This window comes from Panthera pardus, unplaced genomic scaffold (assembly GCF_024362965.1).
Source record: "Panthera pardus isolate Hobbes unplaced genomic scaffold, ASM2436296v1 HiC_scaffold_25, whole genome shotgun sequence".
Classification (NCBI taxonomy): domain Eukaryota; kingdom Metazoa; phylum Chordata; class Mammalia; order Carnivora; family Felidae; genus Panthera; species Panthera pardus.
Window position 1 is genome coordinate 49,898,750 of NW_026526821.1, and position 70,994 is coordinate 49,969,743.

At 46.9% G+C, this 70,994-nt stretch overlaps 2 protein-coding genes across 3 annotated transcripts in view; one reads left to right on the forward strand and one right to left on the reverse strand.

Annotated features, from left to right (window-relative positions):
• Positions 1–1,493: 1,493 nt before the first annotated feature.
• Positions 1,494–60,044, forward strand: PYGB (glycogen phosphorylase B). Its single transcript, XM_019437179.2, has 20 exons — positions 1,494–1,870; positions 16,026–16,127; positions 30,816–30,894; positions 33,404–33,507; positions 37,540–37,671; positions 39,529–39,640; positions 40,051–40,133; positions 41,321–41,464; positions 42,054–42,146; positions 43,247–43,393; positions 44,252–44,415; positions 45,323–45,437; positions 46,876–46,977; positions 47,722–47,869; positions 50,531–50,589; positions 52,238–52,379; positions 54,153–54,360; positions 55,739–55,873; positions 57,143–57,209; positions 58,561–60,044. Exons 1-20 carry the CDS (start codon positions 1,628–1,630, stop codon positions 58,711–58,713), a joined length of 2,532 nt encoding a protein of 843 aa, XP_019292724.2. The 5' UTR covers positions 1,494–1,627; the 3' UTR covers positions 58,714–60,044.
• A 2,405-nt stretch (positions 60,045–62,449) lies between these two features.
• ABHD12 (abhydrolase domain containing 12, lysophospholipase) overlaps positions 62,450–70,994 on the reverse strand; it is an 84,778-nt gene continuing 76,233 nt past the window's right edge. For both annotated transcript variants that reach the window (XM_019437180.2, XM_019437181.2), the window contains exons 7-13: positions 70,776–70,905; positions 69,653–69,690; positions 69,102–69,181; positions 68,000–68,082; positions 65,596–65,674; positions 64,286–64,413; positions 62,450–63,134 (exon numbers count right to left, since the gene is read on the reverse strand). In XM_019437180.2, the coding sequence (XP_019292725.1) occupies positions 63,095–63,134; positions 64,286–64,413; positions 65,596–65,674; positions 68,000–68,082; positions 69,102–69,181; positions 69,653–69,690; positions 70,776–70,905 (578 nt within the window). In that variant the 3' untranslated portion in view covers positions 62,450–63,094. The remainder of the gene's footprint in view (positions 63,135–64,285; positions 64,414–65,595; positions 65,675–67,999; positions 68,083–69,101; positions 69,182–69,652; positions 69,691–70,775; positions 70,906–70,994) is intronic.

Genomic DNA, 70,994 nt, shown 5'->3' on the forward strand with positions numbered 1-70,994 from the left:
GTCTCTCTCTGCCCCTCTCCCACTCTCTCTCTCTCTCTCTCCTTTCTCTCTCTCTCAAAAATAAATAAACATTAAATAACTTAAAAATTACTTATCTGAAAATGGCTGAGATGGCCATGGGGTTTATTTATCCATTCCAGTGATATTGGTGGCCACCTGGAACAGGTGAGTGTGTGCATAGGTGGGGCAGACAGGGCATTCCACATTTATTGTCCCCCGAGGAGTATGCATCTAGAGGAGAATCCAGGTAAGAAGATAACTTTGGAAGCATCACACTAGAAAATTCCTGCACCTAGACTTTCATGACCTCTCCTGCAGGCAAACTTGACCTCCATGTACATGGAGAATCTTTATTGCTCATCAGTCTAAGACCACCAAGTGCAAACCTGCAAGTGGCTCAAAATCAGGTTTACTGACCCACTGCAATGAAGTAACTGCAGGCGGTAAGACCGTGGGGCAATTTCAAGAACACAGGAAAAGGCAGAGTTTATGGGGTTTAGGGGAAAGGGGTCAAGGTGAAACTCTAATGAAGCAGTGTTCCCACAGGCTCAGAGCAATGCAGGGCTGCGTGCAAGGTGGGCCCAGGCACAATTTCTTTGGGAACTCCCGTGTTAAGCAGGTGTGGGTAGCTGTGTCCAGGAACCCCTTAAGTGAGGCATACAACTAGGTGGAGTGGAGGAGGCGGCGTCTCTGTCACAATGACCCGGATCCTCGGCTAGAGTGGGGTGTTTCCTTCTTCCTGACGGTATTTAAAGGGCAAAGTGAGGGCCTGTGATTTAGGGAATAAAATTTCTCTGAGTAAGCAGCGGTGGTCCCTCAGAGGGGTCATTGTAACCCTTCAGGGCTGCAGTGCCCCTGGGGAATGCTGTCATCTCAGTCGGAGGGTCGCAGGAAGGCTGGCACTTTCTCAGTATAAACAAAGTTTTACATTCTTAGCTGGTGTTTTCAGAGCCACTTCGCCCCCGGTTCAGGAGACTGAGCCCACCAGGCGTTGTTGACTGCATTTCTAGCATGTACCCAGTTTTCCTTCCCGTTTGCCAGGCCTTGGCCGCACCCCAACACCCAGGGAACTCCGGGCTGGGGTAGCCGGTAACTCTGACTGGGCGAGGGACGCCGGGCCCAGAAATCTGCAAAGCTGCGATGGCAGAGACCCCCTCATGACCCTGGGGGGCAGAGAGAGGCAAGCAGGACAGAGGTTCCGACTCCCGAGTCCTCCTGCTCCTTCACTCGCGTCCCCCCAGGCTGGGCTTGGCTATCTTGGGGACAGACCCCCGCTATTGGTTGGACTGGGCAGGTCACTTCATCTTCCACACCTACAAAAAGGCACGCCCCTGCCAACGTCCAAGGACTTAAAGCCTTTGCCTGCTGCCCTGCCCTACCTCTCCGGAGGCCCCGTCCCCGGAGACCGCCCCCCGTCTCTCGGAGGCCCCGCCCCCGAAGACCGGCCCTTCCCCCCCGCGGCCCCGCCCCTCCTCTCAGGAGTTCCCGCCCCGACGCAACGCGCAGGCGCGGCCCGTGCCAGCCGTGCGGCGCCACAGTGACGGGCGCCAGAGCCGCCGCAGCATCCTCGGTGTTGGCGTTGTCTTCCCTGCTCTGCCTCTCGTCTTCCTCCTCCTCTGACCGCGCGATGGCGAAGCCGCTGACTGACAGCGAGAAGCGGAAGCAAATCAGTGTGCGCGGCATTGCGGGGCTGGGAGACGTGGCCGAGGTGCGGAAGAGCTTCAATCGGCACCTGCACTTCACACTGGTCAAGGACCGCAATGTGGCCACGCCCCGCGACTACTTCTTCGCGCTGGCTCACACGGTGCGCGACCACCTGGTGGGCCGCTGGATCCGCACGCAGCAGCACTACTACGAGCGCGACCCCAAGGTGAGGCGGCCCGAGGGAGGCCGGGGTCGCCTGCCCAGGGTCACTGCGCTCGTCCTGCCGTGCCTGCTGCCCCACCCCGGAAAAGGGCAGCCCTTGTGCCGGGCCTCTCGAGACACGGGCCCCTGGGAAGAGACAGCAGAGCAATGCACCTCTCCCAGAAAGACGCACGCAGGGCCTGTGTTTGCGGAGTGTCTTTAAATTGAGCACGGCCACCCTCTGTGTGCACCCGCAGCCCATCGGTGGTCCACGCCGGTGAGAATAGCTTTGGCTGGGGTCACGTCTCCCCCACCGCCTTCCCCTGGGGCGGTCAGCCAGCTTTACACAGACCTGGCCCAGTACTTACCACCCTACCACCCCGGGCGCAAAGCGGATCCGGGCTGTCCTCTACGGCAGACAGTGTAGGGTATTGTCTACACTCGGGGCCCCGGGGCGCCTAGCCTCCTCTTCCTCTGTTTAGGCCCCAGTCCACAGTCCTTTTGCGCAAGGAGCTCGGTCTTGCAGGGGTCTCCTGTTCCCCGCCGTCTCCTGAGCCCTGGAGTCCTGGCGGAATTTTCCAGCCTGTTTCTAGCCGTGTGCTTCTGTGATGACTGCAGAGTCGGTGCTTCCTCCTCCCCTGACTCCGCCCCCCACCTTTTGGGGATTTTTTTTGCAGCAGAGTGTGAGAGAAAAGGAGACTGGAACCGGGCCTGGGCAGTTTTGTGTTGGAAGGGGGTGAGCTCAGTCATCTGCAGGGGATTGTGGGCTTTTTTTTTGGCTAGGCATTGATCGGAAGAAAATCATTGAGGATGCCTGCTAAAGCAGGGGTCAGGAGCTCAGAAGAAGCCCTCAAAGAAGTCTCTGTCTTTGGGGTTTCCACACCTCTCTTGAAGAACATTGTTGGGTTAAAGTTCATGGAGATTAAGTAATCACGGAGGTTGTTACTTTTCATATTTTGCAGAAATCTATGCTTATGGCAGAAAAATACTAAATACACAAAAGAAAAGTCACTGATGTGACTCCATTACTCTCAACCATATTAAAATGAAGGTGTGTGTCCTTTCAGATCATTTTCTATTCTTAAATATAGGTACACATTTTAAAAAGTATATTGCGTATACAACTTTGTGATTTTTCTGTTTCATTCATTGACATTTGTAACTTTTTCAACAGCTTTCCAAGTTAGTAAGTATCATTGGTAGTTGGATAGGCCTGTCATAATCTTGGCCATCCACCTGCTGCCAGTTTGTTTGGGTGTTTTTACTTGCTCTTGACCACAGAGAATTTTGTCCTTTCTATACTAAGGTAGAATGACTCCTGAAGAAAGGATACACTTGCAGGCCTGAAGCCAGTTTGCAAAGATTTGTTTTGCAGTATCCATATAGGCACTGTATAGTTGCTTTGTTGATATTATTTTAGAGTATTTTCATGAGGCATTAAAAAATGTTTAATAGTTGTTAAGAGTGAGATCATTGCTTTTCCATACTTACTGTGGAGCACTCTTTTTTCTAAAACAGAGATGGTAACAAGGACAGAGTTGTTAGAATACCAGCGAGGCTTCTTCACATTTAGTATGCAAGACAACATAGAAGTGGCACCAAGTGGCTAAAACAGGTTTTTAGAACAAGGGCTTAGGATGTCTTTGCCAGGGAAATTGGCCAAGAGGCTGTGGCTCCCCCAGAATTCCCTGCTGATGGCAGAGCTCTGATTTGCAACATCAGTGTTGTTGTCAGTGTAAGTAGACGACAAGGGTACAGCTTTGCATGCACATTCAAGGACATTTCCCTGGACCAGAACACACCTCAACACCTTGGGATTCCTCTTAGAGTGTTTATGTATAATTAGATCCTGAAAAGGACAGTGATGGGCTCAGGGATTATGGAAATGACCTTTCCTGAACAGAATTAATACCTCTAACAAAACTGCTTTCCTGATCGTCATTGAGAGGTCTGAGTTTTGATTGCCTGCTGTGGTGGCTACAGGCGGAAAATTTTCTGTCTAGAGAAAATTTCTTTACAAACCACACAGCCTGTAAGTGGAAAGTTGTTTGCCTGTTCTGGGTAGGAAGGCCATTTTAAAATGGAAAATTGGAATTTAAGTGTTTCAGTCTGGCTAATTCGTGTTGAAAAATAAGCTTCTCTCCTTTTTCTGCAGAAGTGTTATTTTGCTTGTAATGGACCAGAAACAAGCCCCACAAGGGTCTGAGCCTGACAGGAGGTAGGCTCCCAATAAAAATCCTGCAGAGCTTCACCCCAGCTTGGGGATGACCTCAGGGATTTGTCCCACTGCATTCTGACTGGGGGAGCCAGATGATCTATATTTAATACATTAGCGTGCTTTTACTTAATTTTTTGTCTTTCAAACAATTATGGAAGTTCGTATGATTATTGGAAGAAAAATTGGAAAACAGAAAAGCCAGAAGGAAAAAATTAACTGTAATCACAACACCTAGTAAAAACATGATAAATGCTATAAACATTTGTATTCTACATCTTTTTTTCTACCTTGGTAGAAACGCTGTTTTTATTACAAAAATAGTATCATGCTGTACCTCTTGTTTCAGAACCCCTTTTGGCCTTCTGTTTTTGGTAATAGCAGAAACAAATGAAACTCAAATGCTCAGGGAAAGATTTTTCAGGCAACCGGCCTGGCAAATCAAGTAAAAAACAAAAAAAAACCTAAAATTGAGAGGTTGGTGTTTGGCAGGAGGTAGCACTTAGTTCTAAAGATGGTTCAAGGATTCTCTGAAGTGATGGCAAGGTCAGGAGTCTGGGATAAAATTCCAGAGCTGGAACTCCACTCTGAATTCAGGAATAGAAAAGAGATGGATGGAAAGAAAAAAAAAAAGAGAGAGAAGAGATGGATAGTGAGGGATGGCTCATATGAGTCCAAGCTCCTTTTAGTCCTAGCTTTACTATGCAGTTTATAAGACCTTGGACTTGGCTGGATTTCTTAACCTTTCTTGGCCTCAGTATTTTCATCTTAAAAATGACAGGGGTGGAGGGAGGTAGTTCATTTCTGAGGTTCCTTGCCATTCTAAAAAGTTGTGGCTTTGTGTTTGCTTATAAAATGTTTCCATTTTATGCTGACATTCCATCTCTATCCAAAAAGAATTGAAGAATGCCTAAGCAAGGCATGACACAGAAGGTTCAGATTAATTGAAGACCTCAAAGAGAAAGTTGGGGCCAGGGAATAAGGGTAGGGAAACAGGTTGCATTCAAGGACGATGTCAGGACACAAAGTGCAGACATAAGTTCTGGCAACCAGAGCAAATGGCAGCTCATGTCTACTTATGGGAGTCATGGGATCTCTGTGATAACTTCTAGAATGGGCAGGTGTGAGATATCTTCTGTGGGACTTTAAAGTGGATAATACACAATGTGGACAGCTGGCCTACTGCATCCCTATAATGGATGGGATAGTCTGTTTACTATGGCTCTTTCCCGTAAACTCATGGCATAGCCACAATAGTAGATTAAGGAAAATAATAGTGCACCACTACCACCATGAGGCCCAAACTGCAGTCTTAAATATTTCAAATAAGATAATCATAATGAATACAATTAATCTTACTGTTTGGCTGGACCCTGGAGTTAAAGGAAGAAGATCTAGAGCAGTGTTTTTGCAGCCTTGTCTGCCCACAGCCCCGACTTACAAGATTTTGTTTTAATTAGTGGTGAGACCAGCCACCGGAGTCTTTTTAACACACCGAGTTTTGATATGTTTCCACTTGTGAAGTTGACCTTGTATCCCATGGGCAAACTTCCCTGACACCAGATAGCTCAATTATTTTCCCTGGCTAGAAGCTTGACAAGGGACAGATGTTTTGTGTTGCTGATTAACCTGACAGCTCCACGAGTGGAAGGTAAGGTTAAACCATCACTTTATGAGATTAAGGAGCCTCTCAGAGTGTGAGCCATGATTTTTCATAGTAGACAGTTTGGCCTCTCAAGGGCTGTGATGGTTTATTTACTGCATCAACTTGGCTGGGCCACAGTGCCCAGATATTTGATCAAATACTATTCTAGATGTTTCTGTGAAGGTGTTTTTTAGACGAGATTAACATTTAAATTAGTGGACTTTGAGTGAAGCAGATCACCCTCCACAATGTGGGTGGGCCTCCAGTCAGTTAAGACCTTAATAGAACAAAGACTGATTACCCCACCCCCCACATCATCCCTCCTCAGCGGGAAGGGATTATGCCAGCAGACTGCTTTGGGACTCCAAACGCAACTCTTCCTTGTATCTCCAGCTTGCCAGCCTGAAAATCATGAGATTTTAGTCTCAGACCTCCACAACTGTGTGAGCCAGTTCCTTAAAATAAATCTGTATATACATATCCTGTTGATTCTGTTTCTCTGGGGATCTCTAATACCCAGGTGCCATGGAGGCTGCAGGGACCCTTTGTATTTTTATGAAATAATCATAACTGACCTTGCATTTGAATCCTAGCCTTTTTTTTTTCTCTCCCAATGTTTATCTATTTTTGAGAGAGAGATAAAGTGTGAGTGGGTGAGGGGCAGAGAGAGAGGCTGACACAGAATCTGAAGCACAACCTCCAGGCTTCAAGCTATCAGTGCAGAGCCTGATGCAGGACTTGAACTCATGAACTGTGAGATCATGACCTGAGCTGAAGTCGTATGCTTAACTGACTCAACCTCCAGGTGCCCCCCAGCCCTTTTTAAATGAGTTTTTACAAAATTGTATTTTATATGACTTCAGACTTTTAAATGTTGCAGGAATAATACAATAAATTCCCATTCTTCATGCAGATTCCCCAAGCATTAAACATTTTAACACATTTGTCCCTTTCTATACATATTAATACATTTTTCTCTGAACCGTTTGAAAGTAAATTGCAGACTTGATGCTCCTTTACCCTTAAAAATTTGAGTGTGTACTTCCAAAAATCAGGGAGACTCTCTTAGACAAACACTGTGAACAATTAAACCCAGGACATGCACATTGACATGGTGCTGTCACCTGCAGATCTCATATAGCTCTGCCAGTTGCCCGACTAATAAGAAATACAGATAAGAAAATTTAGAGAACTTTATGTCTTTTCGGATTATACCTAATTTTTCATTAAACAGACCAGAGCTTTAAGCCATTTAGAAACCTGCACATTCTGAGACATGAAACAAGTAATCAACAGATAATAGCTGGCTTGTCTTCTACCTTATACAGAATGGTGTTCTTAGGACATGGTAAAGGGAAGAGGCATGAACACAAAGTTAGCAAGGTAATCAGACCACAGAAGAGTTTGGTTAACTCCTTTGACAGGATCTCTGGGATTAGGAATTATATGTGATTTCAGTTCTAGCTGAGTGTCTTCTTGGCCATGAAACATCATTTAAAATGAAAGGTGAAAGAAGCTCAGGGTGAAAATGCTTACTAGTGCCACACTAGTTATAAATATACTTTGACACAGTCCAGGTCACTTAACATAAATTGATTAGGCTCTGGCTTCTCTGGCAGTGTGATAAGACTTCTGTGATTGGCTCGGGGATGGGAGTGAGGAGACATTTTGTAGAGCTTAACAGCATGGAAGGCAGGAGGCAGAGGATTATAAAAAAAGTTATATCATGGAGTGCAAAATAAATTTGTTCCCTGCAGAGCTGACTGATCTCTGTGATCCCTATAAGTTCTCAAACTCTATTATTTTATTATATTTTACATTTTCCAAATTGACTTTGAGCAAACAGGCCTGTGTTCTAGTCCTAGGTACCAGTACCTAAAGTAAAAAAGGAAATCCGTGATCCATGGAATTTCTGCCAGTTACTCACCAGAAGCCAAATTTCCCTGTCACTTAATTCTAAAAGAACATGCTTGAGTGTAGCTCCATAGGTTGGGAGTATAAGAGATGTGGTAGAAAGTGTTCAGCATCCTTACGGCAAACATAGTAGTGGTTTCATAAAGCTGTTGTCGGTGCGACCCTCCAAAAAGCCCCTCAGACACAGCAGAATGGGTGTGAAGCAGGATGACCAGTGAAGACAAGGAGGAGCCTCAGCTGTCTAGCAGGTGAGAAGGCTGATGCCCCCTAGCAGTACCCTCACTAGGCTGGCAAGGGCAGGGCTGCCCTGGTGCCTTTGGCGAGGCTGGGGAGCTCACCAGAACTGGCCTTGTGTTGGGCCAGTGGTCTCTGTTCCTGTGTCCTGTCCAGGCCAGCTCTGTCTGGCAGGGAGCTGGTAGTCTGTGGGCGTCACTGTGCCTGCTCAGTCACAGCGAGATGGCTGGCACGTTAAGACAGAACACAGAATCTGATAGACAGGGGGAGTGTTGCTGCCTTTTCCTGGGCACAGGATGACACGTCACTGGCCAGATCCACCTGTAGAAACAGGTTCTTCTCTTGATGAAAACAGTTGCATCAGTCTGTGTTTTTTGCCCTGAGTGCTGGAGTTCTTTCTTTCCTTTTCCTGCAGAGTGTTCACTTTCTGTTAAACAAAGACTCTAAATAGCCTTTTTGGAGAGGGAAGAGAAATTGGAGGTTTCTGAAAGTCCAGTTCTGTTCATGAATCTCCATTGTATAAAGAGCAAAATGAGGCTCTACCTGTTGCTTTTAAGCTCCAGCTCCACAATTTGAGTTCCTTAACTCCTAAGATGTCTTAGGAGAAGACTACTATGTTGTGTATTTGCGTTGGTCATCTTTTCATCTCTTCATTTTGAGGAAGGAGCTTCTTTTGTGCTTTTCTGTGATGCTTTTGGTGTAGACTTTGCATGTAGTAAACCCAATTAAAAAAATTTAAGGCTGCCTCTAAGCCTCTTAACATGTGTAACAGTCATATTGCAAGAAGGGACCATACAAGAAAGGTCAGCAGCCCGGTTCACACCCCAGGCCACAGGCCCCCAGAACTGCTGTAGAGGGTTTAAGGGGTCCTTGTTGCTCTCATGCTGAAGGAGGGGAGTTCAGGTTCTTTGGCCAGAGTTCCTTGATTTGGGAGACCCTGTCCACAGTTGCACAGATGGTGGTGGGAGAGGCCGGGGGTGGGGTGAGAGGGATGGAAAGAGACTGGGCAAAGCCTGGGTTGGCCTTGGGCCTGCAGTAGCAGCAGAGTTTGGGGACACTGAGGAGCTGGCCCTTTGCTGGTGAGCCCCCTGTGCTTTTTCTTGCACCAATCCTGTGCCCTCAGTTGGTTCAGTCCAGAATTGCCACCCTGTTAATTAGGTTCCATCACTCTCCCTGAAAATCTGGCCCAGCAAGGGGACCAACATTGCCTGAGTCCACAGCTAGCCCTGTGTTAAACCCCAAACTAGACATGGTATTTCTCAGAGAGGTGAAGGGATCCAGGCCACCCTGCTGGCCAGGCCAGGAACCAGGATTGGACCCCAGTGTGCATGGTTCAAAAGTGTGTGCATCTCCTTGGGCGGCCCCTCTGGCAAGCCTTCTTCAGTTTAGTTTTACTCTGAACCATCTTAAGGAAACTGAGGAAAACAAATTCAACACATTTGAGGAAACTATAAAAATTCTTGGAACAAATCACACAGATAGCAACAACAGACAAAGGCCAGAGTGCAGGGCTCTGGCTGGGTGGGTGTGCAGCAGTGCCTAACCTAGAGCCGGCCATGGCCAGTCTTTGGGTGGGTGCTGTCCAAGGGAGCCCTGATGCCGCCACTTCTGCTCCCCTCGTATGCAGAGGTGCATTGGGAGGCTGCCTGGAACTATTAGCAGAATTAAATAAGCTGCTGAGCCCTTGACATCTGTGCTCAACTTGGAAGGAAAATTAAAGACTGGAAGATCTTTTTTTTTTTTTAAATATCATTTTGTAACTTATTTATTTATTTATTTATTTATTTATTTATTTATTTATTTATGAGAGACAGAGTGTGTGTGAGTGAGGGAGGGGCAGAGAGGGAGAGAGAGAGAATACCATGAGGGGCAGAGAGAGAGAGAGAGAGAGAGAGGAATGGAGAGTGCTGAACCCAAAGTGAGGTTTGCACTCACCCAATGCAGGACTCAAATTCATGAACTGTGAGATTGTGACCTGAGTCGAAGTCAGATGCTTAACCAGCTGAGCCACCCAGGTGCCCCAAGACTGAAAGATCTTAAGACAAGGTCCAACATTTTATGCCTTACACAAACAAAGATAGTCAAGCTCTTTTCATAGTGCTAGTTAAAAATTAGAAACTTTAGCAGAGATCAAACTACAGCTTTAAAAATACATAGTTCCAGTTAAAGGCAACATGAAAACATTGTGATCATATTCCTGAGTTTCCAACTTGTCATAAAACCTCTCCAGGGAGAACCCCAGAAGTAGGTATGTGGGGGAGAAGTGAGCCTTCTTGTGTACATAGGAAAAGGGCATGATTGTGCTTGGAACCTTCACTCACACTCTTCTCATACAGCTGGATTTTGTTGGGCTCAGTGTGTTCTCAGTGGTTACTAAGCCCTGTGTGGAGGGAGGGGCAGCATAGCGCTATGGAAACCCCATATGACAATAACTCGGTTCAAGTGCAGAGTAAATAGCGTCCGGGAAGAAGCAATGGGCCATGAGCAGTAGTGACAGCAGCTGTACTCAGAGTGGCTGTAGATTCACTCACTGCACTGCCATGTTTGTGATTTAAAGGGCATTGGAATCTGGGCAGTAACTGAGAAGCCATACATTCAAATGATTGAAAAAGAAAAGTCTGTCAAAGTCTGAACTTGCCATGGATTTTATTAGTATGTATGTATGTTCTTTGTATGTATGTATGCATAGATTTATGTATAGAAAGTTTTCTTCAGTTATATACTGAAAAACATGTTTTTATTTTTTTTTAAGTTTATTTATTTATTTTGAGAAAGAGAGAGAGAGAGTCCTCCAAGCAGTGTCCCAAGATGGGGGGCTCCAACTCACAAACTGTGAGATCATGACCAGACCTGAAGTCTGATGCTTAAATGACTGAGCCACTCAGGCACCCTAAAAATGTTTTTAATGTTTTATTCAGTTTCTTTTCTCAGGGACGCTAATTTTGCTGATGTTAGCTATTCTTTGTCTTCCATATGGATATTTTCCTCTCCAATCCTTTTCATGCTTTTCCCCCATTTTGTCCGCTTTTCCAGCCAGGTTTTTATTTCCATCTTTCCCTTTGTTTTGCATTCAGTGGTGCCTCCATTTCTGTAGTAGTTTTATCTCTTTTTTATTTTACTTTCCTGTGCCTGGTGCGGTTCTTTTGTTACTTTATTGGTGTTTCTTGATGTCTCAGATTAGTCTGTATTAACAAATTGTATTTGCTCCATGGTAAATGCTAGTGTTCTTTACCCCTTTTGTTTCCTGTTCTTTTTTCCTGTTTTAGATTTCAGGATGTAGATCCTGAGTTCCATCTCCTTGAGTAGAAGGAATTCTTCCTGAACCAGCTGTTTGCAGCTGGATAATGGGGCAAGGGCCTGGTGTGTGCAGCCTGGAGTGAGCAGCTCTTCCTTGGGTCCCAGATTTATGAGTGTGTGCATGTGTCTGTGTGTGTACACACATGTGAGCGTGTGCATGTGATTGCACATGTGCAAATTAATGAATTGTGTACAGGTGTGATTGCATGTGTGTGAGTGCATGTAAGCGCACACATGTATGGCTGTGCACACAAGTATGTGCATCTGTAGGTGTGCATGTGTGTGTGTGTGCATGCGTGCATATGAGTGTAAAGTACTTTATCCTTTCCTCGACTTCAGAAAAGCAGAGACCAGCAGTGAACAATCACCCTGTCCCCACCCTGCAGCTTGGTGGTGAAGATGTACAAGGGTCAGTTTTCCAATTTAGTTCTACCTGTCCTGACTTTCCATCAGTGAGTTTTCGGGAGAAGTGGGCAGAGGCATTTTTGTTCCACCATCTTTACAACTGCAAGTATTCTACTTAATGTACAACATTTATAAAATTTTGTGCATTATTTTTACTATTTTATATTTTTTGGTAACAGCTTTAAGATAAAATTCAAATAGTATGCAATTCACCCATTAGAAGTGCACAATTCATTGGCTTTGGTATAGTCAACAGAGTTGGGCCATGGTCACCACAGTCAATTTTAGAACATTTTCATTACTCCAGAAAGAAACACCACAGCTTTTAGCTGTCACCCACTGTAAACTTCCTATACCCCTCCCTACTTATTAGGGAACCATAAATCTACTCTCTGTTTCTTTAAGTTTGCCTATATTTTATAAATGGAATGATACAATATATGGTCCTTTGTGACTGGCTCCTTTCATCTAGTGTAACGCTTTGTAGGTTCTTGTTTGTTGTAGCATGTATTGGTACTTGATTCCTTTTTATGGCTGAATAATATTCCATGATATGAATATACCACATTTTATTTATTCATTCACCAATTGATGAGCATTTGAGTAGTTTCTGTCCTCTGACATACAAGTTTTTGCATAGACATAGGTTTTGTTTCTTCTGGATACATGCCTTGGAGGAGAACTGCTGGACCACATGCTAATCCCTTTTAACTTTTTGAGGACCTACCAGACTGATTTCCAAAGCCACTGCACAATTTTACAGCCCACCCTTCATACCCCATGTATGAAGACTCTGATTTTTTTCAAATTTTTTCTAACATTTGTTTTCATCTGATAACTTTTTGATTATAGCCATCCTATAGTGGGTGGGAATTGATATTTCACTGTGGTTTTGATTTGCATTTCCCTGATGAGGGTGATGTTGGGCATCTTTTCATGTGCCTGTTGGCATTGTGTATTTTCTTTACCAAAATGTCTGTTCAGATCCTTTGCTCAACCACCTTGTCTTTTTTTTTTTTTTAATGTTTATTTATTTTTGAGAGAGAGAAAGAGTGCAAGTGGGGGAGGAGCAGAGAGAGAGGGGACACAGAATTGCAAGCAGACTCCAGGCTCTGAGCTGTCAGCACAGAGCCCAATGTGGGGCTCCAACTCACAAACCATGAGATTGTGACCTGAGCTGAAGTTGGAAGCTTAACCGACTGAGCCACCCAGGCGCCCCCCGCCCCCCGCCCAACTTGTCTTTTTATTATTAAGTTGTACGTGTGTTCTACATACAGCTTCTCTCATCAATTATATGATTAGCAAATATTCTCTCCCATTCTACGGGTTATCTTTTAATTTTCTCCATCTTATCAAAAGTTTTTAACTTCAATGAAGTCTAATTTATGTTTTTTTCTTACTTGTGCTTTTGATGTCATACAAAAGAAACCATTGCCTAATCCAAGGTCATGAAGATTTACTTCTGTTTTCTTCTTAAAGTTGTATGGTTTTGACTCTTGCATTTAGATCTTTGATGTTCTTTGAATTAATGTTTGTATGTGGTGTGAGGTAGAGGTCCAGCTTTATTCTTTTGCATGTGGATATCCAGTTGTCCCAGCACCATTTGTTAAAGAGATTGTTCTTCTGACTAAATGATCTGGGCACGCTTGTTGAATACCAGTTGACCATAAATTTGAGGGTTGATTTTTGTACCCTATATTTCATTGCTCTGTGTGTCCATACTTCTGCCAGTACCACACAGTCTTGCTGACTATAGTTTTGTAATAAGGTTTGAGATTAGGAAGTGTGAGTCCTCCAACTTTGTCCTTCTTTTTCAAGATTGTTTTGACTCGTCCAGATCCCTCACATTTCCGTCTGATGGATCCACCTAATCCACCTAATGAATTAGTTTGTCAATCTGCAAGGAAGCAGCTGGAATTCTTTTTTTTTTTTTTTTAAATTTTTTTAACGTTTATTTTTATTTTTGAGACAGAGAGAGACAGAGCATGAACGGGGGAGGGGCAGAGAGAGAGGGAGACACAGAATCGGAAGCAGGCTCCAGGCTCTGAGCCATCAGCCCAGAGCCCGACGCGGGGCTCGAACTCACAGACCGTGAGATCGTGACCTGAGCTGAGGTCGGACGCTTAACCGACTGAGCCACCCAGGTGCCCCAGCAGCTGGAATTCTGACTGGGATTGTGTTGAATATGTTGATCCATTTTGGAAGTTTTGCCATCTTAACACTGTTAAGCCTTGCAATCCACTGACATGGGATGTCTCTCCATTATCTTAGTTCCTTTGCCTGTATATTTTGCAAATGTGGAACCCCTTTCTTCCTGGCTCATCCTCTATGGCTGTTTTATGGTCCTGAGGAGTAAAATGTGAAGTAATGGTATAAATGCAGCTATAAAAGCCCAGAGAGCAACACTGCTGAAACAGCAGGTGGATGGCCCATGGCCACAGAGTTTTTTCAAAAGGTTTCTAGTCAGCTGCTGGTCAGAAATCTAAAGGTAGTATAAAAAAGACACTTTAAGAGAGTCACTGCATGGAACGTGGGTCTCAAAGCCACTCAGGCAGGTCACCCTATGTGGGCATTCCAGTAAAGCCCTGACAAGCCCTCTCTGCAGTCTTGGAAAGTGAATTCTCTCTCTGCATTCTGCAACGGTAGGGAAATTGATTTTTTTAATTGTATTTTGAACATTTTAACCTGCAGGAAAGATAAAACCATAGTACAGTCAGTACTTCTCCATGGACTCACATCTGAATCCAAGACACACATTCTCATCATTATGCATATGTACACACTCACGACACACCCTTTTTCAAGGCTTGGTTTTGTTTTTTTAACTTTTCCTTTAGGAGCAACATTAGATTTGCAGGGGCTACAAACATAGTGTGGAGTACCATGTAGCCCTCCCTCAGTTTCCCCTAATATTAGTATCTTGCATGACCACAACACAGTTATCAAAGTAAGCTAGCACTGGCTCAGCACTTTCTTCACATTTTTGACCAGTTTTTCCTCTAATATTGTCTGTCCCTGGACCAAATCCAGGGCTCTCTAGTTATTATGTCTCCTTAATCTCCTCCCATTGGCGATGGTGGTTGGTCTTTCCTCATCTTTCACAACGTTGGATAATCTGATGAATACTGGCCAGGGAGTTCATAAAACAACCCTTAGTTGGTGCCCATCCAAGGTTTTCTCCAAATTAGTGTGGGTTATCGAGCTTAGAAAGAATACCTCAAGCCATGGAGCCCCCTTCTCATCACAGCGCATCATCACAACCCATCACTGGTGATGTTAGCCTTGTCACCAGGGGAATGTGGTGTCAGCAGGTTCTTCCCCTGTGAAGTTACAGGTTCCCTCCCAGACTCACCTCAGCCAACTCACCCTCAAGGGGGAGGGGATTTAGCACCACCTGCTGGAGTGAAGAATATCAGAGAATTTTTTGACATTTGTTAAAACCACATGGTAATGAGTAAATACTTTGGGGGAGATATTAGAGGCTGTGCAGATAGTAAAGCTGTGCCAGCTGGCTTCAGGGTTCAGCTGTGGCCGTTGTCTGCAGCAATTACACTGCGCTGTTCTCATGCTGATTTTCTGTTTCGCTCGTTCCATCTGCATGCATTCATTGGAATTTATCTGTGAGGAATATTTCTCCCTTCTTCCCCATTTATTTTTCCAGACCTTACTTTTGATGGCAGGAAGCAGCATGGAGTCCTGTATAAAAGCAAGACTCTGAGGGCCAGATTGTGGCTCTGCCACTGCCACCCAGTGGCCCCACTGGGTGGTTTGTGAGGAGTAAATGGTACCATGCATAGGAAGGGCTTAGAACCCAACTCAGCTCCCAGTGAGTGTGGGTGGTCATCCTCTTTGTTTACATAGAAAGTCACATATTCCAATCCCCCAGAGCCAGCCAATAGGCAGCAGAAACTTTCCTGACTTGTGTCCGTCCGTTCATCCATCCATCCATCCATCCATCCATCCATCCATCCATCCAGTTGTGTTGACTGTGTGGTGTTTGCCGAGTACTTAACATGGGTGTTAAAAGCTGTTAATACTTGAAAATATCCCCCCCCTCCCGCACGCCCCCCCCCCCAAGTTGTTTTATCCTGTGTTAGAGATTTGAAGAGGTCACTTGCTCAAGGGCTCATGGTGGGGAAGAGGCCAAGCTAAGTTCAGAGCTGGCTCTATCCATTCTGGGAGCCTTGTTCCCTACCACTGCCCTGCCCTGCCTCCTCCCATCTAGGGAGGCCAGCTTATATCCAGAAGGGCAATGAGCAGTTTTGCTATAGAAGGGTCCCGGGCAGGCTGCCTTTGGAAAGCTGAGTTTGGCCAAGACTCGGCAAAGGGAGTGAGCCCATTTAGGGGGGATTGTGGGTAGCCTAAATGAGACCCCTAAGTAGGTGCCCTTACGAATCTGCCCAACACCCTAATCTTCCTCATGTGTCAGGATGGAAAAGAAATCTAAGATTCTTTCTTTTGTCTCCTCAGCGCATCTATTATCTTTCCCTGGAATTCTACATGGGCCGCACACTGCAGAACACAATGGTGAACCTGGGTCTTCAGAATGCTTGTGATGAAGCCATTTATCAGGTACAGTGCTTTGGGTCTGGGCTGGTGGGTAGCCTCTTGCAGCACACTGAGTTTTAATCCAGGCCCCACAGAGGTGAGCATTGATGTTGAGATTTGCTGCCATCTGGGGCTGGTAGTGACTTATGACATAGTCTGTCCTACATGGGGGAGAATAGGTTGGTGGGTGACACTCTTTCTCAAGGGGAAAAAGTAAGGATTGGATGGGAAACTAATACATGGGAGGGCAAACATGGCTTTTCATTGTGGTGCTAAGGTTTCGAGGCTTCTAGGAGCCATTGTACTCCTCACACCCGCCCCAGGGGCAGATTTACCCCAGGGCAGAAGTGCTTGGTATTGTCCATTTCATTCTTGCCTTACTGAACTAGTAACCCACCTCTGGGCCCCTCTCCCACCCCAGGCAACTTTTTGTGCTCATCTTATTCTCTAGGTATAAAATTGCCCCTTCTCCCCAGTCGGAATAAAAACTGTCTTTGCTTAAGGGGTCTTAATTAACACTTATTCACTTGGAGGCTAACTCCGTACACAGTTCATTTGTGGTTTTAGAGCAGAGCTGGAATCCATCCTGTCTGTTTTCTGCTCTCTACCCACCTCCCTGGACACCCATCTTCCTCCTATACTGGACACTCAGTGTACAATTTCTAGGGTGTGAATATGTAGCACTTCTGCCCTTCTGCACGTACATAGCAGGGTCTTCACCAGAGTCTTCCCTCCCCCAGCACCTTCCACTGCCTTTGCTTTGGTTCAGTTTAGGGTGGGAGGCACTCTGGGGGCCCTGTTGGTAGCAGCATGGTGGGGACCTCACATGGGTCTCAGGCATGGTACAATAAAAATTTGGAAAAAGATTGGACTCCCCAAAATGGAAATTGTAAGCTCAAAATTATCTAAGAAGAGACTGGAAGGGAAGATGATGTTGGAGTAGGAGGACCCTAGGCTTGCCTCGTCCCACAAACACAACTAGAAAACTATCAAACCACCCTAAGTACTCCAGAAATCGTCCTGAAGAATGACACAACAAACTCCACAACTAAAGGGAGAAAAGAGGCCACATCGAAGAAGGTAGGAAGTACGGAGACATAGTTTGGGAAAGAAATGGATCAGATTGTGCCCACTGTGGTGGGGGAGGGAGCCACTGTTGCAGAGAAGGGCAAGAGATAGACTAGCACACAGGGGAGTGCATGGGATAGATAAATCTCCATAGCAGTTGACTTGGAAAGTGAGAGAGGTTCAATTTCATGACTTCTTGTGACCAGTGGGGCTTAAAGGCTGGAGGGTTTTTTTTTGTTTGTTTGTTTTATTTTTTTAATTGATTTTCTTGAGTGGTGGAGCAAAGAAGAGGGAGAGAGATAATCCCAAGCAGGCTCTGCACTGTCAGTGTAGAGCCCGACATAGAGCCTGACACAGAGCTTGAACTCATGAACTGTGAGATCATGACTTGAGCCAAACCAAGAATAGGATGCTTAACTAACTGAGCCACCCAGGCACCCCTTAAAGGCTGGAATTTTAAAGTTCAACAGGCTGGGCTGGGATAGAACCCAGAGGCATTGGATTGCTCTTGGAGAAAAGGCAGACAAATACCTTTAGATATACTGTATGGAAACAACAATCTGGAAAGGACCTGGAACACACAGTGGGAAGGGTGTTTGCTCATTTTGGAGTGTGTTCTAGAGAGGCAGCATTTACAGAGACCCTTCTGAGAACAAAGGAACTGGCAGGCACCGCTTCTCTCCCCTACCCATCAGTATAAGCACAGGGCCACTTGCGGGAACCAGCATAGTGCCATCACTCCCTAAGTAACTTGCTTTCACAAAGTCATGCCCCCAGCACCCTGGTGGAACTGCCCCTCCCAGTCATGCTTGCCTCAGTCCCGGGGTGGCAGGTCCCTTCCCCCCAGAAGACTGGCTCAAACCCCTACTTACACCATGTCTCCCATTGTGAGAGTTTTGAGGGGACTTGGTTTCAGCAGTGGTGGAGACAGGTCTCATTTCACAAGCTGACCAGAGCACACCTAGTCAAAAGTTGCCACATTCAGGCCAGGGATTAAACATTGCCTGCAACAGACAAAGACGGCCTCTGCAGATGATTGGCCTAAAGGATAAAGCAGCCAGAACACAATAGTTGAGCACACACAGCACACATTGGAGACACTCCCTGAAGCATCAGGTTTTGGGGAATAGGGGACACTACACTGCAGGACACTACAGGACCTCTTTTTCATAAAGCCATTACTCTCAAGAATAGGACGTGTAGCTGACTTTCCCAACATACAGAAATAGGCATAGAGACTTAAAATGAGAAGACAGAGAAATTTATCCCAAATGAAAGAACAAGATAAGGCCACAGCTGGAGATCTAAGCAAGAGAGACATAAATAACATACCTGATAGAGAATTTAAAGTCCAGATACTTGTTGGACTTCAGAAAAGAATGGAAGGCATTGGTGAGATGATCAACACTGAGATAAGAAAGATAAAGCGTTCAATAGGAGAAATGAGAAACACACTTGATGGAATGGACAGCAGGCTGGAAAATGCAGAGGAAGGAATTAATGACTTAGAACAAATGACTCCATCAAACAATAACATTATAGGGATCCCAGAAGAGATAGACAAGGGGGCAGCAAATTTAGTTGAGGAAGTAATGGCTGAAAACTTCCCTAATCTGGGGAAGGAAACAATGTCCAGATCCAGGAAGCCCAGAGTACCCCCAACAGACTCAACAAAAGCAATCCATACCTAAAACATAGGGAAGAGAGGAGTAAACAATTGGTTGACACTTAAACAACCATCAACTTAATATAGACTGCTACATGCAGAAGATGGTATATATAAACCTAATGGTAACCACAAATCAAAAACCACTAACAAATATGCAAAGAATAAAGAGCAAGAAATCCAAATACATCACTAAAGAAAACCAACAAGCCATGAAAGAAAGAGAAGGGTCAGAGAAAAACTTCAGAAACAACCAGAAAATAAGTAATAACATGGCAATGAATACATATCTATCAGTAATGATTTTGAATGTAAATGGACTAAATGTTCCAATCAAAAGACATAGGGTGTCAGAATGGATTTAAAAAAAAAAAAGACCAGTCTATATGCTGCCTATAAGAGACTCATTTTAAACCTAAACACACCTACAGGTTGAAAGTGAGGGATGGAGAAACATTTATCATGCAAATAGATGTCAGAAGAAGCTGGAGAAGCAATATTTATTTCAGACAAAATAGATTTCAAAACAAAGAATGTGACAAGAGACCAAGAAGGGCACTATATAATAATAAAGGGGGCAATCCAATAAGAATATATAATTTAAATATTTATGTACCCAACATGGAGGAACCCAAATACATAAAATTGTTATAATAAACACAAAGGAACTGTTTGGTAATAATACAGTAATAGTGGAGGACTTTAATACCCCTGTTACATTGATGGATAGATCATCCAAACAGAAATTCAATAAGGAAACTATGGCTTTCAATGACACATAGGACCAGGTGGATTTAACAGATATATTTAGAATATTCCATATTAAAACAGCAGAATGCACATTCTTTTCAGGTGCACATAGAACATTCTCCAGAATAGACCACATATTAAGCTACAAAACAAGCCTCAACAAATTCAAAAGGATTGAAGTCATACCATGCATCTTTTTGTAGTGTTGATACCACACTATGAAACTAAAAATCATAAGAAAAAAAATCTGGAAACCACAAATACTTTGAGGGTAGATAACATGCTGCTGAACAATGAGTGGGTTAACAAAGAAATCAAATAAGAAATCCAAAAGTACATGGAAATAAAAGTACATGAAAATTAAAACACAATGTCTAAAACTTTTAGGATATAGCAAAAGTGGTTCTAAGAGGAGGTTTATAACAATATAGGCCTACCTCAAGAAGCAAGAAAAATCAAAAACAAAAACAAAACAAAACAAAACAAAACAAAAACCTAACCTTGCACCTAAAACAGCTAGAAAAAGAAGAACAAACAAAACCCAAAACCGGCACAAGGAAGGAAATAATAAAGATTAGAGCAGAAATAAATTATATAGAAACTAAAAAACCAGAACAGATAAATGAAACCAGCAGCTTATTCTTTGAAAAGATCAACAAAATAGATAAACATCTAGCCAGACTCATCAAAAAATAAGAGAAAGGATTCAAATAAATAAAATTTCAAATGAAAGAGGAGAAATAACAACCAATGCCACAGATATACAAACAATTGTAAGAGAATATTATGAAACACTATATGCCCACAAACTGGACAACCTAGAAGAAATGGATAAATTCCTACAAACATATAATCCACCAAAACTAAAGCAGGAAGAAATAGAAATTTTGAATAGATCGATTACCAGCAAAGAAATCAAATCAGTAATCAAAAAACTCCCAACAAACAAAAGCTCAGGACCATATACCTTCACAGGCAAATTCTACCTAACATTTAAAGAAGAGTTAATACCTATTCTTCTCAAACTTTTCCAAAAAATAGAGAGGAAGGAAAACTTCCATATTTACTCTATGAGGCCAGCATTACCCTGATACCCAAACTAAATAAAGACACCACATAAAAAGAGAACTATAGGCCAGTATCCCTGATGAACACAGATGCAAAAATCATCAAAAAAAATACTAGCAGAGTCCAATACTACATTAAAAAAAAATCATTCACCACGGTCAAGTGGTATTCCCAGAACACAAGTTCAAAACGCACAGATCAGTCAACGTGAGATATCACATCAGTAGAGAAAGCATTAAAAACCATATGATCCTTTCAGTAGATGCAGAAAAAGCATTTTTCAAAGAACAACATATGATCACGATAAAAACAAAGTACAGGGGTGCCTGGGTGGCTCAGTCGGTTAAGAGCCTGACTTAGGCTCAGGTCATGATCTCATGGCTTGTGAGTTTGAGCCCCACATTGAGCCCTGAACAATGCTGTGTCCCCTCACTCTCTCTACCCCTCCCCCGCTCGCACTGTCTCTCTCTGTCTCCCAAAAATAAAAACCGTTAAAAAAATTTTTTTTAATTAAAAAAAACAAAGCACAACATCTGATCATGATAAAAACCCTCAGCAAAGTAAGGTTAGAGGGAACATACTTCAACATAATAAAGGCCATATATGAAAATCCGCAGTGAACGTCATCTTCAATGGGGAAAAACTGAAAGCTTCCTCCCTGCCACCCCCAAGACCAGGAACAAGACAAGGATGTCCACTGTCATCACTTTTATTCAACATGGTAATGGAAGTCCTAGTCACAGCTGTTAGCAAAACGAAATAAAAGGCATCCAGATTGGTAAGGAAGAAGTAAAACTTTTACTTATTTGCAGATGACATGATACTCTATATAGAAAACCTTAAAGACTCCACCAAAAAACTACTAGACCTGATAAATGAATTCAGGAAAGTCACAAGACACAAAATCAAGCGTACAGAAATCTGTTGCATTTCTATGCACTAATAATGAAACAGCAGAAAGAGAAATTAGAAAAACAATCCCATTTACAATTGCCTCCAAAATAATAAGATACCTAGGAATAAATCTAACCAAAGAGGTGAAAGACTTGTACTCTGAAAACTATAAAACACTTTTTTTTAATTTTTTTTACATTTTTATTAATTTTTGAGAGACAGAGCACAAGTTGGGGAGGGGCAGAGAGAGAATGAGACACAGAATCCAAAGCAGGCTCCAGGCTCCGAGCTGTCAGCACAGAACCCGACGTGGGGCTTGAACCCACAAACTATGAGATCATGACCTGAGCCAAAGTTGGATGCTCAATTGACTGAGCCGCCCAGGCACCCCAGGAAAATCACAAGACACAAAATCAGTGTACAGAAATCTGTTGCATTTCTATGCACTAATAATGAAACAGCAGAAAGAGAAATTAGGAAAACAATCCCATTTACAATTGCTCCCAAAATAATAAGATACCTAGGAATAAATCTAACCAAATAGGTGAAAGACTTGTACTCTGAAAACTAGAAAACACTTTTTTTGATGAAAGAAATTGAAGATGACACAAAGAAATGGAAAGGCATTCTGTGTTCATGGATTGGAAGAGCAGATATTGTTAAAATGTTTATACTACCCAAAGCAATCTACACATTTAATGCAAACCCTATCAAAATACTGACAACATTTTTCACAGAGCTAGAACAAACAATCCTAAAATTTATATGAACTACTAAAGACCCCGAATTGCCAAAGCAACTTTGAAAAAGAAAAGCAAAGCTGGAGGCATCACAATTCTGGACTTCAAACCATGTTACAAAGCTGTAGTGATCAAAACAGTATGGTACTGGCACAAAAATAGAAACATAGATTAATAGAACAGAATAGAAACCCCATAAATGAATGCACAACTATATGGTTGATTAATCTTTGACAAGGCAGGAAAGAATATCAAATGAGAAAAAGACAGTCTCAACAAATGGTGTTGGGAAAATTGGTCTACTATATACAAAAGAATGAAATGGACCACTTTCTTACACCATACACAAAAATAAATTCAAAATAGATTAAAGACCTAGATGTGTGGCCTGAAACCACAAAAATCCTAGAAGAGAGTTCTAGGCAGTAAAGTTTTTAATATTGGTCGTAGCAACATTTTTCTAGATAGGTCTCCTGAGGCAAGGGAAATAAAAGCAAAAATAAACCATTGGGACTACATCAAAATAAAAAAGCTTCTGCACAGTGAAGGAAGCAATCAACAAAACTATAAGGCAATCTATAGAATGGGAGAAGATATTTGCAAATGACCTATCCTGTAAAGGGTTAGTATCCAAAATATATAAAGATCTTCTACAACTAAACACCCCCCCAAAATAATCCAATTTAGAAATGCACACAGAAGAAATGAACAGACATTTCTCCAAAGATATCAGATGGTTAACAGACATATGAAAAGATGCTCAACATTACTCATTATCAGGGAAATGCAAATCAAAACTATATGAGATATCACCTCACACCTGTCAGAAAGGCTAAAATAAAAAATACAAGAAACAACAGGTATTGGTGAGGATACTAAGAAAAAGGACCCTCTTGCACTGTTGGTGGGAATGCAAACTGGTGCAGCCTCTCTTGAAAACAGTGTGGAACTTCCTCAAAAAATTAAAAATAGAACTATGCTATGATCCAGCAATCACATTACTGGGTATTTACCCCAAAAATACAAAACCACTAATTCAAAGGGATATATGTACCTCTATGTGTATAGCAACATTATTTATAATAACCAAATTATGGAAGCAGCCTAAGTGTCCATCAATAGATGAATGGATAAAGAAGAGGTGAAATTGTATATATACAATGGAATATTATTCAGCCATAAAAAATAATCTTGCCATTTGCAACAACATGTGTGGAGCTAGAGATTATTGATGCTTGGTAAAATAAGTCAGTCAGAGAAATACAAATACCATATGATTTCACTCATATGTGGAATTTAAGAAACAAGCAAAAGGGAAAAGAGAGAGAGAGAAGCCAAGAAACAGAGTCTTACCTGTAGAGAACAAACTGGTTTCCAGAGGGGAGGTGGGTTGGGAGATGGGTGAAATAGGTTGATGAGGATTAAGGAGTGCAGTTGTTGTGATGAGCACCAGGTGATATATGGAATTGTTGAATGACTATATTGTACACCTGAAACTATTACACCATATGTTAATTATACTGGAATTAGAATGAAAAAAATTATCTAAAAAAGAGGTTATCCTTCAAATTTGTCATTTGAATTCTGTTTACTGAATATGAACATCAGAATGCGTATGTAAGGACCACGAAACATGTAAAGTCTAGGTCTTCAGTGGAATTTATTGTTATAGGAAGTGTTTTAGTTTTCAAAACATTCTTTTTATATATATTCTTACAGATAGTAAAGATTTGAGGGAATGTTTATGCCATAATTATGCCATCTCTATAATCAATTACACAAATAACATGTTAATTATAGGGAGTTGTAAAATGAAGGGTAGCATATATCTTTTTAAATGTTGTACATCTTTTTCTTAAAAGTGGTATTTCTAAGTTTTAATTAATCTTGTATTTGAAAGGTTTTCATGATGATCAAAGCTTTACTGTCTCTAGGTACATGGTTGTTGGGCCCTTCTATTCATAAAGTGGGGTGCCACATGCTTTGAGTGGGAATCAGATGGTGATGCAGGGCTTGGGTGGGCCTCCTCCCCCATACCCCTCCCCTATTTATAATATAATATGAAAAGTGAAACACACCACCAGTGTATCATACAGGGCTGGAAATTAGTTCCAGGGAGCAGATTACACTAAAAACTAGAACTTCAACAGAAGCAGCTCCCTCCTGACTGCCATCAAGGGCACATTTAAATATTTTTTTTATCATAGAAAATCTAAAATATGTACAAATATTGAGTGACTGCTATGAAGAACTCCTTCCACATACCTATCACTGGGTTCCACCTGTCATCAAGACCTACTCATGACTTCTCATTTCCCTCACATCCCTTGCTACTCCCAGATTATTTAAGCTAATATCAAACAGCATATTTCACTTATTGCCATTTCAACAGGTGTCTGTAAAGATAGGGTCATACCGCTATGACCCCTAAGATATTGACCATCATTTTCAGGCAGTTGACAAACTTGTTGACTGCCTTATAATTTTTTTGATAATTTTTTTAATATGAAATTTGTCAAATTGGTTTCCATATAACACCCAGTGCTCAACCCAACAGGTGTCCTCCTCAGTGCCCATCACCCACTTTCCCCTCCATCCTATCCCCCATCAACCCTCAGTTTATTCTCAGTTTTTAAGAGTCTCTTACGGTTTGCCTCCCTCCCTCTCTAATTTTTTTTTCCCCTTCCCACCCCGCCATGGTCTTCTGTTAAGTTTCTCAGGATCCACATAAGAGTGAAAACATATGGTATCTGTCTTTCTCTGTATGACTTATTTCACTTAGCATAATGCCTTATAATTTTTTGAGCAGTATATTCAGAAACTTAGCTGCATTTGTTTGATATGTCTCTTAAGTCTCTATTAATCTATAGGCTTCTCTTTTTTTATTCTTCTGCCTTCCAGTTTATTTGTTGAAATGGTTTGTCCTATAGAGTGTCCTGCAGTCTCTATTGGACTGATGGTGTTCCCAGCTTGTGTTTAACCTGCTGCTTTGTCCCAAGGATTTTACTCTCACCAGTTCTACTCAACATAATACTGACAGGTCTAGCTGGGGTATTTACAAAAGAAAACAAAATAAGAGGCATCTAGATTGGAAAGGAAGAAGGAAAGGTATCTCTTTGAGCAGATGAAACAAAAATATATTAGTACAACTGAATGAGTTCGGCAAATTTATAGATATAAAATCAATATGCAGAAATCAACCGAATTTTTATGTAACTGCAATGAATGATCTGAAAATGAAATTAAGAAAATTATTCCACTTAAAATAGCATCAAAAATAATGAAATACTTAGGAATTAATTTCCAAAAGAGATGCAGAGTTATGTTCTAAAAATTATAAAACATTGTTGAAAGAAATAAAAGGAGACCTAAAAATGAAAAGACATTTCATGTCCATCCATGACTTGGAATCTTAAGATGGCAGTACTCCCCAAATTGATCTACAGACTTATTGCAATCCCCCACTAAAGTTCCAGTTGTCTTCTTTGCAGAGATTGACAAACTGATCCTAAAATCCAGATGGAAATGCACAGACCAGAAATCAGTATGTATGTATGTATGTATGTATGTATGTATGAATGAATGTATGTATGTATGTATGTATTTATAGAGAGCAGGTGAGTGGGGAAGGGGCAGAAGGAGAATCCCAAGCAGGCTCACACTCAGCACAGAGCCCAAAGCAGGGCTTGATCTCATGATTGTGAGATCTCTGGGCCAAAATCAAGAGTCAGACACTTAACTGACAGAGCCATCCAGGTGCCCCCAGACCAGAAATCATTAAAACATGCTTGAAAAAGAACAGTGTGGAGCCTGCTTGGGATTCTCTCTTTCCCTCTCTCTGTGCCCCTCCCATGCATGCTCTATTTCTCAAAATAAATAAATAAACTTTTTTTTTGAAAGAAGAACAAAGTGTGAAGGACTCACACTTCCAAATTTCAAAACTCACTATGAAGCTACAGTGATCAAGACAGTGTGGTACTGGCGTAAGGATAGACATATAGAACAATGGAATAGAATTGAGAGTCCAGAAATAAACCCTCACATTTATAGCCAACTGATTTTCCCCCAATTATTTTGAAATTGTGGTAAAATACACATAATATAAATTGCATTCATACTGTGCCATGATTACCACCATCCATCTCTAGAACTCTTTCCATCTTACAAAACTGAACCTCTATATCCATTAAACACTAACTCCCCATTCTCTCCTTCAAGCTGCTGACAACTACCATTCTACTTTCTGTTTCTATGAATTTGATATTCTAGGTACTTCATATAAGCGAAATCATACAATATTTGTCTTTTTATGACTGGCTTAATATCTTCAAGATTCATCCATGTTGGAGCATATGTCAGAATCTCCTTTTTAAGGATCTACAAATAATATTCCATTGTATGTATGTACTACATTTTGTTCATCCATTCATTGGTCTATAGACACTTGGATTGCTTTGCCTTTTAGCTACTGTGAATAATACTTTTATGAACATGAATGTACGAATATCTCTTCAAGACCCTACTTTCAATTCTTTTTGGTATATACCTAGAAGTGGAATTTCTGGATCATATGGTAATTCTATGTTTAACTTTTTGAGGGACCATCATACTGTTTCCCACAGTGGTGAAACCATTTTACTTTCCCACCAGCAGTGCACAAGAGTTCCAGTTCTTTCACATCCTCACCAACACTTGAACACTTGTTATTTTCCTTTTTTTTTTTTTTTTTTTTATAGTAGCCATTCTAATATATGGGAGATAGTATCTCTTGTGGTTTTAATTAACGTTATTTCCCTACTGTGTTGTATGTAAGTGATGAATCACTGAATTGTACTCCTGAAACCAATATTGTGCTGTATGTTAACTAACTAAAATTTAAAGAAAAAGAAAAAAACCCATTATTTCCCTAATGATGAGTGATGTTGAGCATCTTTTCATGTGCTTATTGGCTGGCCATCTAAATATCTTCTCTGGAGAAATGTCTGTTTAAGTCCTTTGCCCATTTCTGAATTGAGTTGTTTGTTTTTATTGTTATTGTTGAGTTTTGGGAATTCTCTATTCTGGATATTAATCCCCTGTCAGATATGTGATTAGCATTGCTAATATTTTTTCTCAGGTTGTCTTTTCACTTTGTTGACAGTGTCCTTTGATGCAGAAAAGTTTTAACTTTCATGAAGTCCAGTTTTTTTTGTTTTGTTTTTGTTTTTGTCACCTGTGCTTTTGGTGGCCTATATAGTCAAATTGCTTTTTTTTTTTTAAGAAAGTGTACCAAAATAACTCAATAGAGAAAAAATATTATTTTTGATAAATACTGCTAGAACAGTTGGATGTCCACATCCAAATGAATGAAGCTGGATCCCTACCTGATACTCCATATAAAAATTAAGTCAAAATGGATCAAAGACCTAAATGTAAGAGCTAAAACCATAACACCCTTAGAAGTATATAGGCAAATCTTCATGATTTAGCAATAGATTCTTAGAAATGACATCAAAAGCACAACCAATAAAAAGAAAAATAGATAAATTGGATGAGAGTTAAAACTTGTGTCATCAAAGGACATTATGAAGAAAGTGAAAAGGCAAAATGGGAGAAAATATTTGTAAATCATAAATCTGATCAGGGTCTAGTATTCAGAATGTATTAACAACTCTTACAACTCAATAACAAAGAGACAGATAACCCAATTTAAAAATAGGCAAAGGACTTGAACAGACATTTTCCCAAAGAAGGTATACAAATGGTCAAAAAGCATGTGAAAAGATAATCAGCATTAGTAGTCATCAGGAAATGTAAATAAAAACCATGAGATACCACTTTGCACCCACTAGAGTGGCTGTGCTTGTAAAGACAGAGAACAAGTGTTGGCTAGGACATGGAGAAACTGGAACCTTCATATACTGCTGGGAGACAGTAAAATGGTAGAATCACTTTGGAAAATAGTTTGGAAGTTACTCAAAAAGTTAAGCATAGAATTTACCATGTAACCTAACAATTTCACTCCCAGGTTTATTTCCAAGAAAAATGAAAACATATGTCTACCCATAAAATTGTACTTGAATGTTCATAGCAGCATTATTCATAATAACCAGTGGAACCGGCCTAAATATCCATTTATGTGATAAATGCATACACAAAATGTGGAGTAGTCATCCAGTGGAAAGGTACTCAGTGATAAACAGTAGGGATACATGCTCCAACATGGATCAACCCTGAAAACATTATTCTAATTGAAAGAAGCCAGATACAAAAGGCCATATGTGGTTTGTTTCCATTTAAATGAAATGACCAGAATAGGCAAATCTATAGAGACAGAAAGTAGAAAAGTGATTGCCAAGGTCTGGAATAGGGAAACTGGGAGTGATTGCCAGTGAATATCGGGTTTGTTTTTGGAATGGTGAAGTTCTGGAATTAGTGGTGGTTGCATAACTTTGTAAATATGCTGACAACCATTGAATTATTCTCTTCAAATGGTGAATTTTATAGGGTATGTGAATTATATCTCAATTAAAAAGGTTAAAGATGCTTTATCATGCTTTTTCTGTCTTCGGTTCTGAAACCCACTTGAGCAAGATTTTACTTTCTGTCAATTAGCTACTATTTGTGCCTCTTTTGAATACTTTCAAACTCATAGCAAAATTTGCCTTACTAGACTGAGATGTACCTACAACATTCAAGGGTAAAAACATAAAAGAACAAAACATCTTTCCTCCCACATAGCCTGCCTTTATGTGGTATGCTGGTCTCTGACTTTAGTAGGTGTTTTGTGAATAAGAGGTTTCACAGTCAGATAAATCTGGAAAATGTAGTTAAATGTGTTGCTTAATTTGGAGCCAGTGTATATTACTGGGTAAATTCTGCCTCCCCTGCATATCCAAAATATCTTTGGTGGAACACACTCCTTGAAATTGCTGTGGGAATTAAGTCAATATTTTGAAATCTTACTCTGAATCAGATCACAGTTTGTGTTAATGCTGTTCAATTTACTTAATAGACACTAAACTGTTTCTTTATGACTTTGATGTTTTTATGTCCTTACAACTTTGCTTCTACCCTTTGTAATTTATCAGATCCTATAGTCCGGAGACCCCAGGGGCCCCAAGACCTTTCAGTGGGTCTGCTAGATCAGAACTGTTTATTCTTACTCTGTCACAGGTATATGGTGAAGCTTTCCAGAGATATCCGTGTGATACCTCAACAGATTGAATGCTAAGAGAGACAGTTATTAAAGAAAGATATTTGTAGAAATGTAAAACACTGCTACTCTTCTCAGTAAATTGTTTTCATTTTAAAACTGTATATTTGATTAAACTATGTTGTTTATGTTAATGTTAATGGGTTTATTATTTTAAAATGAATTCATATAGGCTTAAAAAACATTGATCTGTTTTAAATTTTTAACTTGATAAATATTGATAGATATAATTTCAATAAAGAATAGCTCTTGGGGGGTCTTCCTGAAACCAAAAAGTTTAAAAACCACTCATCAAGATAATTAATGAGAGCCATTTGTGAAGTTTAACACACTAAAGCCAGATTAATGGAACAATTATCCATCTATCATAACTGATAGGCAAAGCCTTCAGGTATGCATTCTGGAAAGGTTTCAAGTCAGGTGAAGAAGTTGTGACTTTGTTACTTTCTTTCTGATTTTTAACATTGTATACATATTTCACAAGATTGCACAAATGTAGTTGGGATGCCACAGGAAAGGTAGTTTTAGGTGTTGGTTTAAAAAGATGTCACATAGGACATCCGAAGAAGATGGCAGAGTAGGAGGAGCCTAGGCTCACGTCATCCCAAAGACACACCTACCTAATAACCACATCAGCATAAATAACCCAGAAAACGACCTGAAGACTGGCAGAACAGATTCTTCACAGCTAGAGAAGAGTCCACATCCAAGAGGCGAATAATAAATCTAAGCAGTTAAATAATTAGTAAATAAATAAATAAGTTACATAAATATCATTAAACCATATACAATTAAAGAATTATTGAAACCACTAATTTTGGTGTTAGGCTACATGTTATAATCTGTTCACTATACGTAGGTTAATAACCTGGCAATATCTTTGGATGTTAAACATGTCTCATTTGGATTATTTATTCTTTATTTTTTTTAAGTTTATTTAATTTGAGAGGTGGGGGAGGGTCAGAGAGCAAGGGAGAGAGAGAGAATCCCAAGCAGTCTCCATGCTGTCAGCTCGGAGCCAGACACAGGGCTTGAACTCACGAACTGTGAGATCATGACCTGAGCCGAAACCAAGAATGGGAGGCTTAACCAACTGAACTACCCAGGCTCCCCTGATTATTAATTCTCAAGTAGTTTGGCAGCTTTTAAGATACCTGGAAACTTTCATTTTCATAAATACCAGATTTTAACATTGGATTTTCAAGTCTAAAAGCAGACTTTTTTAACCTTTGATTGATAGAAACTCACAAGATTTAATATCTTTCCTCCTGTTGTGTGAGGAAGATAGACACTAAGTAATACTAAAACGTTGCCCTTGTTTTTATTCACAGCTAGGGCTGGACTTGGAAGAACTGGAGGAAATAGAAGAGGACGCCGGCCTTGGCAATGGAGGCCTGGGGAGGCTGGCAGGTAAACCCGGCACCTGGCTGGTGCACAGTCTCTCCTGGTGTAATGCCCTGGCCACTGCTCACATGGCGAGGCAGAGGTCAGCCGTGCTCTGAACAGCAGTCTGTCAGTGTAGATTGGCCCCTCTGAGTGGATGGGAGAGTGTGTTTCATCCACATCGAAAAAAATGCAAAATATATGTTTTTCCTTTATACAAGGGATACTTCCTAATTATCATGAAAACCAGGGTTGCTGGTTTTTGGGTAGCTGGCCCTGAGAGGGGGTTTCCAGTATACTGACCACTTTCCGCAGTCAGTAATTGGGAGAAAGATGGATAGACACATATGTGCACACATATACACATACATATATGCATGTGTGCACACACATACATTCACATACACATGTACACACATACACACACACAATGATTTATGTATGTAGGTATGCTATTCCTGCTTTAGTGTAGTAAACAGATTGCCTGGAAATAGCAGAGTCATTCCTTTCAGGATATTGCTCCCTTGGGCCATTCTGTTTGACAGTATATCCAGCCTTGTTTTTCCTGTTTGAGGTGTTTGTTTTGTTTTGTTTTTTTGGGGTTTTTTTAGTAGCTTTTTTAGGGCAGAGGGAGCTGAATGAAGAACTTAGAAGTGGAGGGGCACCTGACTGTCTAAGTCAGAAGAGCAAGCCACTCTTAATCTCAGGGTTGTGAGTTTGAGTCCCACGTTGGGTGTAGAGATTACTAAAAAAAAAAGTAAGTAAACTTAAAAAAAAAAAACAGAACTTAGAAGTGGAAATAGCTGTCACAGTGAGATTTGATTTTGCTGTGTGCTTCAAGGCTCTTGGGCACAATGTTTCTGGAACAGAAATAAGTTTTGTGCTGCCCTTGTGTGTGGGGGATATGGGAGGGTGGGCTCAGGCCCCTACCACTTTGCATTACTGCCCCTCTGGGGAGTTGTCATTTTCTAAAGGGATCAAACACCCTAAAGTTTATCTGAGCTTGTGCATGTGCCTTTGTTTTCAAATGTTAAGTTAAATTCTTCAGAAATTATAAATGCAGCATATATTTCTCCCAAACAAAACAATACATGGATTTATATAAAGAAACAGTTTGCAAGGCCTGCCCCACCTCCACCTGTTGATGTGAAAAGCTTGTGTGTCACCTACTGCTCTCAGATGCAGGGCTCTGTCTTAGTTTATGGCAGTGAAATCATCCCAGACAATAAGCTGTAGCTTACTTTCCACACAGACCCGATCATGGCATCACAGCCAGAGGGCAGCGCGTAGCCCTGAGGGAGCTCCTGGGTCATCAGTCCCCTGCGGCTCCCTTTACCCTCAATAGCATTCTGTTGATTATAGCCATCTTCCCAGTCAGTAAAAACAGCACCTGTTTCTCCAAGCTCCAGGAGGCTCCAGACCCTTCTGTCTCCTTCACAGCTCAGGTAGCTGCCTAAACTCCCCTCCTACCCTAAGGCTGGTGACTGTCAGGCAGGACAGTCCCATCCCTGCTGTAACACAATCTGCTCCCTTCAGGGGTTCAGGGCATCTGCAGGCCTTCCATAGTCTGGTTCCTATTGCCTTCCTAGTCACCTTTCCTGCCACTTGTGCGGTGCCACTGGCCTTGCCCATGGACTGGTGTGACCTCCTCTGGGGCCCTGTTTCCATGGACTCCTCTTACCTGTGCAGATGTGGGTAGCCCCCAGCCTGCTGTAACTTGATGTGTCCTGTGGCCCTCCTGAGAGAATGCTTTCTTCAGAACAAGATTCCAGATCTTACATGTGTGGATCCTCTTATTCCTAACCCTCAGCACAGGGTCTAGTAACAGGGGTCTGGGCATACTTGGTGAATTGAGCAAGTATTTTATTTACTGATGTTTCTTGTGGACTTTTTTTCCTTTTTAATCCAGAAGTTTAATCAGACTGCCTTCTGGATCTTTATTTAAAACACTGGTCTTTTTCAAGACATTTTCATTGGAACAAAGGCTTATTAGGTTGATGTGCTGATCCAGCCACGTTCCGGGGGCCTTGGGTATTTGAGTTCTTTTATGGTAAAATGTCCATTCCCAGCCCCCTCCCCGTGCCTCCTTCACTAGCATGTAGAGCTAGTTCGTGGTGTTATCCCACTGTCCAAACAGCATGGACAAGTAGAAGGTGCAGGGGTGGGGAGGCCTTCAGCCTGTATGAGGTCTCTAAGACAAAGCTAGCAGTGAGGGGACTTTGTGTTGAAAGGTGTGCCAAGTTAGATGAGACTCTCTGTGGTTCTTCACTTCTGCCCTTCCCATCTCCCCACAGCCCCCACACTAACACCCTCTTGGCCCAGACCATGGCTCTCAAAGTGAAGGGATTGAGGGAGGGCTCAGTTTTACTTTCATGAAATCTGAAGCTGACAGGTTACCACTGAATCGCTGTCTGGCATCCAGAGGCCAGTGTCCCAGTACCTACTTAACATGGGTGTCTGGGCCTTGCTTCCAGTGGGCCTCAAAACTGCTAATTATCTTTGATTCCAAGAAGTTCTTTGTGTTTGGAATTTTCAGCCTGCTTCCTTGACTCAATGGCCACGTTGGGCCTGGCAGCATATGGCTATGGAATCCGCTATGAGTTTGGGATTTTTAACCAGAAGATTGTCAATGGCTGGCAGGTGGGTGAAACTCGGTTCTTTCACTTGTTTCCACCTCTCATGTGCAGAAGAAAACAAACAGGTACTTTCAGTTCAGTTTTTTATATGCTAAATTCCTTCCTGGAGAGATTGTCTGCCCGTCCTGGGCAAGGCAGAGGTGGGATAGGTCGGGGGTATCCTGTGAGCTTCGTGCTTCCCTTAGAGCTCTATGTGGGCTGCCAGAGGCCCATCTTCTGTGTGAGCTCATCACATACAGCTTCTGTGTGAGCCTGGGAAGCCTGCTGGGTGGGACCCAGGGCCTAACTGGCCTTATAGGTATTGCCAGGTGCTGCCTGCTGGTTCCCTGTTGTACCTCAGCATGGAACAGAGGTGGCCCTCTCTGGTTTACCCTCAGTGGGACAATTGACCTGGAGTAGTTAGAAGAAGAGTTATTGTAGGTTTTGTTCCCACCTTCTGCCTTCACTCCCCGACACCACTGAGGGGACTGTGTCCTGTGCCAGCCTCTGCAAAGCAAAGTGCCTTGAGGAAGAGTGGGCTTAGATCCTGAAATATCAAACCATAGCTAAGTGAGGTGGCCAAGAACACATTGGTGGAAAGAATATAACCTCACAGTGCAACCTCAATGTCCTACACTGGGCAAGAGGGTCATTTCCCCTCATTCAAAACTTTAAAATGGGGGCACCTGTGTGGCTCAGTTTGTTAAGCATCCAGCTCTTGGTTTTGGCTCAGGTCATGATCTCACAGTTTGTGAGTTCAAGCCCCAAGTGGGGCTCTGTGCCGACAGCGCAGAGCCTGCTTGGGATTCTCTCTCTCCCTCTCTCTGCCCCTCCCCTGCCCATGCATTCATGTGCATGCTGTCTCTCTCTCTCTCTCAAAATAAATAAATAAACTTAAAAAAAAAAAAGACTTTAAAATCGAAGGTATGGCTATTCCACTTGATTAGAAAATAGTTTATGTGATACAATTTGGCTCCTAAAAATGACAGACAAAGCAGGGCTGTGGTTGGGATTAAAGGTTTGTAACAGGAGAATAGTATAGAATATAAACAGATGGATGCCTGGGGTGATGGAAAGCTCCTGTATCTTGATGAGGCTGGGTCACAGGTACGTGCAATTGACAGAACTCCTCAAGAGTATCCTTAAGGTTTACACATTTTGCTATCTATATATTAACCTAAAAAATAAACACAGGGTGAACTGTACTTAATGAGGTGCATGCTGAAGTGTTCGTGGAGAAGTGTACAGATGTCTGCAACTGACTTTGAAATGCATCAAGAAATTAATGGGTCGATGGATGGAGGATATGTGATAAATCAAGTATAGCAACATGTTAACAATTATGGAACCTAAGTGGAAGGTGCGTGGGTGTTCACTGCCAATTCTTTTAACACTTCTTTATGTTTGAAAGCACTCATAATAAAAAGTTGGCAAAGAAAAGTGTGGCTAACAGTAAAAGAAAACTTAAAACAGATTTGTATCTGTTGCTTAATTTGTAGAAGTACTCTCTCCAGCCTTAAAGAGAACTCCACTCTTCCTCCTGGTACATTACAGGTAGTTTCATGCACAGTTCCTTATGTGTGTGTGTCTGTCAGAGGCACCCCAGCCCTTGTACCCCTGTGTCCTTTAACCCATTCCAGCTCCTTACAGTCGATGCAATGTGCTTTCATAAGACAGAAACTCTGAGGCCCCTCCTTACCTACTTGGTGTTATGGTTAAAGGCAGAAAGGTTTTTTGTGTTGTTTTTTTGTTTGACCACAGACATTTCTTTCTTCTGGTGTTCTATTTCTGTATATTATTGCCATCTTGCAAAACAATTTAAAGACAGTTGTGGGATGATAGGTGAATCATAAACTCATCCTCCTCTCACCCTGTTTTCATGAGAGCCAGTCAGTTTTTAATGGAGTTTAGCTGTAGCATAATTAAATGTGGGCAGTGGTCAGACAGCAGTGTTGTTGGCCATGGGGCAGGGAGAGGGGTCTGGAGAGGACACCCTCCTGCCTCTTGTACTTGAGGAGATGCTGCTTCTGCAAACTGCTCATGGAATTACGTTACAGGAGATGACCAGGCTTTGGTGTTGGAGAATTTCACTAATGTACAGACATGGCACCAGATCAAAAGGCAGGACTGGTCCCATGATGAATAGCTACCTGCACCAGACAGAAAAGCCCAGCCAGAAGTACTATGGAGAGACACATATTGAGGCAATAACCTCAGCTGTGTCACCTCCCTAAAACTGCAACCAAATATTCTTCTTTTACTTCTGTGTAGGAACCATTAAGAAAAAAACCCAGAGCACCTGGCTGGCTCAGTTGGTAGAGTGTGCGACTCTTTGATCTTGGGATCATGAGCTCAAGCCCCACATTGGGTACAGGGCTTACTTAAAAAAAAAAAAAAAGACAAACGAATAAAAATTTTTGAAAACCCTCAAAGTAACATACAGGCACACCTTATTCTGTTGCACTTGGGTTTATTGCGCTTCACACATAATGCATATTTTACAAATTGAAAGTTGTGGCAACTCTGCATCAAGCAAGTTTGTTGGCCCCATATTTTCAACAGTATTTGCTCACTTTGTCATTTTGGTAATTCTCACAATGTTGCAGACTTTATTATATTGTTCTGGTGATCTGTGATCAGTGATTAAAACTTGCTGAAAGCTCAGATGATGGTTAGCATTTTTTAGCAATATTTTTAAATTAGGTATGTACATTGTTTTTTTAATAATTAATTAATTAAATTTGGGGGGGAGAGAGCATGTACAAATGAGTGGGAGAGGGAGAGAGAGAATCCCAAGCAGGCTGCATGCCCAGCGCAGAGCCCCCACATGGGGCTTGATCTCACAACTGTGAGATCATGACCTGAGCCACGATCAAGAGTCAGATGCTCAACTTGACTGAACCACCCAGGTGCCCCTGGGCACATTGTTTTTTAAGACATAATGCTGTTGCACACTTAATAGACTACAGTATAGCATAAACAAAACTTTCATATGCACTGGGAAACCAAAAAATTCATTTGACTCTCTTTTGCTAAATTGGCTTTATTGTGGCAGTCTGGAGCCAAATCTGCAATATCTCTGAGTTATGCCTTTACCTGGGGTTATTTGTTAAATTTGAAGAAGAAAGACTCACTTATTTAATTTATATTTATAATTCTTTATACATTGCCTGCCAAATTTGTTTATTCCGAATGCTTCTACTCAAGGATTGTTAGACTCTGTGGGGCTACTTTTAGTTTTATTGGTGGGATTCTTTTTTGTGTATTTACTGACTTTGGATACCACTAAGTGCAGTTTTTGGAAAATTGGCTGCTTCAAGGAAGGCCTAGCACAAAAGCAATGTCTTCTAGTTGTGTGTGTCCAGGCATTCGTGCTACAAAGGCAGCCTGGCCCCTGGCACCTGTGAATTTGTGGTGTCATTTTCAAAGTGGTGGACTTCTAGTGATTCTTTTTTTTTTTTTTTTTTTTTTTTACTATAACAGCTTTATTTAGTTATCAAGTGTTTTTTTAGTATATTTACAAAGTTGGGCAGCCATCACCACTATCTATTTCCAGAACGTTTTCATCACCCCAAAAAGAAATCCAGCATGGATTTGCCGTCACACACTAGCACCTGACAACCATTAATCTATCTGGTGTCTCTGTGCATTTGGCTGTTCTAGACATTTCCTATGAATGGAGCCATACACTACATGGGCCTCTTCGACTCAGCGTCTTTGCAGGGTTTATCCATGTTGTAGTACGCAGCAGAACTTTATCCTTTTTTATTGCTGAATTCAGGTTGTTCTTAATGTCTTTTTACTTTAATGCATTCTTCTGAATTTTATCTGAGTTTGTTTCTTTAACAGGACGACATGTTAATTTTTAAACACAAGGCCTTGACTGGAACTGGACATCTTTGCCTTGTAAATAGGCTATAGTTTATTTCAGTGCTGGATGGCGTCGGTATCTCAACAGCATGGTCATTGTGGGCAGTGGAAAGGGGTGGCCCTGCGCCCATGACTGTCTCCCCACTGCCACCCAAGAGAGCTGACCTTACCACCGGCCCCTTTCCAGGTGGAGGAGGCAGATGACTGGCTGCGCTATGGCAACCCCTGGGAGAAAGCCCGGCCCGAATACATGCTTCCTGTGCACTTCTACGGGAGAGTGGAGCACACCCCTGAGGGTGTCAGGTGGCTGGACACTCAGGTATCCACCCTGAGCATCCCCAGGGAAGTGTGGGGCTGAGTGAGGTGGCTGCCACATTTTGTCATCACTCCTCATTCCCTTTGGGAGTGGGAGGTGTGCTGTTTCCCCAGAGGACCTGACCCAAGGTGACTGACTGGGAGGTTTTGTTCTCATACACTCAATTCTTACACATTGTCAGGGCTGCCCAGACAGTGGAAAACACTCAGAGTGAAGCCGCTGTCTTTGCAGTTTAATAGGGGCTTGTGTTGGGGTTCAGACCAGCAGTGATTGAATGGCTAGCAGGACAGTGTTGTGACAGGGGCAGGGTGTTAATCTCTGGAGGGACATGGATAGTCCCCAGCATCTCTAGACAGCAGGTGCTTGATGCATACATTCACCACAGTCACCACACACCACAGGCCTCAGTAGTGTCTCTTGGGTGCCGCCCACCATTACTGAGCTATCAGAGTCCTGGGCATGTGGTGGTCTGGATGGATGTCCCAGCACAGGGCACAGGCACTGATGAGGGAACCAGGGCAAGAACATGGAGAGTCCAGTCCAGGCTCTGGGATGGTGGACAGTGCACATCTGAGTGGTTTCAGCTAAGGGACTGAGGGGGGTAGCAGGAGAGCTTTTGTGAGGGGGTAGCTGTAATGAGCAAGGCTCAGCCATCTAGATGTGGGGCAATGAGCCCAGGAGACTGGAGAAGTCCTAAGCATGCAAAAGTGAGTCATCCAGATTTTCTGCAGCATAAGTTTTAAGGAGTGCATGGGCTAGGGTTGGCTGGAGCCATGTTATGGAGGCCTAAAATGCCATAATAAGTTGTATTTAATTCAAAAGAGGAGAGAATAAGATCAGTTATCTGATTGCATGTGCTTGTAGAAGATGAGCATGTCATGTATGTAGGGAGGCATAGAGACCGTTGGGGCATTTCTGTCAGCCCTGGGCTGTTAGGGATGCTTTGTAGGGCTTGTCACTGGCTTGGATAGGGCCTTGGGGGGCAGGGGAGCAGGGAGCAGGGGTGAGGGTAGAGGGGAAGGGAAAAGTGATTCTAAGGCTCTAGTGATGCTATCAACACAGTCCTTTTGGCTGTCAGAGCCGCTTTCATCTCATAAAGCCACATAGTTGAACTTGTATGAGCCCCCGTGAGCATACCTGAATGTGAGAAACCTCATCAGAGGATCTGAGGGTTGGAAGTGACCTTGAGGCTGGTGTGTGTCTTCCTGTGCTTGACAAGAGTAAAGCAGATACTTGTGGACAGACTGGAATCGGGGGTGGGAGGAGCGTGGCAGGTTCTGTGGGTAGAGAGCAGGCCCTGCATTTTCTGTTGTAAGTGGAGTGTGGGCTGGTTTGGTTTCTCTGAGGGTTAGAGGTCAAGTCTCCCAACAGGAGGAGCCTTTTGCAGGCATTGGAAAATGGAAGTCAGAAATAGAAGTCCTCTGTGGAGAAGTTAGTTTGGGTCGTGAAACTACACAAGTGGGTCGAGTGAGAAGAGGAAGGAGGGCAGAGAGGACAAGGACACTGGAGTCATGACTGCTAACAGAGTGTGAGTGAGGTTGACACAGTGGCACCTTGAAGATCTGAGTGGGAAGAATTCTTAAATCAATGCCAGTGTGGAAGGAGGAGAAGCTAGAGAAGACAGAATGACCTCAGGAGTGTGGTCAGGGCCTTACTGCAGAGCCATCACAGGTGGTCTTAGTTGGGGAGGCCTGCAGGCTTGGCACAGGGCAGGTTGCAGGGATTTGGGGCACAAGGAGAAAAGCCAGAGGGCAAGCAGTTTGGCTACCAACGGGGAGCAGAATGCTGCTGCTGGGGTGAGAAGGCCTGGGACTGGGGACTGTGTTGCTAGCTGACTGGATCTGACCATCTCTCGGCCAGGTGGTGCTGGCCATGCCATACGACACCCCTGTGCCGGGCTACAGGAACAACACCGTCAACACCATGAGGCTGTGGTCTGCCAAGGCACCCAATGACTTCAAGCTCCATGACTGTGCGTTCTGCCCCTCTTATTTCTGTTGGATGGCTTCTCCCAAACTTGCCCCGTGAAGCTCTTGTCTTGTCTGCACTATCACTGCTGTGCAAAGCACAGGACTCTCAATGTGGAGGGCAGAGGGCAGGGTCCTCAGAGCACCAGGGCTTCCCAGGGAGAGCCCACCAGCAAAGCCACTGCTCGTGGAACCCTGTGCCCTCAGGAAAGACCAAGGGGCCTAGGGCTCTGCAGGATGTGTGGGGGATACAGGTTGGGCCTGGGGCAGAGTGAAACCATGGCTCTGGGGGCACCTTCTGTGCAGGAACGTCCCTCACACAGTTCAGGGAAGTGAGGGAGGACCTTCAGGGAAAGGGCACATGAGGAGTCAAGGCAAGGGATGTGGGTTCTGACCTCACTGTTTCTGCCCCTAGTTAATGTGGGAGGCTACATCGAGGCGGTCCTGGACAGGAACCTGGCCGAGAACATCTCCAGAGTCCTGTATCCAAATGATAATGTGAGTATCTCATGTGGTTGCTTCTCTTCTGCTAGGAAAGTGTGCTAGGGGCTGGGACTGTCTAGAAGGACCTATTTGCTGGCCTCCCATTCATCAGGTGAGACCACGTAAGTAGCTACCAGCAGCCCTGTGTGGCTCCTCGGAGTGAGGGCACCACATGCTTGACAAAGCCCCACAAGTCCAAGTGTGCCTGTTAGCATCTCCCCTTTGCTCTCTCCCTAAGAGGATACAGCAGGAGGTTCTTGGCCTTGCCTCACATGTCTATACTGCTGTGTACCTGGCTGCCCCTGAGGCTGGCTCTGAGCTGACTCTGTGCAACACCGTATGCAGAGCAACATGTGGGAGATGTGAGAACTTGTCAGACCTCACGTACAGTCAGTTTCTGCTCTTCTGGCATGTGATGCCACTTCCCCAGGAGTTGGATGAGCTATTTCTCAAATGGGAATAGCAGTCCCCACTTTTCAGTGATGCCTTGAGACATACGCCAGTTATGGTTCGAAAAGCTTTAATTATGTGCCACCACCCACTAGATGAAGTAACAATCACAGTCCCCAGTGATTGCTACTGAGTTTAGTGTCTGGTGGCTTTGTTGTTGCCAGACAAGAGCCCTTAGAATTTGCCTTTGTTAGTGGGTTGTGTGTTCTTTGTTTTATCAGAGTAACAGGTGCACATTAGTAGCAAAGGGAATTGGTGTTGAAAGGCTCACAACCAAACATACCCCATTCCCCCTTCCCCTGCCAAGATTTTAAGCAGATTCTAAAGCTTCAGGTACAAGGCATTTTTAGGACACTGACACTTTGGAGCTTGTGCTTCTGAGTGGCTCTGGCTGTTAAGGAACGAGACCTGCATGCCTGGTGTCCTCACACAGGGCACCGTGACCATTTGCTGGCTGCTTCCCTATCTGAAGATCACACACAGGTCAGGCCATCTAGACCTTCTGCTTGTGCCCCTGAGCTGCAGGTTACCTGACCTTGGGCCCTGGGATGGTGGTGATGGAGGTTTCAGCACCATGCTGACACTCAAGGGCTCTCATCCTCTCATGCACACATGAGTCTCTATGGTCCCTGGAGCAGGGCCTCCCAGCCTCTTGCCCTTCTTGAGCCCTGGGGTGGGGATGGGGGGGTCCCTGAGGACCTGTGGTGGCCCTGGTGGCTGTTGTTGGTGCCAGCGCTGTCCTGTGTCCACAGTTCTTCGAGGGGAAGGAACTGCGCCTGAAGCAGGAGTACTTTGTGGTGGCTGCTACCCTCCAGGACATCATTCGCCGCTTTAAGTCCTCCAAGTTTGGCTGCCGGGACCCAGTGAGAACCTGTTTTGAGACATTCCCAGACAAGGTGGGTGTTGATGGGTCTTGTGCAGAAGGACAGGACATTCCCAGGCTTGATTTCTATCTCAAGGCTGGGCGTGGGTGAGGAGAGAACAGCAGCCCCCCTCATTTCCTTGTCATCAGGGGCCAGGCCCCCTCCTCTCTGACCAGGGCCACACTAGGTGTCCTAAGGAGCAGCAAGGGACACTGTAAAATGTTCCCGTGGCAAAGTGTGATGCATTTGATGGGCTGGGTTTAGTGATTTTAAACAAAGCCAACATATCCTCGGTGAGAGGAACATTCTGGGTCAGGGGGAGCTGTGGAGAGCAGAAGAGCCTCCGTGGGGTGCCAAGGGTCCTACTGCAGAGCCAGCCCATGGGGTCTTCCCAACCCCTCCCTGTGGCCCCTCTTGCCCTGTTGTCCTCCCTGCTCCTTGGCTGGTTTTCAGGCTAGATTCAGCATCTGTGCGTGATTTCAGCTCCCTGCTGTCAGCCCTATGGATCAGGCTCCTCAGGGGTGGGCGGCTGTGAACCCTGATTCTGCACACACTGACCACCGTGGCACCCATGAAGATGCAGGCAAGGGGATTGAGGGGGATCACCCTGTGTAAACTGCAGGTTGCCATCCAGCTGAATGACACCCACCCAGCCCTTGCCATCCCTGAGCTCATGCGGATACTGGTGGATGTGGAGAAAGTAGACTGGGACAAGGTAAGCACTGAAGACAAGGGCACAGGGCTGGGCACATGGGGTGACTGTGTTCCCACACTGATGGGCATGTGGAGTGACACTGTCCCTGTCACAACTGGGTATATAAGGTGATAGTGTTCCCTGCAGACCTGGGCACATAGGGGTGACAGTGTCCCCTCACCTTCCAGCCTGTCCCAACAACAGTGGTGAGTACTGAGCTGGCCCTAGGATGTTGAGGAAGGCCTATCCCCTGTGGCCTGGGGAGTACAGAGGGACATTGTCCTTGAGAAGCAGGGCCATGAGGAGGCAGATGTTCCAAGAGCAGGTCTGGGGTTTCTCCCAAGGGACTAGGACACCATAGGTGGAGCAGTGGCACAAAGGCACAGAAGAGCAGTTTTCTGGAAGACTGGGAAAAAATTCTGACACGTCTTAGAGCTTCTCATGTACATTTTCTCATCTTAGAATTGTGGCAAGAACCGCAGAAGTATTAAGTGTAAAGAAACACATTGTTTAAATTTTTTATAAGTTCTTCTGACTCAACTTATTTGGTCCTGGATGCTTGTAAAGCAAGATTTTCCTGATCTAGTTTAAATCAACTATAAGACTTTAGAACAATTTTCATGTCATTTTGTAGAACCCAGAGCCCCCTCTGGTTTGGGGTGCATTCCTGGGCGGGGCTGGGCAGTGCCCCCATGGTCCCATCTGCCCCTGGCCAGTGGAGGGAGGCCACACAGTTTCCCAGTGTTTCCAACTGGGTGTGAGATCAGTTTGGTGGAAATAAAGTAGAAAATTGTTTGATGCTCTGTTTTGTTCACAAAAAATGGTTCACAGAAGAAAAGTGAGTGATGCCAGGTGATGAGGTAAGCATCACTCATTTATGTGTGTGTACTATGTTAGGAAGTAGAATGTTCGTGGTCACGTTGGGAAGGCAAAGGGCATGGGCTCACTTGTAGGTTTTGAGAAGGTTCTAGATAGCCCCAGAGGGCAGAGATATGTAGCCACCTGGGCCCCTTTCAAGTGGGATCCGAACATCTACCTTTGATGGACTTTTCCCTGAGCATCTGGTAGAAAAGTAGATTGTTTCTAAACAAAACAATTTGGAATATTCTGGAATGTTCTAGGCCTGGGAAATCACAAAGAAGACATGTGCATACACCAACCACACTGTGTTACCTGAGGCCTTGGAGCGCTGGCCTGTGTCCATGTTTGAGAAGCTCCTGCCACGGCACCTGGAGATCATCTACGCCATCAACCAGAGGCACCTTGATGTGAGCAGGGTGGGGGTGGGTATGGGTGGGAGCTTTAGGGATGCTGCCCCCGAGATGACCACCCCTCCTGTCGTGATTGGGGATGGAGGTGGTGGGCTGCACCTGCACCTGGAAGAGATGGAGGTTCCTCCTGTCCTCTATGTGGAATTGTCTGGCCTGCGACGTGTATCTTCTTGCATGGAATAGCCCTCTGTCCAGCAGAGGGCTTTGGGGTCCCGGGGCTGTTGCTGGGTAAATCTCTTCCCCAGACCTAGACCCCTGCTGTGTATGTGGGAGTCGTGGATTTAGGTCTTTTTGAAATGTTCTCATTCCCACGTGGGGCTCAAATGTAAGAGTCTGTTCCTGGAATGCCAGAGGCCTTGGTCCTGAGACACCATAGCAGCATTTGGATGATTTGGAAATAAAGCAGCATTTGTCTTTCCTCTGTTACCCATGGAGAGAAGAGTGCTACAGGGAAAGGGGAACTTAGAATCCAGGTGTGCTTGTTCAGTTGTTTAACCTTTTGGTGAAAAAGTAGCCGTTCCCAATTGGTCAGACCTTGCCTAGGCCAACAGGGCAGCACTCTCGTCTTTTCCTTCTAAGTCACATGGCACATCTTAGCACCACGGTCCTCCTGTCACCTCCCACAGAATAGCTCTGTCGAGTCCTCCCGCCAGTCACGCCTTTCCCTGGGCTGCAGCAGTGTGGAGGAGCTTCCTGCTATGCCCGGGGCTCTCAGAGGTGCATCCAGGGAGTTTGAATGCATATCTGGGGTGCAGCAACCTTGGGATTTTCTTGGAGGAGGCAGAACATCCCATGGGGGCCCCTGGGCTTCCTGTTCACCACTTGCTCACCTTCTGCTCTCTGACTTGGCTACAGCACGTGGCTTCCCTGTTCCCTGGGGATGTGGACCGCCTGCGGAGGATGTCTGTGATCGAGGAAGGGGACTGCAAGCGGATTAACATGGCCCACCTGTGTGTGATCGGGTCCCACGCTGTCAACGGCGTGGCGAGGATTCACTCAGAGATCGTGAAGCAGTCAGTGTGAGTGGAGCCAGCATTTGCGCTGACCTGGGTGTACCTTCTTCTTGACCCTAGACTCGCCTCTGGGCACTGTTGGCAGCCATACACACAGTGGCTGGGGCATGTTGCCCAGGCTCCACACTTGCTCTCCTGCCCTCACAGGTACTGTCTGAACTGCCCAGGGCATGTTATTCAGTGGCTGAGGACACCGTGGGCAATGTTAGGGCGTTGAGCCTTTGAGTTATCACCAGTGCCACCTCCTCTTTTCTGTGTCCTCTGTCTGTCCAGACAGATGCTCTGTCTTGGAGCCATCTGCTGCTGGCCAGGTGCCAGGAGTGCCCTGCTCAAGAGTGTCCCAGGTTAGGGCAGGAGGAGTCAGGGCTCGTCAGCAAGAGGAAGGAAGAATTCTTAGATCAGATCTCCCAGTGTTTTCCCTCCCTCTTTTGGTGGGACATGATTTTGAAACTCCTTCCTGCCATCCTTGACCCAGATGTATGTAGAGTACCTCGGTGAGCACCAGGTAGACCCCAGACCAGGTCTGTCTGTGTGGAGGCTTCTGTGTTCCTGGTACCAGCCCAAGGGCTTCATGTGTTATAGTCTTTAGATCCTCACAGCAAGCCTCTCAGAGAGGTGTGTCTCCATTTTACAGATGAGGAAACTAAACCCTGGTTCTCAAGCTCTATGATAGCCCATACCCTCTTCAATGTCACATTCACTGTGGAAGATGGCCAGGTTCCATTACCTGTGTGGTTATTGCTATGTGACTAAATGTGCAGTGCTTTGAAAAGCATGTGCTCCATGCTTACTGTTCTCAAAAGAGGGCAGCAAGGCTGACTGCTCTGTGCTTCTTAGAAAACAACAAAAAAAACTGAGCTTAGTGATCTTCCAGTTTGTTTGTTGTGACATTTGTCTGTTTCCTGTGTTTTAGCTTTAAGGATTTTTATGAGCTCGAGCCAGAGAAGTTCCAGAATAAGACAAATGGCATCACACCCCGAAGGTGGCTGCTCCTGTGTAATCCGGGGCTAGCCGACACCGTTGTGGAGGTGAGACCAGCTGCCTTTGAGTCCCCGGAGAGCTGTGAGCACAGTTAACACGTCATCTGTTGCCCAAGGCCCTCAGGCCCATCACCAGTGTGTTGACCAGTGGTGGCTCCTGGCCAGGGACCCCAGGTGGGGTCCTGCTGCCACCCAGATGTGGGAGTGCTAGGCTGGGCTGGGCAGTCAGTCAATGGCCCCAGAGGCCTGTGCAGGAGTTCAGAAGTGAGGTCCTGGGCTTCAAGAGGGGCTGGGGTGGGATCACCTGGTTGAGCAGCAGCCACAGGCCCACTGAAGAGGTTTTGGGAGGCAGAGATGCGGTGGTTACTGATTGTTCATGTGCTTGTGCACACCAGGTGACAGCTAGCCTTGAGAATGCAGTAGGTGGCTGTAGGGTGGTGCCCGCTGAGAGTCTGTGGTGGGGACATTGCCTGCCTGGGCTGCGTGTGTCAGGGAAGGCATCCCTGGAAAAGGGAGGGCAAGACAGATCCAAAGGGCTAAAAGGAGGGAGTTGGGAGCAGTGAATCTCTGTTCCAAGGCCCTGTGGTGGAGGGACGTGGCCCACCCAGGAGCTGGAAGGCCAGTGAGGCTCAGTGCCTGGCGAGGCGGGCAGAGGGAGGACAGGCCTCGGAAGTGGCCAGGGCATTTGCAGGCTAGGAGTTTTCCTCTTGATCCTACATTAGCAGCAGGGAGACTTAGCGGGGTACTTGATGAGAGGTACATTTGGACTGACCACGCTGCTGTAGTGCAGAGAGTTCAGGGCCAGGAAGTGACTGGAAGGTGCTCTATTATTTCACAGACTTGGCAGGTGCAGAGCCTTGGGGATAGATGGCAGACAGGGCCCAGGCCAGGAGGAGCCGCTGGGCCACGGTTGGCCCCCAGGTTTGGGGCCTTTCTGTAAAGGGGACAAGGGAAGCTCGTGGGATTGTTGTGGATGTTTGAGCTTGACCAGATTGGGACATAATGTCAGGAGCAAGCCCAGGGACTGAGAGGGAGGCTGGGGTGGGGCTGCCCGTGGTGGTCAAGGCCACAGTGTGGGGGTATTTCCCCAGAGCTGGGCTGTGAGAGAAAAGCTGGCCTGGAGCCAAGCCAGAGCAGATCCAGGGAGGAAAGCAGAGGTGGGGATGACAAAATGGAGGACAGTCTTCAGGAGGACAGGTCCTACAATAGGCAGAAGGCATGTATCCCCCCTTTTTTTTTTTAATTAAAGAAAAATTTTTTTTAATGTTTTATTTATTTTTGAGAGAGACAGAGTCTGAGTAGGGGAGGGGAAGAAAGAGGGAGACACAGAATCAGAAGCAGGCTCCAGGCTCTGAGCTGTCAGCACAGAGCCCAATGCCAGGCTCAAACTCACAAACTGCAAGATCATGACCCGAGCTGAAGGTGGCCTCTTAACTGACTGAGCCACCCAGGCACCCCAAGCATGTGTCCCTTTATGATTCTCCAGAAAATCGGGGAGGGTTTCCTGACTGACTTGAGCCAACTGAAGAAGCTGCTGCCATTGGTCAACGATGAGGCACTCATCAGGGACGTGGCCAAGGTCAAGCAGGTAGGCCCAGCATGGGGCGGCATTCCTGCGTGTTCCAGGTATCTGGTCCAGTGACTGCCAAGTCCATCCATCCCACTCAGCCCTCAGGTCATGGAGTAGGCAGGCAGATGGGTGCAGACCCCAGAGCAGCCTGGGCATGCCATGGCCCCAAGTTCTGCAGGAAGAGCTCATTCCTGGGAGGTGCTCCAAAAGTCTATCTGGTCCTGGCGTCTATGCACGGGTGTGCTGCTTGGCTGCATGAGAGCCTCTCCCCAGGGCAGCCAGCCTCACAGCCAGACAGGCCGGGGCCACTGGAGCCCTCTAAACCTGACAGGTGGCAGCCTTGATGGAGAACTCAGTCCCTCATGAGCCTGTGTCTCTGCTGGGCTGCCGCATGGTCTTAGGGCCCTGAAATAGTCCTTCATCCTGAGTCTCCTCCCCACTGACTGTCCCATTTGTGTCCTTTATACCACACTCATGACTCCCTTTTATTCTGCTTTTCTTATCCTTTCGCAGGTTTGCCTTTTGGTCTAGTTTTCTGTTTATTTCTGCGACTCTTGGAGTGTGCCCACCTTCAGCACCCCATTCCCCCATCCTCCCTTCCTCAAAATGTCTCCACCCTCAGCTGTGGCCTCTAAGAGTCCCCACCTTGCTGCGTGGCTTGTGGAGGGACAGAGATGTCCCCTTGGCTCTGAGTGGAAAGCTGGAGCCTAGTCAGACCTTGGGGACTTGTGGGGTTCGACCATCTTTGTCCTTTCTCCCCAGGAAAACAAGCTGAAGTTCTCTGCATTCCTGGAGAAGGAATACAAGGTGAAAATCAACCCCTCCTCCATGTTTGACGTGCATGTGAAGAGGATCCATGAGTACAAGCGGCAGCTGCTGAACTGCCTGCACATCATCACGCTGTACAACCGTGAGTGTCCCTGGGGGCCACAGGGCCCTGGCTGCAGCCCTGCACAGTTCTAGTGGGTCCTCTGTGGCGTCATGGGACTCAAAGGCTGGGCTATATGTTTACTTTAGTTTTTAGTTCAAATTTAGTTGTTTGTCATTAGACTTGTCTTATTTGGAAAGATTTTACTTATTAGAGACACTTAAAGTGCACTTAAAACAATGAAATAGAATGTGTTAAATTTATACACGTACCTTAAATTGTTCAGGCAGCATTCAATTATGAGAGCAAACATGAATCAAAGACCCCCAAAAGTAAATATGAATATTTTTTAGATTTATAAATATAACAAAGCCTTAAGGAAAAACTTATATTTTAAAATTTTGTAATTTAATGCTGTGACTATTCATTTTGAAAACCAAAGGAACCACAAATATTCTTTTCAAGATGCAAAGCTCCTTTCAAGAACATCCTCCCATGCGCCAGCTACCCCCCACCCCCTGCAGTCCTAGTCTCTGCACGGTCTTGTGTACTTCCCAGGACCTGCCACTTCTGGGCCTGCTTTCCGTGGCGTCCCGTGAGTGCAGCTATTCTACCAGGCAGGTAGCTGGGGGCCTGTGCTCATTTCCACCTCACCATCTCCCTTCCCTGTGCACGCACGGTTTCTCCCTGGTCCAGCAGACAGCCTTGATGCTCTGCTGTGCCATCCCAGTCCCCAGCCTGATTTCTGTCACCACCAGCCGTCCTGCCCTGCCTTCCTGCTTTGATTTCCCTTTGGTTCACTACAGCCTTTCTGTGGACCACGATCTGAATTATTGCTTGTTTAGAACATGGAGGACGGTTTGCAGGTGACGTTGCTGGCTTTACTTTCTTTCCTTAAGCATCTTTCAGGTCTGTCCTGCACTGTCTGGAGGATGGGGCATTGGTGTGTTGTGCTGTCCTGAGTACCTGTGCTAAATTTACTGGGCTGTGTCTTGGTGCTGAGCATTGTGGGTCAGTTTTCCCTGATGCTCAGGGCATTCTGAATGCATCTATTGTGGTCTTGTATTATTTCTAAGAAGTTTTCTTGAAATGAATTTAAAACATTTGTTAGGTGCAGCTATTCTGGTTTTCTTCTTCCAGGATTCCAGTGAGGTGCATGCCAGTTTCCTTCCACCTATCATCTTCTTGTCTCTTCATTGCTCTCTGAACTTTTCTAAAGGTCTTTCCTTCTCTATGTTGTCTGCTTTTCTTGTTTCCATCCTTTGTGTGTGCTGTGCTTTCTGTGTCTTGCCTCTCTCTTGGCTTCTTGTCACTCCCGTGTCCTGCCAGTTCTCATTTTGTGCACTTTCATGTCCTGTCCTCCCCCTGAGGTCTTGGTTTCAGCTCCGTGGACTCTTCCAAGCTGACGTCCATCACAGGTTGGAGATTTGGGTATTCTCACTGGGATGTCGGTTTCATTTCTTGTCTGTAGCAAAGCCACGTATTGTGTTTGTTCAAATTTGCCTGAGCTGCACCTCCCAGGGCTACCAAAGGGGCTTTGTGGCACCCCAAGGCAGCTGCGGGCACCTCTCTGTGCAGCCGTGGACTCCTGTTTCTCCAAGCCCAGGCTGGTTCAGGAGGCCACCTGCCCTGGCTCCCCTGATTTCTGCCCTGGGGGCCTCTGCCCCAGGATGCCAGACCTTCCTCTTGGGTTTCCTAGAGGAGAGGGGCTGGTGAGGTCTGCCCTCCTGGCCCCCATCCTCCTTCCTGTGCCCCAGACACCAGCGCTGCTGACGGCTCCTCTGAGGAGGCTGGGTCCTGAGACCTCTGTGCTCAAAGCCGTATTCCCCACCCACCCTGTAAACTGGCAGAACTTGTTCAGTGGCCTGGACTTTGTGTCTCTTTCCTCTTTCTGAGTTTTGGTGGAAGTGTAGTTTCTGTTTTATTTTTTCCTATTCTCTCTGTTGTTCTGTCTGATTTCTGGAAACAGGAGGATATCAGAACTAAGGCACAGCCATGTTCTTGGCAGAACCTGGAGTTAGTTCAGCCCTGATTCTCACTGCTCTGGCTGGTTCTTGGCCTCTGGGGAAGGCAGTGTAGGGCTGCCTCACCCCTCTGTGAAGACATCCTCCAATACCTCCCATATACACTGATACTGAAAGCCAGGGGCCTGGTGAGAACACCCTCAGTCTGCTGGAGCTGCAGGGGAGCTGACTGTTGTAACTTGACCCTCTGGCTGCCCCTGTGTGGGAGAGCTTTGGGATAGCCTCTTACCTCTTATCACAGTGAAGGTAGGGGGGCGGGGAACTTGGGGTCTCGCCTGACATCCCTTGAGGGCTGACAGTGCCATTACCATGATCTCAAGGTCCCCTCTTTGTCATATACCCATCATGTGCAAAGGCCTTGACAGCTGGTGACTGATTGGACTCAAGCCAGGCACCTGCTTTGGGCTGTTCTGGAAACAGAGGTGCATCTTTTCCTGTGAGCCTTTTGGAAGAGTCTGTTTCTGGCCTCCTTCCTCACCATGGGATATAAATGCAGAATCTAGGGGGCTTGTCCCCCTTTTGTAAGTGGGAATTCTTAATAGACACATGGGGGCCCAGTGGCTGTGCATGTCCCCTGGTTTGGGGTTGATCTCTGAGGATTCTGGTCACCATCCTGTGTCCCAAAGCAGGGGCATGTCTGGCTTCAGTGCCTTATCTGAATCTCTTGTTTGTCCTACAGGAATAAAGAAGGACCCAACCAAGGCCTTTGTGCCCAGGACTGTCATGATCGGGGGCAAGGTGAGGTGATGTTCTCTTTGCATCTTGCTTGATATTTAGCCTGAGTGCACAAACCACCATGCTTTTTGTCAGTGCCACTGTGTCCCGACTTGAGTGCCAGCTGCGCAATGGGCTGGAGACTGCAAAGGCTCAGAGGCAGCATACACACGGAATGCCAGAGGCCCCCTGCTTCCCCAGGTGTGCTTGTGGGCTGAGTAGGTTCAGTGTCCATCAGCTCAGCATTAAGAGGGAGCTGGATGGGACCCCAGCACATGAGAGTGGGGGTCCTAGCCCCAAGGGGAGTCCCCAGTGGACTTGTTGGCCCTCCATCCAATGCCTTTCCTTGTACAACCACCACCCTTCCACACCTGTGCCCAGCTCTCAGGTCCCAGCATGCTGCCCACTCACTTCCCTGTACTCGTGTGCTGAGTGGACATAGATTGCTGGCTGCTTCATCAGCCAGATGTATACCCATGGTGAGTGAGCTCAGCCTAGCTTTATTTCATTTTTTATTCACCGTGACACATGCTTTTGGATACTCAGTCACATAGTCCCAGTATGTTGCCATTACTCATTGATGGATGGGTTTTCTCATCATACTCTGTGCTCTAGGGCTGGTGTCCCCAACCTCTGCCACTTTCCCCCAAGAGCCTCATTGTCATCAGAGAACATGAGGACACTGTGGAGCCCAGTTGTTTTATGGGGGCCTACCAGGTGGGGCCAGGCACTGTCTGCCCAGCCAGCAGCTCATGGTCATCTCCCTGAGTGCCTGCCATTTCCTTTGTTAGTATCCCAGTGTGCATTTCTTAGAGATACAGGCTTTCAAACAGTTTTTTAAATGCTAATTATTAAAATTTTTCAACATAGACAAAAGTAGGAAGAATAGTAATAATATCCATACACCTATCCCAGATTCCGCTGGATCATTCCAAATGAGTTCTGGACCTGGAATTGCTTTACCTCTAAGTATTTCACATGTGTTCCCAATGCTGTTTTCCTCCAAAACCACAATAAGTACAGACCCTTTTGAACACTACCACATGATACCATCTTCTCATGTAGATAGTAAAGTTACAGATATCTGGAATAGTTTGTTTGAATCTGGACCCTGGCAGGGCCTAACCGTGTAATTGCTTGCTGTCTGTTAAATCTTGTCATCAGTAGGTTTTTCCCCACGCCTACCTCTCTTCTCTCTCTGCAACTGATTTGTTACAGAGATTGGGCTTTGTGTCTTCCCCAGGTTGGCTTTTCTGAGCACATCTGTCTGGCATGTCCAGTACGCCCCTTAGTTCCCTGTGTTTCCTATAAGTTGGTGGTTCTAAAAGTCCTGTTCCTTTCATGTCCTCATTTCTGAAGAGCTGGCTAGAATTGGAGAACAGGTTTGAGGCTGGCAGGTTTCAGCACAGGCTGGGGCAGCTGTCAGGAGAGGCGCTTGGTAGAGCTGGGTCACGGGTAGACATCACACCCCACGGAGAGCAGGTTCCTCTGTCATGAAGCTGTCTGCCAGACTGCATGCAGGACATGGAGGGGGGGGTGCCACTCAACTGGGTGTGACCTCAGTGATCTAGCATGGGGCCCCGGTTACAGGGAATGATGCCAGACCCTCCGAGGACCCTGTGCTGCCCAGCACATAGGTGTGTTCATGCTGAATTTCCCCTCCCATCTCCAGGCAGCCCCTGGTTACCACATGGCCAAGATGATCATCAAGCTGGTCACATCCATCGGCAATGTCGTCAACCACGATCCAGTTGTGGGCGACAGGCTTAAAGTGATCTTCCTGGAAAACTACCGAGTGTCCTTGGCTGAGAAAGGTAGGCCCATGTTAGATAGGAAGGCCTGCCCCTGCCTGGGCACAGTATGGGTGGTTATTGCTGGTCCCAGACACCAGGCGCCCCAGCCAGAGGGAGACTTTGTTCTAGTAGTAAAAGGCTTTGGGGAAGTTCTCTGCCCTTCACATGCGGAGAATTACCCTCAACCTTTGTCTCTGTACTTTCTCACTTCTTCCTGTGACCTCATTCCTTCTCCTTGTTCTGCCCCCAGTTTTCTTTCCTGCTCCTAGAGCTTGCTCTTGCTGGCAGGATGTGCTTCCAGGGCAGCCTCCTCCCTCCCTTCTCCCACCCCCAGAGGATGCGTCTGCTGTCACCACCTATATACTCTCAAGGGCATTACCTACTTGTGATCTGGGCCGGCACCTGCCTCTTTGGTCCTTTCTAAGAGCAGCCCGAGGCCTGACAACCCAGCCCTTTGGTGAGAGCTCAGGCTGGGGCTGCTCCTTCAAGGATGTGTGCTGTCATCTGGAGAAGTTCCTGCAGCCAAATGTGCCTTGGAGCGTGGCTTTCCTGACCTGGACAGGCCTTTCTAAACTGGCCACTTGTGGAGACCCTGGCAGGAAGGTGATTTGCCCAACCAGGTGATGGGAAACCTGAGCCTGGAATTCTGGCTCTGAGTAGTAGGCACCTCTGCAGCTCACACAGATCAGCTGCTGCCTGCTGTGCTGAGTAACGATGTGCAGGCAGATATGCTCCCCTCTCCTGACAGCTCAGCCAGGTCATTGAACTGTCTCTCTGGTCCCTCTGCTGTCACAGACCATATGCGGTTCAGGGTCAGTAATGTGCTTAGTTCTTCACTGAGCTTCTGGCACATCTTACTGCCCTTTGCACGTGGAACTCCCCCTCCTCACTGTTACATGGGACCAGCTGGCTCCTGGGCATCTTCAGAACTGGTCTTGGGGTACCTGCTCTAGGGCCTCAGAGCTGGGGTCTTAAACTTGCTGCAGCAATGTGTCCACTGTCACATTTGCTCATGTCCCTCTGCCTTCAGTGTGGAGCTGCATGGGGGCCAGAGATGCCTGTATCTCTTTATCTTGGCTCCTGGGCTTGACCTTGAAGAAGAGCTGGACTTCACTCTTCACAGACCCTGAGTGCCAGCCACTGGGCTGGGGAAGCAGCATCAGCTCCATTGACAAGCTGAGAATGTGGGAGCAGGGATGCCAAGGCAGGGTGGGAAGATGAGGCTTTCCCATCCATCATGTCTTGGAGGCACAGGGAGCCCACCCTTTGGAGACACCTCAGGGCCACTGCATTTGGGTCATCGTTGTGGCTGGTTGGGCCCAGTCTGCACACAGCACAGAACACAAGGAAATTGCCCCTGCCTTCCTAGTTCTCTGGTTCTTTAAGAGTCCAGTTTCCTTTTGAAGTGCTCTGAAGAGACTTATGGGCTGACGGCATGAGACAGAAGTGCTGTCAGGATGAAAGAGAATGATGACATCAAAAGCAAGAACCAGGGGACCCCAGAGTATGGTTGGGCCTGGTCCCTGGAAGGTTCTAGAACAAAGGTCCTTTGCTACCTGGGGTCTTCTCTTCAGGAGTCACCATCTTGACCTCAGGCTGCCCTGGATCAGGAAGGGAAGCCCTTAATAGGTGGGCAGGGTGGGCTGCAGGGCTCAGGCCCATCCTGGAGTGGGTGGGAGATGGCACCTGCTCTGGGAACGCCAGCAGTGGGCGTGTGGTGTCTTGCACAGTTCCCATTGCTGCCATGCTGTGAGCGGTCTGTGGTGATGCACCTTCTTGTCCACCTGCTTGCAGTGATCCCCGCCGCAGACCTGTCACAGCAGATCTCCACTGCGGGCACCGAGGCCTCGGGCACGGGCAACATGAAGTTCATGCTCAATGGGGCCCTCACCATTGGCACGATGGATGGCGCCAACGTGGAAATGGCTGAGGAAGCTGGGGCTGAGAACCTCTTCATCTTTGGCATGCGTGTAGAGGACGTCAAGGCCCTGGACCGGAAAGGGTGTGTATTCCTTCCTGTGCCATCGGGGGCACTACAGCATCCCAGACACTGCTTGGAGCACTGGGGGTTGGGGGTGCCAAGAGGGCTCTGGGAGCCAGGCCTGCGCTTGCTGGGAGAGATGCCCGCCTGGCAGGTGGGGGTGGCTGTGGGCATGCTGGCTGAGCCTGCTCCTGGCCTGAGCACCCCACCAGCTGTCCTGGGAGGCTGGCTTGGGTGGGAGCTGGCTACTCTGTGCTTGTCTCCATGAGCCCAGTCCCTGGGGTCCAGAGTGAGTCTTTTCAAAAGGGTAGAAGGTTCTGGTCTCTGGAGGGAAAGCTCTGAGCATTCAGCCAGTGTGGGGATTTGGGGCTGAGCTACTGCTGAGATTCTCTGGCCAGATTCTGTAAAGTAACCCTTGAAATAGTTTCATGTTTACAGACAAGTTGCAAAGATAGCACAGAGTCCTATAGACCCTTCTGCCATCTCCCCTGTTGCTTACATTTTCCTAATTAAAGTCATACGTTATCAAAATTAGGTAACCAGTAGTGGTGCATTGTTATTTATTAACGTCCATACTTAGTGTTTCCCATGAATGTCCTTTTCTGTCCTAGGATCCCTTCCAGGGCACCCCTCTGTGTTTAGATAGCAGGTCTCCTGTCTCCTCTGGTCTGTGACATTTTCTCAGCCTTTCCTCATGTTTCATGACCTTGGACACTCTTGATCATGACTGTGGACACTCTTGAGTCTGGCCCTAGCCTGATTCTGAACAATAATTAAAAAGAAAAGACAGTATTGCCTAATTGTCTAAAAGCCCTCAGGGGAGTTGGTGAGGCCTCAGGCACTAGCCGGGTGAAAACCCAAATGTCACCTAAAAAGTCACAGCTTCAAGATGAGTTAGATGTCTCAGCTTGAGAGTACACTGCCCCATATGCCCTTTCCTACCTGCCCCTTATTTGGGCTTTCTGCTCCATCCCGTGTTCTGAGACTGCATATCTGCTCCATGCTTCCCTCCCCAACTCCCTGATGGCCAAGGACTGTTGTGTCTGGTTTATGCTTCATTTCCTTCTTCATTGTCCCAGTGGCAGGGGGCAGGGTGGTGGCAGGAAGCAGGGGGCATCGTTAAGGGCAGGGTGCAGCAAGGTGGGGTGGAGATGGCATGCAGCAGGCCAGTTCTCAAGCAGCCTCCTGTAGGAGTGTGATAGTGCCATGCCAGTGATTGTGTGTCTTCCAGCAATCACAAGGAGCCGGTGGGATTCATTCTGCACACCCAGCACATCACTGCAGGGCCCAGCAGCACTTGGGCCTGGAGCCTGGGGCAGTCTCGGACCAGGAAGGTGCCCAGTACAAACAGCCCTGCAGCTCACCCTGAAGGCTGACGCTTGGCCCCACCTCCCCACAGGTACAATGCCAGAGAGTACTACGACCGCCTGCCTGAGCTGAAGCAGGCCGTGGACCAGATCAGCAGTGGTTTCTTTTCTCCCAAGGATCCAGACTGCTTCAGGGACATTGTCAACATGCTGCTGAACCACGACAGGTTTGTCCTTATGTCCTTCCCCACTGGCTGGTCAGATAGATGGGTCCTCCTGGTGGGCTCAAGACTGCACTTTGGGAGTGACCCTGGACCGAGGTGAGGCTGGCTCCCTACCCCAGCCCATGGGCAGAGCCTCAGGCCGCCAACCTTGACATGCTATACCCAGGGCCTGCTGTGGTCTCTGGAGGTGCTTGAATGCTGGGGGACCCTGGTGGTAGGGATTGCTGGTTCATGATCTGGCCCTAGGCCCCCCAGCACTGGCTGACCCCCAGAACGGCATGACAAGCAGAAGGTGGTTTCAGATGGGGCTGCCTGGAGGCATTTCCTGAGTCCTCTCTTCCCCGGGGAGAACAGGAGTCTGGGCAGGACACACCAGAAACCTCCAGGAAATGGGGGGTGAGGGGCACTGTGCCTCCACAGTCATGGTCCTGCAGTCCCAGCTGAGGCAAATGTTGGCCGGTGGTGACACAGAGTGGTTAAAATGGAATTAACTTGTGACATAAAGTACGATGTAGTTAATGGTTTTTTACAACACAACTATCCCTGATTATAACATCCACATTTACAGACTCACTAATTTACAGCAGGTCAGCAATGCCACTTGCCCTCTTTTGACAGTTCTTTGCTCCACCCTGTTGGTAAGAATCCTTGAATCTGGCAAATGCTGAGAATTGACCTCTGTTCCACTCTCAGTTGCCTTTGGATTGGTTTTGTCTATTGCTCTTCCCATGAGTGCTGTGAGCTGGTGTCAGATCAGATTGCAGCCCCACACATACAGGGCTGGGAGCTGGCCCCTGGCTCAGTCTGTGATCAAGGAAAAATTTAGCCGTTTCATGAATTGTCCCTGTGACTCCATCATAAACAAAAATGCATTTCTGTGTTCATAAATCCTACATTTTTACCCACAACATCCTTTCTCTAGACCACCAATTTTTGGCCCAGTTAGACCTGGGAACAGATGGCTGCGTAGAGCCTCACTGTCATCCTGTGCCCCCTCACCTGGGAGATGGAGTCCGCAGGAAGCCTCTCAGCCTGTGTGGCTCTACCCCACATGCATGGAGAGGGTGCATTGGAAACACCCACTTCTTTAAAGAAACATAGGCTTAAAACAAGGATTTTATAGAATAGTACCCCAGGACAAAAGTATTGCTCATTAGAGCCACCTCTGTGGCCAGGTGGGCTCTGTCATCCTAAAGTGTGAGGACCTGGATGGCTGGGACCTGTTTCCTGACCACCTGCCACGGTGGACCACCCTCTTGTCTCCCATTTCAGGTTCAAGGTGTTTGCAGATTATGAAGCGTATGTGGCATGCCAGGCCCAGGTGGACCAGCTGTACAGGGTATGGTTCTCGGGCCCCAGAGCTGGTGGGGGCGGCCCTGGCAGGATAGCAGCAGGGGACATCTATGAGGTCCAGTCCCGGGAGGTCATAGTTCACCATTGAGCTGCATCATGGACTCAGGCTGAATGGGGCTGCTTCCACTCAGACTGACTTAGCCGTCTCTCTGCTCACCCCTGGTAAAGGCTAGTGCCCCTGGGACCAGGCCGCTGTCCACACTGGCACGTTTCCACACAGCCTGCGAGCAGCTGCCGCAGAACACAAGTGAGCAGGACAGGAGTTTCCTTCCTGCAGACGGCAGAGGCAATGGGCAATGCCTCAGCCTGTGGTCTGCACTCCCATGTGGCTATGATCAGGAGGGTGCAGGGAGCAGGTGTGGAGCCAGGAAGACTTGTATGTGCACACAGAAAGCCTGTGTTTAAAATGAGAATGGGAATGCTTCCTTGGAAAAGTGTGAGCTTCAATGTTAAGTAGAGTGAGGGACCCATAGCTGTGAGGAGCAGCCTTTTTAGGGCAGGACCACTGCAGCCAGCTCCCTACTCCTTGGTAAAAGTGGACAAGGGAGGTCCTGTTTTCTGTGTGGAGCATGTGCTGGCCAGTGTCCCTGGGGGAGTGGGTGTCTCCATGTGGGGTCTCGAGGGTGTCCCTTGGTGCCCTCTTCTCTCCCCTTTCCTGGGGGTGGGGAGGGGAGGCAGTGGGAGAGGACTCTGGCTACCATGGTGTGACCGCAGAGTTGTGGGTCGGATGGATTATTTCCCAGGTTCTTGGACAAGGCCTGTGGGATTTGTATTTCTGATTTGTTGCTGTTCTGGCCCCCACCCCCTGCCCTTAGGAAAGCTGTCCTTCGGGACCCATGAAAGAATGGGGGGGGGGGGATGGGAAACTGAGTGACTAGGCAGGGCTCTGGGGGGATCCTTTGCTCCTCTGACCCAGACCTCAGCAGAGTGTGCCCTTTCGGGAAGACTCCTCTTGGTGCTGGCTCAGTCTACGGGTGGTTGCCAGGCTCTGGGGGAAGCTGTGGATGGGAGACCACCTGGCCATTTTCCCTGGATCCAGCCAGTGGCAAGTACTCACCTGGTGGTATTTCTTTGTCATGGTGGGCCGTGCCCCAGAGGACATGGTGCATTTTGAGGTCCGGGACCTTCTCAGACTCCTTGCCCTTGTATCTAATCATCTGGTAGCTTTTCTGGTTGGTGGGTCCCCCCATTTGAATGAGCTGTTGATTGCAATTTCCTCTTTGTTCATCAAGCTTCCCAGGGGCTAAGAGCTCATCTGGGAACAGTCCTGAAGTTCTGGAAGTGCAGGTTGTCTTATGTGGTGCCTAGGATTACTCAGCCTCTCCTTCCCTCTGCAGAACCCCAGGGAGTGGACCAAGAAGGTCATCAGGAACATTGCCTGCTCAGGCAAGTTCTCCAGTGACCGGACCATCACAGAGTATGCCCGGGACATCTGGGGCGTGGAGCCCTCTGACCTGCAGATCCCACCCCCCAATCTCCCCAAGGATTAGGAGCCCTGGCAGTGGCCTTGCTTGTTTCAGTGCTGTTTCTGGAGGGCCATGGGGATCGTGGTGGTGGCTTGGGGTGGGAAAGGAAGGAAAGATGTAAAGAATGAGATATTCCCAGTTTTCTGCAGGAAATTGGGGCTCACAGCACTGACCAGGGCAGCTGGCCCCGCAGCTTTAGCCCACCTGTCCCAAGGAGGTGGGGAAGGTGGAGCCACCTGCTGGGCTCCTCTGAGACCTTGCATGCACCTTGCAGTGAGCTTGTTTTTAGTTTTGAGCTTTTGGATTCTGGGGTCTGGGCAGGTAGCTGTGGCAAAGCCTGGGGAACTATGTGTTTCTGCACTACATGGGCTACCCAGCTGGTGTGGGTTTCTGACCTCCCTGGCCCAGCTGTGCTCCTGGCTGTGCTGGGAGGGTCCAGTACTCCAAGCCAAGTCTGCAACTGCTATGTAGGTGCTCTGGCCCAAGTTTCCAGACTGATCAGATAAAGGGGCCCTGGATGAGTGAGGGTCACATGGATGAGGACACCTGTGTCCGGCATTTCGGGGGTTTGGGCTAGGACAAGGCTGGCTGATGCAAAGTTAGCTTGGTTTTGCTTTTTCAAGAGAAAAATTAACTTCACAGGAAAATGAAAGTAGCTGAAGCCTTTTCTCATTTTAGCAACTAAAAATTGTACTTCTGAAATTTTGTCCTGGGTTGGCCCAGCCCTGGGGGCCTGGGATGGAGTCACTGCCTTTGCTGGAAAGGCTGATAGCCCAGCCCCTGCTGCAGATCCATGCCCTCCTTGTACCCCTGCCCTGTCCTGGGGGCTGTGTCTCCTGTCTTACACATGAGGCTAGTCTCCTGTCTCCCTCCCTGTCTACGAGTACAACCAAGATGGTCTAGGAAAAGGACTGAGCAGGCCCAGAAGGGAGCCCACTTTTCCACTCTGCCTGGATGGCAGGCTGGTGGCCGTAAGGGTGGGTGAGCCCCTCTCAGCTGCCCAGAGGAGAGAGCCAGGAAGCAGCCTGGCACGCTTCACTGCAGGCTTATTGGAGACACGGGTGGGAAGCACCCTTTCCGAGGCTCTGCCTCCTTGCATGCTGGATCTCAGTGGCACAGGGTTCTGCCCTCACCCCGGGTCCTGACTGCTCACAGAACCAGGCCATGGAGGATTTGCTCACATGCACACTTCACCAGAGCTGCAGAGGTCTGGTGGGGAGGCCCACATTCCAGGGCTGTGGTTGAATCCATGACACCCTCTGCTGCCCCATTTCTTAGGCCACATGTGGACCCATCACTGTGCCACTTGCTGTTACTGCCTTGTGTGAGAAAATGATTAAACCTTCCTGCCTGTGCTTGGTTGACCTGAACTGTTTTATTCTGTGCTGAGAGCAGGGTGGGAGTTGGGTGGTGTGGGCCTCAGATCCTCCGCTGTAACAGCCCGTCACTGTGGGATTAAGGACAGACCACATTCTCCTATCCCAGCTGTGAGTGGGACTTAAGAGTATGTGTGCTGAACTGCCAGCTCACAAAAGAATCGTCTAATCTGCTTCATAAACTTATCTGTGTGTTGGCATTTTGGGTGCAAATTGCATTGGTTCTTTTTGCACCTGTCTTCTGCCACCCACTCCTGGCCCTGGAAAGTGGAATGCTCCAAAAAACCAGAGCATTTCCCCCTAAATTGTGTAGCTGCAGGCTGAATCAAAGTCCAGGAGAGACATGAACTTGGGGTTGTTACACAAAGAACCTGAGAACTGCAGGCCACTGGGGCACCATGGGCCCTGCTGGGGTGGTCTTGGGTCTGGGGACATGCTTAGTTTTTTTTTTGTTTATTTTGAGAGAGAGTATGAGCAGGGGAGGGGCAGAGAGGGAGAGAGAATCCCAAGTAGGCTCCACTATGTCAGCGCAGAGCCCTACTCTGGGCTCGATCCCAGGAATCGTGAGATCATGAACTGAAACTGAAATCAAGAGCCACTCAACCTGAGACACCCAGGCACCCCCTGCATATTTTTTAAGTAGGCTCCTTGCCCAATGTAGGGCTTCAACTCAACGGCCCTGGGATCAAGAGTGGGATGCTCTACCGACTGAGCCAGCCAGGTGCCCCAGGACATGTGTATTAACTGCAAAATTTACAGCTGTGCATGTCTTGATCTTTTTTTTTTTCTTCAAGGATTGGTTTTGTAACCATCAGTGGTTACATCTGTCCTAGGCCATCATAGGTTTAGTTAATAGAAGCCAGCGGGTGGGGGTGCTTGGACCTGATTAGCTGACCCAATGGCCCAGCAACTGCCCCTCCAGTGCTTACTGCCTCTTTAGTGCTTTCTCCTCTTCACTCCACCTGTCAAAATACCAACACTTGTATTTTACTTCATATCCTATCCCCCAGCCCACCCCATGAAGATCTGAGGCAGCTCACACACACAAAATATTAAACAGGGTGAAGACTGGCTCACCCAGGGTGGGCTGGGTCTGAGACCACGTGCCAGCAGGTCACATCGTGTCACTGATGGAAGTGGGCTGGGAAGGCGGCTCTGTCTCAGGGCCTCCATGATAGAGCCAGTAGAGGGTGCCATGTCTGAGGAAGGGCTGTCAGGTCCAATGGGCACAATACGCAGAGCAGTTACACAGGAAGACACTACGGGATGGGGCCATGTGCCCCAGCTCTGAGAGGTGCAAAACATGCACCCTGGGGATGGGTTGGTGTCTTGCAGGCAGTGCTCACACCCAAATTAGATGCCAGGAGTCAGCAGGGAACCCGTCCAATAAGAGAAAAATAAATATTCGGACATAAACTGACTTTAGGAGTCTGTTCACATTTCAACCTATTTAAGAACGGTGTGATTTCCCCAACATGAGAATCACTGTAGGCAGCTTGAAGGTGCTTCATTAAGAAGGTATAACGAGTGTTGACCTCTGGGCCCCCTAGCCTGCCCACAGCTGCTAACAATGGCCTATGACCTTGAAGAACAGGTAGACTGGTGAACAAGGTCCTCCATACCCCCCAGGGAATTTTTCAGCTGCCAAGACTAGACAGTCCCAGAACCTTAGGACCTAGGAGAAAGTCCCACCATCAGAAGAATCGGGTCCCAGGTGGGTTTACATCCTCTGGTCTGGGTCATACCTCTGTACTTGCACAGCAGGGGTAGGACAGTCCCCTGTGGGGGCAGCTTGAAACCTTCTTTCTTCTTAAGCCATGAACCTTCTCACTCCCAGGTTACTGAGCCCAGACGTAAGAATCTGGCCCTTTACCAGCACCCAGTGGTGAGAAGCAGGATTTTTAGAGGGTGCCAGGTGGAGGCAGCAGAACTGCAGGGGACACTGGTTTGGCAAAAAAGCTGAATACCAAAAGAGCCACCCCCAGTGAATAATTGAGGTGGTGCTCATGGGCCAGAACTAGAAACCCTGCACTCCAGGGCCCCAAGTTCTTTCATGGACCCCTGCCAGGGGCTCGCTTGGGGTCTGTGGGTGAAACCCAAGAGCCTGCTGATCAATACCAGCATCCAGCAACCTTGCTAAGTGTGAGGTTGAAGAGAGCCTAAATTTTATGCCATCTAACTCATCTGGAGAAACAGTGACCCCATGAATACATCTTTCCCTGAGACAACACCACTCCTTGAGTTGACCTCTATCCACATCTGGAAGAAGGGAGAAAAGGAATGCCCAGGGTCCCTAGCCTTATAGAGCTGCACCTCCTCCCATGTGGCTGGCTCTCAGCATGGCCTGGGGGCAGCTGGAAACATCACTGAGAACACAACAAACAGACCACCACCACGATTTTATTCTTAAATAAATGCTCAGTCTAAGGCCAGGTTAGGCAGACAGGTGGGCAGAAAGCAGAGGAAGTGCAGGTCATGGGCACCTCCCCCGCTCTGAGAGGTGGGGCCCGCCCAAAGAGGCAGGGATGGCCTATGTAGGCAAGCAGGGTGTTCCAGGTGGGAGGGGCCAGTCAAACCATTAGAGTCCATTCTGTGTGTGCCAGGAAGGGACAGATGAATCCATCTCCCCATAATCTCACCAATGGTGCTGGAAAGCTCAGCGTGGTCCCAATACCCCATGCTTCCTGCACTTGGCTCCCCATGCCCAGCTCAGGAAGTGTGGGATCAACCAGCTGGAGGCTGGCCTGCTCTGTCACTGTCTTCCCAACAAGAGCTCAGGTTGAATGGCAACAAGAGGGAGAGGGGATCACATGCCTGCAATCTGTGTTTTCCACAAGGATCCGTGCTCCCAGCCATCTGGGGCAGGTGCCTCAGGTCTGCCGGGGCCTCCTCTGCCTGCCCCAGCTGGCATCTGAGTCCTCTCTCCAGGGGCATCGAAGATGCTGGCACCCCCTGGGCTCCAGAGTGCCAGGCTGCCAGAGCGAAGGAGAGGAGGGCAGAGGTCTTCATGCTCCTTTAGGCAGCAAGACTCAGTGCTGGCGCCCAGGTTCTGACTTCCCCAGGAATTCCCTAGACCAGGTGAGGACAACCATCAGCCAAACCCTGAGCCCACACCAGAGGTCCTGCCCCCTATGATCCTCAAAGGGCCCACCTGAGAAGGAGCCTGGAGGACCACCCCTACTCAGAAAGCCCGAGTTAAACAAACAGGTCACCAATGGCATTGGCTTGGTCAAATCCCAACCCTGTAGGATGAAGACCAGGTAACAGGCTACTATTCTTTGTTCTAAACTCTGAGCTATACTCTGGGCTAAATTTTCTGCATCATATTCCTTTTATGCTGGGGAAAATGACAACTCTAGAGCAAACCCACACACTCAGCTCACAGTCCCATCTCGGCAACCCAGGTCCATGATGCAGGAAATGGCAAACTGCTAAAGAAATGCAGCTTTGCCTCTGGACCTGCCAAGGCAGCCACAAGAGAGCTGAAGTGTGATGGGATAAAATTCAAGATGGCTGATTCAAATACTTCCATGCTCAGCTGCCCCAAGAAGGTGAATTCGCACCTGGGCCGGGAAGTGGACGGCTGCCTGCACCTTAGGTGGGAGGCAGGGAGACTTGGCAGCACCTGCCTGAGTGATGGAATAGGTCCCAGCACAAAAGCCTGGGCTCCTGGGTGGGGCCAGGCTGTGTCCAGTCCACACTGCCCTTTGCCACCGCCTTGCCCTTCAGGCTTGGTCTCTGCACCCAGGCACAAGACGGTAGCCCATGCCCTGGCCCTGGACAGTGGCCATCATGATGCAGCCAGGAGCACAGCCTCCCTTCAAGAAGCAGCTGGGGACAAATAAGCTTTTGAGAGCTAGCCCAGAGTCTCCCAAGTGCTGTGTGCACAGGGGCAGGACCTGACGGGTATGTGGGAAGGGACTGAGGCCTGACCTGCAGTGGCTGGGGTGCATGTCTACATGCTGGATGCTCCCCTGAGCATGGTGTCCATGCAGGCCGCACAGCCCATACCACAGGGAAATCACTGCCCTGTCTGATCATGGGAATGGTCCAGAAGGGAGGGGTGATAAACACTCAACCCCTCTCCATGGAGATGAAAGGCTCTTGAATCACAGTGACTCCTGGCCCCACTGAGGCAGCTTTAGAGGCTATGGCTGCTGCATGCCTGGCCTGAGCCGTCACCACCCAGGCGAGTTCCTGGTGAGGGGAGAATGCCTCACCTCAGTATCCGTGGGAGCTCAGGGCTCTTGTAGATATACTTGTGCCTGTAGCCGAGGTCTGAGTGAAAGGGAATAAACTGAACTTTGAAGTCTCGGAAGCTTCGAGATGGAGCAGCGATGTTGTAGAGCTGGGATGAGGAAGAGATGGGTCAGCACCCACAGATGGCAGCCCTGTGGGCAACCTGCCTGGTGGTCTCCCCACTATAGAGACCAGTGAGTGGCTGCTGCCTCCAAAGAGCAACCCAAGCTCCCAGCAAATAGCACTGCTGCAGCCTGCATGGCCTGGCCCAGGGAAAGGGGTGCTAGCAGGAGCCCAGCCCAGCCTTGGCTCCTCGGCCTGACGTTTGAGACCCTCTGTCCTCATGCCTATCTCCCAGATGGCCTTTCCTCAGAGGGCGGCAAGGCGGATGAGCCCACATTATGGGAAGAGCTGCCTGCTGTGAAATGGTATGCTGGCCAGAGTGCCCGGAGAAGTCCCACTGGTGGAGGATGCTGGGCATCCACCTCAGACTTCACTGTGTGCCGGGGTCAAGGTCAGTCAGCAGGTTGGCTCACAATCCATCCCACCCTGGAGACTGCTCGGCTCTGTGGGTCTGGGTATCTGCTGCTGGGCAGTCCTGTGTGCCTGCACTCTCTGAAGGGAGGGGACCTGGCCCTGCTGGAACTTGCTGGCACCCGGGCCTCACTCCCTCTAGGTTGCCCCTGTCCCTCACCATCACCATGCCAGGTGGTGCTCTCTCCATAGCACTCTCACTTACATATCTAGTGCTGCTTCCTGGCAGCAAAGGCAAAGCAAACTCAGCAAAAGCAAACACGGAGGCCCCACAACAGCATGGCATTTCTGTCATCAGTCCAATCCCAAAAACAAGAGAACAGACAAGAGGTCTGTATGAAGTCTACTGACTGAGATCCCCATGTTGGAGCCAAGGTGGGGCCACATCCTCCTCCTTGAGAGTTCTTTCCCTCCAGCCAACAACCAGTGAGTCCTCCTGCTGAATACCAGGTAGTGAAGTCCCTGTCACCCCAAGACCTCTGCACAGGGACCGGGAGCCATCTGCTTACTTCTCAGGTCTCCTCTGGCCATCACCAAATGTGCTGGTAAAGACGTTCACACCCTCAAACTTACCTTTGCTGATAAGGCATCAACTGTTGGCCTCCACCCCAATCCTGCTGACCTCCCTTGCTGTTCTCTTCCTCACAAGGGGCACCTGCCAGCAGCAGGACTCCCTCCACATCTGCCTAGGCCCAGCTGGCCCAAATGGGAGCCTGCTAGATGCCTGCCCACACCGGGAGTAGCACCTGACACCCACCTTTCTGCCGAGCTGGAAGGGCACAACTGGGTCGTCCTCAGCATGCAGGATGAGCAGGGAGCAGGAGATGTGCTTCACACTGTGGGAGGAGAAGGCACTAGACCAGGACCCTGGGAGTCTCTAGCCCTGCCTGTGGTTCAACAGCTACAATTCTGCTGGGCTTTTCACTAGAGAACTAAGTTGATTTCTCATATATCTCTACCAACATCTATTCAGTCAAGTCTAGAGATGGATTCACTCACCAAATCTGGCCCCTCCCTGTGTATTTTCTGAAAATTGAAAATAATTATTTTTGCCACTAGACATATTCTTTAAAAGTTACAAAACAGGGACGCCTGGGTGGCTCGGTCGGTTGAGTGTCTACTCTTGATTTTGGCTGAGGTCATGATCTCAGGGTCTCAGAAGCCTACTTAAGATCCTCTCCCCAACTCCCCACTTGCACATGAACACACACACTCTCTTTCTTAAACAAGTTACAAAACAGTATTTACATACCAAATAACTTAGGTGGTCCAGGAAATTTATTGCAAATGAATGCTACTAGCAATATGTTGGTAAAAAAGTCCATAACCTCTAACTTGTCTTTGTTGAAAAGGACATTTAAGGTACTCCTGAATGTTTACAAATAAATTAACAATTTCAATAGGTTCACATAATTCAAACCCTCCAATAAACCACATAATGGATGGGCTGTGGGACTGGATAGGCCCCGGAGTCTCTTGGCGGCCCCTCACTAAGCTCTCAGGTGAGCTGGTAGATATGGCACCCACCTGTTCCTGGTGGTTGCATTCTGATCTGGGGGCTCCATGAGGGCAGCACTGGGCAAGCCTGCCACCTGGCAGGACCTGGGCCAGGAGGCCTGACGCCCCACCAACGCCGAGCCCAGACAGCAAGTCTGCGCTTCTGCTAGTGGCACACCCGTATGCCCACTCTCCCCCTGTTCTGCTTCCAGGGAGGAGCATTTCTGGTGTGCGGGTGACACTGTGATAGTGGAATGGCTCATCTTTGCAGAATTTCCACAATAAGTAGTATGTCCTAACCTCTGCCCGCTCTGGGAAAGGCCTAGTTCCTATGCTGTCACCTTAGCAAGTATTTGGCAACCAAGCTGCCCAAGTGGGGGCTCCTGACTTCCAGTGGGTAAAGTAGTGCTGGCCCCCCAATGCTCAGCTGGGAGCGGGACCCAACACTCACTGTGGTGCTTGTTGTTGCGGTTTTAGAAGCAATCTTGCTTATTCAGATAACTCTTCTTTAAGTTCCTAAACAATAATATTTACAAACCAGCAGGTTTGGGGTTATGTTTGCTCAAATTTTAGTTTGTTCTATTTTTAGAACCAAAACACATAATTAAGGGGAAAAATATTCCATTTTTTCACATTCTGTTTCAAAGTGTAGACTTTAAATGCTAACTGAACATTTAGATAAGAATTTTTATCCTTTCCTTTTAATTTTTTTTGAAGAGATTAAAACCCATGAAATAAAGATATCACAAAGACAACATCAACAGAATCTGAACATTGTTCAAAGAAAGAATCCTTAACTAGAATTTTTAACTGTTGGTTGACCTAACAGAATTTTTTTTTAATCAAGTATTCTTTCTTATTTTTTTTAAGTTTATTCACTATTTTGAGAGAGAGACAGAGAGAGTGCAAGCAGGGAAGGGGCAGAGAGAGGAAGAGAGAGAGAATCCCAAGAAGGCTCCATGCTATCAGCACAGAGCCCCCCTTGGGGCTTGATCTCACTAACCGTGAGGTCATGACCTGAGCCGAAACCAAGAATGTTTAACTGACTGAGCCACCCAGGTACCCTTAGAAACATTTTTTTTTTTAATGTTTTTTATTTATTTTTGAGAGAGAGGGAGACAGAGTGCGAGTGGGGGAGGAGCAGAGAGAGAGGAAGATACAGAATCTGAAGCAGGCTCCAGACTCTGAGCTGTCAGCAACAGAGACCGACATGGGGCTCAAACCCACAAACCATGAGATCATGACATGAGCTGAAGTCAGACGCTTAACCGAGGCCACCCAGGCACCCTACCCTTAGAAATATTTTTAATAATGAACTTTGTAACATCTTTCTATAACCAAACATAAATCAAATGGGTGAGGCAGTCATTTTTTGAGTAACAGTTACTATTACTGCTTTAGAACCTGTCAGAAGTTCTGGTTTTGGCGGACTATTCACAAATAAAACAACTATGTGGGCATATTGTCTTTCTATTGCTTTAAAGCCATAGTCTTCAAAACCCTTTCTCTAAGTTGCAGCTGTCAGCCTGACCTGCCCTTTATGAAGGTCAAATGGTTAGAGAAGAACCCCCAGTATTCAGAATTCCATCCTATTTAATTAAAGTGACTAGTCCTGGGGGTGCTTTTCTAAATTCAAAAATGAGGTTTTCTACTACAGTACTCACTTTTCATCATTAGCAAATTTAATTCCACTGCTTGTAATGGGGTCGAGGAAGAACCAGTCAAACCCAGGGAAGTATCGATATATCTGAAGGCGACATGGAAACAACGTGCAGAAGCATCAATTAAAACAGCCATGGAGAAGTCAAGGGTGTTGAGTGCCCAGGGGTCTCCTCTGCTTCTGAGCTGGCTGACCTGTTGCCCCACCAAAGCTGTGCTGGGGTCCCCTGCCACCCTTGTCCCTGGACCACAGACTCCCTTCTAGAAGGGCCCCTGGACTGGCCATAGTGGGGTTGCCCACAAAATGGGCTCCCACACCTCAGACCAGCAGTTGGGACTGGCTCAGAGACCATACTTCCCACAGACATCAGGGCCTCCACCCCTGGGAAAACAGGGACTCATGTAACTTGGGCGAAAGCAACATCAAAGAAGTAAGACTATATAGAGGACTCCTCTGGTCTGCAACAGAGCAGCATGAGGTCAGGTGGTAAGCCACCCCCTCCACCCCCCCCCCCCCCCCAGAACACATGGTCAGCCAAGAAGCAGTGGGACAGAAGAGGACACAGAGAAGCCCCAGAGGATCCAAGGCCTTGATCCTGACAGGTAAGGAGGGCCTGATTCACTCTGGAATCCCCAGTAGGGTTTACCTGGGGCATCACCTGGAGACACAACTGGGAGAGCCTGGCAGCTTGCTGAGCACCATCCATGTGGACAGAGAGCAGGTGCACCCACCAGCTCCATGTCTGGGGAAGCAGCCAAGATAGCAGCTACCAGCCCGGGCTGGACCCCATGGGGCAAAGATGCCGGGTAGGCAAACCATGCCACAGAAACAAGGCCTCCTCAGGGTCCTGCTGCCCTTAGATGACCCAGCTGTAAACCCATCCTTCTCCCTGGCCATAGAGTTTTAACATTCCCGGACAGCTCTGTAGTCAGGCCAGTGCCCCAAACTAAACAAGGATTAATTTTTAATAAAATCTATATTCATTAGAATATTTAAATCATGTTTTATCATTATTTTCACTTTATACTTATTTACATAAAAGTTTCCTTTATAGTAATTATTTTAATAATGAAACTAGGCCAATTTTTAATAATATCTGTACTTGCCACTGAGAACGGATGGCTCTTAGCTTCTTCACGGATATTAGTGAATGGAGATTCCAATATAAGAGCATCAGGAGGCGTCTCTAGATAAATAAAACAAATAGGGAGCTCTGAGGTGGGCAAGAAGCCCCCACGGGGTAACTATGGGAGGGACTGGACCATGGACCCCAGCTGCCCGCCCAGCCAGCCTGCATGGTTGGTGCTCGGGAAGTGCCCATGCAAGGGGCCCACACAGGGGACACTTGGGTGACCATGATTCACTCCCCAAACCACACCTCCTAGAACTGTGTATCAGGAGCCCAACCCCTGAGGAGACTCTGCCAGCTACTTGAGAATCCATGGGGAAGGCAGGCCTGGTTCAGCTGAGGGTCTGCCCAGACCCCGGCCTCAACGCCCAGCCCACAGGACTCCGAGAAGACACCAAACGCTATTGCTGTGCCGCTCGTCCATCAGCACCCACCTCTCAAACATGCTGCCTGCCCTGCCCAGGCCCCAAGACCAGGAGGAGGCTGTGCCCACACAACCAGGACTCGAATTGACACACAAGCACCTACCTCGCTCACAGAGGCGCCGCACCAGGTTTGTTGCCACTCTGAGAAGGGAGGAAGAAACAGTTCAGTTGTATGATGACAAAAGTTGTTTTAAAGAAGACTGTTCTAGTCTTGAAAGTGGCCAGAGAAGAGGTAGGATCTGTGAAGTGGTTGGTGGGGCTCCAGGGGTGGGGGAGGGTGTGGACAAAGATGCCCCAGGACTGTGGTAGGCCCTGCTGCCCCTGCCATCAGCCAAACCCTCTGACAAGGATGGCGATGAGAGCCCCCAGGGCTCTTGCTGTCCCATGCAGACAGCCACGGCAGGACTGCCTGCTCCTCACTCTGCCCAGGCTCCTCTAGGCAGGCACATGCTTCACTCTCCCCGGCACTTCCCAGCCCATAGAACCCACCCAACTGCAGCACACTGTCTGAGGTGAGAAGCAAGGGGACAAGGGGGCCACAGCCACTGCACCCAAAGGAAAGGCTGTTGGAAAGGGACAGCTGCTGAAGGTCTTGGGACTCTGGGCCTTGAGCGCAGTGCTCCTTTTAGAAACACTCTGGACCTTACATCAGCAGAAGCGGTTCAGGCGGCCCCAAATGGAATATTAAACTGCTTCTCGTCTTGGCAGATGTAGGAAGGAAAGCACCCACTGCTGCCTCCCCAAAGTTCTCTGGTAAGCCAAATACAGGCTAAATGCATGTCATCAAAGCCCTGGCACTCAGGCTTGCCAGCCAGCACCTTCCCTCCAAAGCCAGGAGATGCAGAGCTCGAGTGCATCCAGGACTCCAGCCCTGTCCCGTTCTGCTCTGAAGACCTCTCCCTGAGGCATACTTTTACGGCAAGTGTGCCCATCCTTCCTGCAGAGGGAGATGGCCACCCCACGACTGCCCATGTGTGTCTCAAGTCACTTGTTGGGTTGAGGAGTTAAAGTAGCTCAAACTCTTCATGGTCTTCTGTAGCTCAAACTCTTCATGGCCTTCTGTGGTGCTTGATCCCCTGCCCCACCATGGGAATGAGGGACAAGGCTTGCTGGGACTAAGGGTGTCATCGGATCCAGAAGCCACTAGGGCACTCTTTGAGAGATCAGGTAGTAAGTTGCCCTGTGAAAACCTGTTCCCCCAAGGCTCTATCATGCTGCAAACTCACCCAGTGCCTAGGGAATGACCCCAAATATATACAGGGTTGTCTCCACTTCTTGCTTTGATCCAGTCAAAAACATGGAGTGCGTCATACGTCATGCCTCGCTCCGATGGCGTTCCTACTGAGTCTCCCCACCCTGGATGGAGAGGAGCAGCAAGTGGAGGAAGTTAAACCCAGCTCGTGGAAACTCTTGAGGAGCAGGCTCATCCCTTTCTTTCTCAACAG

Coding starts and splice junctions, on each gene's coding strand:
- PYGB (XM_019437179.2), top strand. CDS start 1,628: ATGGCGAAGCCGCTGACTGACAGCGAGAAGCGGAAGCAAATCAGTGTG. Junction 43,394..44,251: donor TCAACCAGAGGCACCTTGAT/GTGAGCAGGGTG, acceptor ACTTGGCTACAG/CACGTGGCTTCCCTGTTCCC. Junction 46,978..47,721: donor ACGTGGCCAAGGTCAAGCAG/GTAGGCCCAGCA, acceptor CTTTCTCCCCAG/GAAAACAAGCTGAAGTTCTC.